The 72,089-nt window shown below is 36.8% G+C and overlaps 2 protein-coding genes across 2 annotated transcripts; both read left to right on the top strand.

Moving 5' to 3' along the window:
• The first annotated feature begins 8,567 nt into the window (after positions 1-8,567).
• NIPSNAP3A (nipsnap homolog 3A) lies at positions 8,568-26,155 on the top strand. The gene is made up of 6 exons (XM_077769781.1): positions 8,568-8,860; positions 12,374-12,584; positions 14,325-14,483; positions 15,998-16,147; positions 25,134-25,220; positions 25,309-26,155. Exons 1-6 carry the CDS (start codon positions 8,801-8,803, stop codon positions 25,383-25,385), a joined length of 744 nt encoding a protein of 247 aa, XP_077625907.1. The 5' UTR covers positions 8,568-8,800; the 3' UTR covers positions 25,386-26,155.
• A 29,370-nt stretch (positions 26,156-55,525) lies between these two features.
• Positions 55,526-67,856, top strand: LOC144236177 (protein NipSnap homolog 3A-like). The gene is made up of 6 exons (XM_077769782.1): positions 55,526-55,816; positions 58,638-58,848; positions 60,360-60,515; positions 61,717-61,866; positions 66,845-66,931; positions 67,024-67,856. The coding sequence occupies exons 1-6, from the start codon at positions 55,757-55,759 to the stop codon at positions 67,098-67,100; spliced, it is 741 nt and encodes a 246-aa protein (XP_077625908.1). The 5' UTR covers positions 55,526-55,756; the 3' UTR covers positions 67,101-67,856.
• The last annotated feature ends 4,233 nt before the right edge of the window (positions 67,857-72,089 follow it).

Genomic DNA, 72,089 nt, shown 5'->3' on the forward strand with positions numbered 1-72,089 from the left:
ACCTCACATGGTTACCTCTGTAGGTATGTGTGTGTTGAGAACTTTTTAAAAAAAATTATTTATTTATTTTGGGAGAGAGACACATCACGAGCAGGGGAAGGACAGAGAGAGAGACAGAATCCCTCTGTCAGTGCAGAGCCCAATGCAGGGCTCAGACTCAAGAACCATGAAATCATGACCTGAGCCAAAATCACAAGTCAGACACAACCCTCTGAGCCACCCGGGTGCCCCTAGAACTTTTCAAATCTACTCTCTCAACAATTTTCAAGTTTAAAATATCTTAATGACTCTAGTTCAGTTTGTTTTCTTTGCATCTGTTTCTTTGCAATTTCTTTGTAACCCTATTCATTTGTTATACATTTAAGAACATCTGGAGACCATAGACTCACAAGATTTCCATACGGTTTTAAAACACAAAAAGGCTTGGAATGCCTGCCTTCAAGAAATACTTTCATCAGAAATAGGAGACATCTACAAAGCCAAACAGCTTTGCCCAAATAATCAAATGGACAAAAAATTAAGGTATGGAATAGTATACAGCAGAGAAATAAATTATTACAACTGTATTAACATGGGTGATTTTCAAAAGCCTAAAGTTAAAGCTAAGAATTGTGTAACAACAAAAAAAAAACCTGATTCCATTTAAAGAAATTTCTAAAATAGACAAACCAATATGTTGTGTAGTATTATTTACAAATGTAAATTTTAATGAAAATCAATGTAATGATTATCACAAAATTCAAGATCATGCTTACTTCAGGGAGATCAGGGAGGGTGCTGTAGGGAAAATGGTACCAAGAAAGAAATGTAATGAGCTTCTAGGTTACTATAAATATTTTATCCCCTAAGTTTGGTGGCAGGGGCACAGATGTTCATTGTATTATTTTTTGGAAGTGTATAGATACATGGAATATACTTGTGTACCTATGATAAATGCTTCATGTTACCTCTTTATATTCCATGTCTGTCCATCCAGTCTAAAGAACTAAGCAGTTACTCTATATCACATTAGCTTATTTTAAAAATCTAGTTAATCTAGTTGGACTTGGTTGGACTCCTCTATCTTTGAACTATCTATTCTTTGAACTATTTTTTTCTATAAAAATAATTTTTTATTTTTATTTTTTAATATATTGTCAAGTTGGCTTCCATATAACACCCAGTACTCATCCCAACAAGTGCCCTCCTCCATGTCCATCACCCCCCTTTCCCCTCTCCCCCACCNAATAAAACTACCTTAGAAATCACACATCATTAAAAATAAATGGTATTTTTAAAATATCATTTTAAAGTTCAAACTAAAAACAAAATCAAGGTCATATCATGAATCTTATCTGACCACAACGCTATGAATCAAGAAATCAATCACAAGAAAAAAATCTGGAAAGAACACAAATAAATGGAGGTTAAATAACAATGAATGAATGGGTCAACCAAGAAATCAAAGAAGAAAACAAAATTACAAGGAAACAAATGAAAATGAAACACAACAATCCAAAATCTTTGGATGTAGTAAAAGTGCTTCTAGATGTATGTTTATAGCAAAACGCCTAACTCAAGAAGCAAGAAAAATCACAAATGAACAACATAACCATACAGCTAAAGGAGCCAAAAAAAGAAAAACAAACTCAAACCTAGAAGAAGGAAGGAAATAATAAAGATTAGAGTAGAAATAAATGATATAGAAACAACAACAACAACAACAACAAAACCTGATATAACAGATTGATGAAATCAAGAGCTGGTTCTTTGAAAAGGTCAACAAAATTGATAAACCTCTAGACAGACAAATGAAAAAGAGAGAGAGAACCTAAATAAATAAAATCACTAATGAAAGAAGAGAAATAACCAACACCACAGAAATACAATTATAAGAGAATATTATGAAAATCTAAATGCCAACAAATTGGACAACTTAGAAGAAATGGATATTTCTAGAAACTAGAAACATACAACCTAACAAAACTAAATCAAAAAGAAATAGAAAATTTGAACAGACCAATTACCAGCAAAGAAATTTAATCAGCAATTAAAAAACCTCCTAAAAAACAAAAGTCCAGGATCAGAGAGCTTTACAGGCAAATTCTACCAAACATTTAAAGGAGTTAATGCTGATTCTGCTCAAACTGATCCAAAAAATAGAAGAGAAAAAAGGAGCACCTGGATGGCACAGTCAGTTGAGCATCCATCATAATCTCACGGCTCACGAGTTTGAACCCCAGAACAGGTCTCTGCTGTCAGCACAGAGCCTGCTTCAGATACTCTCTTCCTGCCCCGGCCCTCCCCAGATCATTCTATCTCTCTCTCTCTTCAAAAATAAATTAGTAAACTTAAGAAAGAAAAGAGAAAGAGGAGGAAGAGGAAGAGGAAGAAGAAGAAAACGAAGAAGAGGAGGAGGAGAAGGAGGAAGGAAAATCTCTGAATTCATTCTATGAGGCTAGTATCATCCTTGTACCAAAACTGGATAAATACACCAAAACAAAGAGTACTACTGCCAGTATTTATCATGACTATAGGGGTGCCTAGGTGACTCAGGCAGTTAAGCGTCCAGCTTCAGCTCAGGTCATGATCTCACTGTTTTTGTTTTGTTTTGTTTTGTTTTTGTTTTTGTTTTTACAAATAGTTTATTGTCAAGTTTGTTTCCATATAACACCCAGTGCTCATCCCCATAAGTGTCTTCCTCCACGCCCATCTGTTTTTGAGTTTGAGCGCCACACTGGGCTCTGTGCTGACAGCTCAGAGCCTGGATCCTTCTTTGGATCCTGCTTCAGATCCTGCTTTGGATTCTGTGTCTGCCTCTTTCTCTGGCCCTCCCCTGTTCACATTCTGTCTCTCTCTCAAAAAGAAATTAACATTAAAATATTATAATGACTATAGATGCAAAAATCTTCAACAGAATATCAGCAAACTGAATCCAACACTATATTAAAATAATCATACACCATCATCAAGTGAGATTTATTCCAGGATGCAAAGGTGGGTGGCTCAATATTTGCAAAATAATCTATGTAGTATGTCAGATCAATAAGAGAAAGGATAAAAACCATATGATCATTTCAATTGATGTAGAAAAAGCATTTTACAAAGTACAACATCCATTCATGATAAAAACCCTCAACAAAGTAGGTTTAGAGGGAACAAACCTCAACATAATAATAGCCATATATTAAAAATTCACAGCTAACATAATCCTTAATGGGAAACAGCTGAGAGCTTTTCTCTCTAAGATCAGGAACAAGACAAGGATGTCCACTCTCACCACTTTTATTCAACAGAGAATTGGAAATCCCAGCCATAGCAACTGGACAGCTAAAACAAATACAAGGTATCCAAATTGGTAGGGAAGAAGTAAAACTCTCACTATGTGCAGATAACATGATATTAAAAATAGAAAACCCTAAAAACTCCACCAAAAAACATTAGAACTGATAATTGAATACAGTAAAGTCACAGGATACAAAATCAATGTACAGAAATCTGTTGCATTCCCATACACTAATAATGAAGCAGCAGAAAGTGAAATTAAGAAAACAATCCTATTTAGAATTGCACCAAAAACAATAAACTATCTAGGAATAAACATAACCAATGGGGTGAAAGACTTGTACTCTGAAAACTATAAAACACTGATGAAATAAATTCAGGATGACACAAAGAAAAGGAAAGACAGCCCATGTTTCATGGGATGGAAGAACAAATATTGTTAAAATGTGTATGCCCACTATATATTTAACGCAATGCGTATCAAATTACCAATTAAAATTTTTATAGAACTAGAATAAATAATCCTAAAACTTGTATGGATCCATAAAAGATCTGACTATCCAGAGCAATCTTGAAAACCAAAACAAAACTGAAGGTATTACAATTCCAGATTTCAAGTTATATTACAAAGCAGTAGTAATTTAAAAAGTATGGTAGTAGCATAAAAACAGACACATAGATCAATGGAATAGAATATAAAACACAGAAATAAACACACAAGTATATGACCAATTAATCCTGGACAAAGGAGGAAAAAACATACAATGGGAAAAAGTCTCTTCAACAAATGGTGTTGGGAACACTGGACAGCTACATGCAAAAGAATGAAACTAGACCACTTTCTTTCACCATAGAAAAAAAGTAAACTCATTAAAGACCTAAATGTGAGACAGGAAACCATAAAAATCCTTGAAGAGAACACAAGTAATAATTTCTCTGACACTGGCCATACCAACATTTTTCTACATAGATCCCCTAAGGTAAGAGAAACAATAGCAAAAGTAATTACTGGGACTATATCAAAATAAAAAGCTTCTTGGGCACCTCGGTGGCTGAGTTGGTTGAGCGTCCGACTTTGGCTTGGGTCATGATCTCACAGTTGGTGCGATGGAGCCTCGCATCGGGCTCTGTGCTTACAGCTAGCTCAGAGCTTGGAGGCTGTTTTGGATTCTATGTCTCCCTCTCTTTCTGACCTTCCCCTGCTCATGCTGTCTCTCTCTCTCTCTCAGAAATAAATAAAAACAATAAAAAAAATAAAAGCTTCTGCACAGCAAAAGAAACAATCAACAAAACTAAAAGACAACCTAATGAATGGGAGAAGATATCTACAAATGACATATCCAATAAAAGGTTAGTATCCAAAGTATATATAAAGAAGCTATACAACTCAACACCTCCTAGAAAACAAATAATCCAGTTTTTAAAAAAGGGTAGAAGACATGAACAGACATTTCTCCAAAGAAGACAACCAGATGGCCAAAAGACACATGAAAAGATGATCAACATCACCCATCATCAGGGAAATGCAAATCAAAACCACAATGAGGTGTTACTTCACACCAATCAGAATGACTTAAATCAAAAACACAGGAATCAACAAGTTTTGGCAAGGACAGGGAGAAAAGGGAACCACTGTGCACTATTGATAGGAATGCAAACTGCCACAACCACAGTGCAAAACAGTATGGAGATTCCTCAAAAAATTAGAAATTGAACTACCCTACAATCCAGTAATCACACTACTGAGTATTTTCCCCAAAAAATACAAAAACACTAATTCAAAGGGATACATGCACCCTGTTTACTGCAGCATTATTCACAACAAATTATGGAAGCAGCCCAAGTGTCCATCAACAAATGAATCGATAAAGAAGATGTGGTCTGCGTGTATGTACGTACACACACACACACACACACACACACACAGGAATATTATTGGGCCATAAAAAAGAATGAAATCTTTTATTTGCAACAACATGGATAGACCTAGAGAGTATAATGCTAAGCAAAATAAGTCAGTCAAAGAAAGACAAACACCATATGATCTCACTATGGAAGTTACGAAACAAAACAAATGAGCAAAGCAAAAAAAAAGAGAAAGAGAGAGACAAATCAAGAAACAGAACAAACTGATGGTTGCCAGCAGAGAGGTGGGAAGGGGGATGGTTGAAACAGGTGATAGAGATTAAACAGTACACTTGTCATGATGAAATAAAATTAAATATATATATTTATGCTTAACTGACTAAGCCACCCAGGTGCCCCCAGTAAAGCCCATTACTTGACAAGACCTACCCATACTCATATAACTTTAAATTTTTTTGTCTCAATCCAAATATATGCTGATAGGCATAGGTCATAAAATAAATTTTTCATAATTTAAGCATTTTCCAATTGAGAGAGTCTACTGAAATAATGAATTAAAAAAAAAACAAACCCTATTCCAAACCACACTACCGTGAAATTTCAGAATACCAGAGAAAATGAGAAAAACATAAAACCTTCCATGGAGAAACAAGTCACATACCAAAAAATCAGGATCAGAGTAATATAGAATTTCTTCCTAGAAGGTATAATGCAAGGAAGCATCACCTTTAAAAATATGAGGAAAAATTATTTCTAATGTAGAATTTTATATCCAAACTATAAATTAAGAGGAGTGGTAACTGCTAGGAATTTACCCAAGGGATACAGGAGTGCTGATGCATAGGGGCACATGTACCCCAATGTTCATAGCAGCACTCTCAACAGTAGCCAAATCATGGAAAGAGCCGAAGTGTCTATCAACTGATGAATGGATCAAGAAGATGTGGTTTATCTATACAATGGAATACTACATGGCAATGAGAAAGAATGAAATCTGGCCATGTGTAGCAACATGGATGGAACTTGAAGGTGTTATGCTGAGCAAAATAAGTCAGGCAGAGAAGGGCAGATACCAAAAGTTTACATATATAGGTGGATTAGGAAGAATTTAACGGAGGACCGTGGGGGAGAAGAAGGGGAAAAATAGTTGGGGAGAGGGAGGGAGGCAAACCATGAGAGACTCTTGGAATGCCGAGACAAAAATGAGGGCTGATGGGGGGAGGGGCAGGGGAAGGGGGTGATGGGCATGGAGGAGGGCACTTGTGGGGATGAGCACTGGGTGTTATATGGAAACCAACACAATAAACTATTAAAAACAACAACAACAAAAAAGTACACTGGTATAAGATTTTTTAAAAAGGAGTGATAAAATAAGGACACTTTTAGAGGTGAAGTTCTCAAAAATTTAATTCCCATGTACCCTCTCCTAAAATTAGGAGTGAAAACAAGAAGAAAAAAAAAAGATCTTGGAAACAGGAGGTCCAACACAAGGCAAATGATATTCCCCAGATTATCTGTGAAAGGAGATCCCAGAAGTACAACCATGTCATCTTAGTGAACAATTGGTCCACGCTGGAGCAGGAGAACAAAGAACTCCCAAAAGATACTCTATTAGATGAAACTAATAAGCTGATTAACAGGTTTAATCACATTGAGAAAAAATGTATACTTTCGACAAAGAATTTGGTGATCAGTGATAGGTGTAAGGAAAACAACAGAAACAAATGAGAGAGAAAGAAAAAAAAAATAGTCACCCTCCTACTGATGACATTTATAGGTTTAGCCATATAACAGTGCTTGAACTAGAAGATGATTTCTTTTGTAAAGGAAGTCCAGAGAAGGTGGGTCAGGGTTCCTAGCATGGTGTTCCACGGCGTCAGAACCTAGGTTTCTTCTCTCTTGTTCCATCTCCAGCAGTGGCTTCTACCTCACAGCTTATCCCCCTATCCACATTTCAGCATGCTGAAATATGAGACAAAGATGGGAACCACCCTTCCTACACTATTTTAAGATCTCTTACAAGAGGTCATAAATGTGCTCTAACACATCCCACTATCCAGGACTTAGTCACATGACTGCACCACGCTGTGTGTGGGTTCCACTGCTAATTTTTTAAAAAGTGGGCCAAAAAGAGGGTGGACAATGATAAATAACTAACAATCTCTGCTACCTCCCTCCATCACTTTCTGTTCTTCATATTTTCCATTGTTTTCCCTCACCGTATTTATTAATCTCTGATATATTTTCTCTTCATTGCTTGCTTCCTGTAACTTTTAAGTTCTAAAGGATAATAACTCAATCTTTTGTTCAACTCCGGATACCAGTTTCTAGAAATGTTCCTAAACATAAAAGAAATGTAATAAATATAGGTTGAATGAGTGAATGAATTGTTAATTCGAGGGGGGATAAAATCTAAGAAAATCAATTTAAATATTAAAGATTGAGCCCAGATGATGGACTTTTTTAGTCTACATTAGTTACAAATGGATGTCCATCATCCAGAAAAACTGACTCACGCCCTCTGGAATTGTAACTTTTAAAAGCCTACTGTCCTCTGAATAGATAACTGAAAAGTCATTGCACAAGGCACAATTCCCTAGACCTAATAATTTAAGCAATGACATTAATGTTTGCAGTAATGTAATTAACAAGAATGTTAACATTAACATTACTTACATTAGTAAGTAATGTAAACTAATGTAATCAATTAACTGTTTTTAATGTAAGTATTATTAGATGCTGAAAAGAATATTATTTTGATGGAATGGTACATAAGAGACTTAAAACCTCTTCTTGCATAAAATAAGTCAACAGATACTTTCTATAACTGAAAAAATCATGAAATCCCTGAATATACCTCTTATTTTAAAATATAAAAACGTGCACTAGAAAAAAACAGCTTGAAATGCTGGTGTTATTTTGGTGACCAAAGCCAGAGACAGGGAGTACTGACTGAACTAGATCAGAGGTCAGCTGTTTTGGTTTTAAGGCTTACGGAACTATCGAGTGTTAAAGAGTGTTTGGCTTTTTCCCGTCGGTGCCCTAGTTCTTCTGAGCTCCTGGGGAATACAGTTTCAAATTATTACTAGGGGCGTCATATGGTCATGCAGGGTTGGCGATTTGAGAAAACAATGCATTTGAGGAGGAAAAATGAAGCCTCCCTGTCCTGACGCTGAAGTCACCCAGACTAAAAACGAACCGGGACAAATCCTCCACGATTTTCAACGCACGGCATTATACATGCACGCATCATGCTTCCTTCTCAAAGGACAAACACGCTCGCATTCTGCGCACGGACTTTTAAGAACTGTGCGCAACTGCGCGTGGACACGAGCTGACTGGCTCAGAAAGGTGGAACAGCAACGCTCCCCGCGTTCAGTCAATCCTAACGCCCCTCTGACGTTTGGGTGAGAAGGTTTGAGGAAACGGAGGGGCGGAGAGGGCCAGGCCCGAACGCGACGGGCGCAGGGCCAGCGGACGACACCAGCCAACCGGGCGGCGCCGCCGCACCTCCAGGCACCAGAGGCGGAGCTGCCGCCGCCGAGTCCCGCCCCAGCCTGCGTCCGCCAGTAGTCCGGTCGCTGCTCTTTTCCACGCAGGTTAGCCCTAACGGGAGCAACCGAGGAAGGAATACCGGCTAGCTGTTCTTCCCAGCGCTCGCAGCCGCGCCATGCTCGTCCTCCGAAGCGGCCTGACTAGAGCTCTGGCTGTGCGGACGCTCGCGCCTCAGGTACCGGTCGCGCGGACGTGCCTAAGCCGTGCCCTGGGGGAGGGGAGGGGCGTCAACAAAAAGCTCGCAGATCTGCGCATGCGTTCACCGGTTCCCGTGCCGGATTTGCGAGTGCCGCGCATGCGCCTAGGCGGTTCTCGTATCCAGATTGAGAGTGCGGAACCTCCGTGGAAGTTCTGGTGTCAATCAGTTCCAGACCCCGGAGGCAGGGTAACTCAGACCGCGCGAGAGGAAGGGGGAGCGGCTCGGAGAAAGTCGGCTGGCCACTGTAGTCTCCTGGCCAACTCGCGAGCAACCGGGAACGGGATTTTTCTGGTGAAGAACCAAAAATAAAGGCCTCCATTAAGAGCAACCTCGGGCTGCACGTAGCCCCAATCCCAGTCCCAATCTCAGACTGTTCAAGGCTAAAGCCATCCTCGGATGGCCCTCAGTTCAGCTAATCAAAAAACATTCCTATGGTCTGAGTCAAGGCTGGGAACTGCAGATACAAACTAGCCAGTTTCTCACTGCCTGCCTGAACCCCACGTGGGCCCTTTAAACTCACCTCATAATTGGTCATTTTCAAAGGATTCTCAAAAGTCATGATTGGGTCCCACCAAAAGTAATGAACACCTCACAGATACTGAATGGTCAAAGTTGTAATTGTAATTGGTGCTTATGTGATGATGCTACATGTACTGTAACACCCCCATCCCTTACTCCTTAAAAACCCTATTCGCTATTGTTCAAGGCTTCATCTTGCTGCCACAACACCAGTAGGCAGATGAGCCCCTGCTTGAGCTTGTAATAAAGACCCTTTTGTATTTGCATCGGTGTCGGCTCCTTGGAGGTCTCTGGGAACTCGTGAATCTGACACAACACTGGCCTAAGTGCCAGATGGCCCTGAGGACACTCCTGAAGCTCTGGCTGCTGTGTTTTTGCCTACCAGGCCCCTGCATTCGCCACGTTGGGGATTTTGCCCAGTGCTTGCTGATCGAGCCTTTCCTATTTGTCATTTGACAAGCCACCGCCTCTTCCAGACTGAAGGTAGAGGAGAAAATAGGATAACCGGCCACTGGTGTTAAGAACTAGCCTCTTCGAAATACACACAATTTAACGAGCGTTTTGCGGAGAACTTGAAAAGGAGGCCCAGGGTGTGTGTGGTGGAGCATCCAGCCCAGCTGCCCATAATGTCTTGTGGGTGGTGTCAAAAGCAGGCAGGGCCAGGAGCCTCACAACAAAGTCTTAACAACCTCATTTAACCTTGGATGAGAAACGTGCACAATAGATTTTTGTGATTTAGCCTTAACTGTCTGGAACCGGCCTATTCTGTCAATCCACAGATATTTAAACTTGTACTCCTTTCTCAAAGGGTAGGATGGGAAGGGGATTAACCTACTCTAAAAACTGACTTCCTGGGGCGCCTGGGTGGCTTAGTCGGTTAAGCGTCTGACTTTCGCTTAGGTCATGATCTTGCGGTTCGTGGGTTCGAGCCCCACGTCGGGCTCTGTGCTGACTGCCAGCTCAGAGCCTGGAGCCTATTTCGGAGTCTGTATCTCCCTCTCTCTCTGACCCTCCCCTGCTCACGCTGTCTCTCTCTCTCTCTCTCCTAGAAATAAATAAAAAAATACATAAAAAAATAAATAAAAACTGACTTCCTGGTGAAGACTGAAGAAGAATCAGTAATGGCCCATGAACATTGAAGAAGAATCAATAATGGCCCAATCATTATTGGCAACCTTAATTCTCACTCTTTTGGGGCAGGGCCAATAGTTATTCCTTACAACTTTATTCTGGACTGTTACTTTTTTTAGATATCGATCAATTGTTCAAAGTGAATTGGAAGTCAGTGCTGCTTAAAATGAGCCCTCATTTGGAGAGAAGGGAGCCTAAAGCACTCATGTTTCCTACCTCAGCATAGTGGCCTTGTGTTGGTGGTTATACTAGTGTCCCTCAACAAAAATCACCTCACCCCTTCCCAAACACACCCCTCTCATTGCTTCCTTGCTGTTAACTCTCCCTGAGCTTCCCTATTGTACACTCTTTTGCAAAAGACAATAAAAATCTGTGCCTGTGATCACTTATTTTGTTCTCTGAATACAAATTCCCTGAAAAACAACTTAAAAGCAATTGTCACAAGTACCCCATTGGCTCATTTTGATATATTTACATTTTTAAGCGATAAGTATTGTGCAGTTTTCATTTGCATAGCATTTTGTTATTAGAGTGGTAAAATGGCACCAAAAAAAAAAAAATGTCAGCTAAAGGTAGAGGTAGCTGTAATTGTTTTGATGGCAAACTAGTCAGTCAGGAAGAATATAACGCATCATAGACATGAATGGCATGAATGAGATGAGCTCAATTAAGTCTTATACAGAAAATACAAGCAAAATACATACACTATTGTGCTTTGTAAATATACTGACATATCAGAGCAAGAATTCTGCTTTTGATTGTTGTATCAGCTGGTCAGCATAAGCCCAAAATTCATCTATAGCTTTGTAGGTATCAAAACTGTTGCAATAGATTATTATAGTGTAATCACTTCAGGAAATATGCACATGCTAACCAAACTTAGGTAAGATTGATTTGTAAACTGGAATTTCATAGGAGTGTGTCTGTGTTGATATACATAATTTGTGTGTGTGTGTGTGTGTGTGTGTGTATATATATATATATACACGTATCTATACACAGGGATAATTTCTGGCAAAGTATTTCCCACTGAAAGTCTGGTTCACTCAGAGAACCAAATCAGAAATTTACATAGTGGGTGTATGACTATTACAAAAGGAACTAATGGTTCTTAAAAAGTATTTCCATCAACATAATTGAGTGGGTTAAATAACCTTCTTCACATTGCATCTGTAATTAAAAACATAATGACTCAGATAATTGTGAATTTATTTCCTTTTTCTAGCATTTACAAATTCTATCACTATATTACAATGCAATTGAATAGGTCATAGTTTCCTAATACATTAAATTCCTGTCCTATTATTTTGACCAGTGGCCTACATCATTGGATTTAGGAAATACTTTGACTTGACCAGCAATTTCCATTGTTTTAAGAACCTAAGAAAATGAATTTTCTGCTAGTAAACATATTTCCATTCTGCCAGCCAAAGTACCTGTATATTCTATAAAATTGTTTTAAATGCTTAGCTCTAACACATATATATTCTATTGACTAAAAATGCAATGTTTGCTAAATAAAGGATAATAAACTATTTGCAAAACTTACCAGGATCCTAATTGTAGTTTTGGGGTAAAGAAATTGCCCTAGTGGCTTCTTAGGAGAAACTTCTTATGAAAAAGCACCTAAAGGTAGAGGAAACAGTAGCTGTATAATTGGAATACTTAAAAGTTTTGTTTATTGATATCTCTCTAAACAAATGTCTATGGAGAGAGGACAACAGAAATACAGATTGTGTCTACTGAGTGTCCCTTGTTTCCAGACTTAGATATTATTGTAACACAATATTATAAACCCTACCTTCCCAACATATTTAAATTTGCCTTATTTTTCTTCAGGTTTGCTCATCTCTTGCTACAGGCCCCAGACAATATGATGGAACATTCTATGAATTTCGTACCTATTATCTTAAGCCCTCAAAGATCAATGAGTTCCTGGAAAATACTAAGAAAAACATTCATCTTCGGACAGCTTACTCTGAATTGGTCGGATACTGGAGTGTAGAATTTGGAGGCACAATGAATAAAGTGTTTCATATTTGGAAGTATGGTATGAGTCATTAGCTTAAGTATTCAGTACAGATTTTCATTCTGTTAGATGTTAACTGAGATTTAGTTCTTAGATCTGTATTACCATAAATACATACAAGTGAAGTAAAACTTATAAATAACAATACCAAAATATAAAGTCAGTGATTGCACCTCCCACTGGTATACCTCTAATAGCCTATTGCTGGAAACTTTTATTAGAATATGGGAATGTAATGTTGAGAAAATGGTATCTCAAATTTCAATTCATTAAATTGTGAGCCACACTTTAATTCTTAGGAAAAGTTAAGAATAGCTTTGTTGTATAGATGGTTTATGAAAAATTTAAAACAATGATTGCAAGAACCCAAGCAGTTAAGATCATAAAAGGAAAGCAGAATTGTATTTATTGTTATTATTATTGAAACTATCACTGGATATCAGTATTTTAATAGAAATCATTCAAATGTCTAGGGGCTTTAGGGAAATAGAATAGGAAACTTTGAAGCTCACACCCTTCTGTAAGATATAATAAATCTGCTATGTTTCAGACCACTTTTGTTTTACTTCTGCACCCCAGAGTTTCAAGACATTTACTGTCATACTCATCTGTGGAGGTAAAGGAAAAGGAATTAGAGTTCTTCCCATATTGAAGCTGATCTACCCCTGGTCTAGTAGAGGAAGGAGTATGGTTACTGGAGTCTCCAGAATGTTTGTTACTCCATTGTCTAATCTTTCTGAAGTCCTAATACATCATGATATCCAAAAATTTTAGTAATTTCAGTTAGTATTTGGTTATTAGTGTCCAAAGTTAATAGTCATAAAATACTTTAATATGAAAAGTGTTCATTCTATATGTAACATGGCCATAGTTTAGGAGTTTTCCCAAATTTAGAACAAACCCCATTAAAAACAACTTATGCTTCAAGGCACCGCCAGCTGAATTGTATCCTATTAAAACAAAAAACAAACAAACAAACAAAACTAGTAAGGTCCTGATAATACTTACTTTAAAAGTTCTAAGATAGATGTTATTCCTTATCTACAGCATAAACCATAGAGAACTATTTTACCATTGGTCTTATGAGGCTTTTTTGGTTAAATGTAGTACTAGGCCCATATAATGGCACTGAGTAAAAAGAATGGATGACAGAAAATCAGCACTATTTCTTGGGAAGCTGTTGGTTCAAAGCAGCAGCTGTCAAAGTACAGCTTAATTTCATTTATGTTAAATTTAATTTAAGTTGTATCTTGACCTGATCACCCATCACCACCACCACCACGACCAGAAAGACACTCTTTCTCGAATCTGCAACTGTAATTTAAATGCCTCAATTAAATTAATAAGAACAGTTAATGTATATTGAGTTCTGACTAGGTGCCAAACACCGTCCTTAGGTCCTTTCTTGTACTAATTCATTTAATCTTAACCCTAGAGGGTGATACTGTATCATTATCTCCATTTTACTCTGTAAACAGGAACAGAAAGATTTAATAACCTAAGTCACACAACTACCTACTAAGCGGTAGAGTTAGTTAAGCCCACTGTATGACATTATCGTTAGTTGTTTCCATTTCTACTCCCCTTCCAGACCATGAGCACCTTGGGGACAGATGTCACATCTGTATGCATCTCAAGTGATATAATACAGTATCCTTACGTAGCTTCAATGGACACTTGATGAACTGAATGAAACCCAGAAAAAGTACAGGTGATTTAAATCACTAATTTTTGTTTTTCTTTCTCCTTTTTCTTTCATAGATAATTTTGGCCATCGAACTGAAGTTCGGAAAGCATTGGCCCAAGATAAGGAATGGCAAGAACAATACCTTATTCCAAATTTGGCTCTTATTCATAAACAGGAGAGTGAGATTACTTACCTGGTGCCATGGTGCAAATTAGAAAAGCCTCCAAAAGAAGGTAAGCCCTCCCTTTTAGTCATTTTGAATTCTGATGGAGAAAATATTAAAGATTTTAAACTGTAAAAACTCATTTTCTTCTGAAAAAGAAATGAAGTTAATCCTTTGCTTAATATAGGAACATATGTTGATTGTTCAGATAAAAATAAATTGGTGCTCTTAGCTTATCCTTTTAAAAATGAGCATTAAATAATGAAGTATTTTTCCATGTTAGTATCTTATTGATTCTTAAAATTTAGCTGTAGTATAGAAAAGTTGATATGGTCAGTAAAGGTTGAGAAGTTGGACTTAGGGAGCAGGAAACACATCTGTGGGTAGGTGAGGGATAATATATGATTCTTTTTCATAATTATAAAATAACATAACTTTTTACATATAAAAGTATTTTTCCATAGATTACAATGAATCTTAAGTACATATTTGCTTATAAAATGGACTAGGGGAATGAATTAACTGAAATTGCCAAGCTGCATTACTGTAGTCTAACTTTTATGTCTTCCTCTTTCTTATTTCTCAGTTTGAAAATAATTCCTAAAGATTTGTCTTCTTGCTGATTTCACTTCTTGCTGACTTAAAGAAATTATTGCCTCAATCCAGTTTTAAAAAAAGGTCAGATTAGCAAAAGCATAAACTAATTTAAATGTTATTTCCCCCACTATTCCTAACTTTCAGTGAATTTTAGATTACAAAAGATTTGAAAAATCTTATATAGAAACTTATCCTCTTAGCTCCCCTTCAGCTTTCAGCACTAACTGAATGAACTGGTTGGCTTCTCAGAAAGTATCAGATCTTGGTTCTTTTCCTCTATGTTGTTATTCATGATTCTTTGATAACCTCTGCATGTTTTTCTTTTACTTCTCAAATCTACTTGTCCCCTGGTTTCCTTCTCTTCACCCAGCCTATATTTCCATCCAGAAGGTAAAATGCTTTTCAAGTATTTACCTGGATATTTGGGAATAATAAAAACATCTCCTTTAGAATTATTTTTTCCTCAGAATTCTAAGACAATCACTTCAGGCTCATTATTTGCTTGCTGCTCCTGTTAGAAATGGAATCTTACATGGGGAAATTATATAAAGAGAAAAGTAGTGAAAATGGGAATGAAGAATGGAAAATAAGAGACTGGAAATACTTCCTTACTCACTTCCTTTGTAAAAGTATAGCCTTAGGCAACTAAAAATATCCTATTCCATTATAAATCCTCACTAACTTTTATTGACAAATTTTACAGATTAAAAATAGTTTAGGTAATACCTTATCTACAGAGTCTATCCGTTTTTCATTGTTCTCTATGATAAGTTAAATGACTGACTGTTAGTCATACCAAGACTGTCTAAACCTAAAAGCAAAGAAAAACAATACAAAGTATTAATAAATTTGTCTGTATAAACATGTATATGGGTATGATCCTCAAAATCTATATATGTAGTTAGCCTTGCACTGGAACCAAACTAAACATGATTAGAAATTGCTTGAATATGTTCTGTAAAATAATTATTTTTCTCCCTATTCTAGGAGTCTATGAATTAGCTACTTTTCAGATGAAACCTGGTGGGCCAGCTCTGTGGGGTGACCCATTTAAAAGGGCAGTTCATACTCATGTCAATCGAGGCTACACGAAACTAGTTGGTGTGTTCCATGCAGAATACGGAGTACTCAACAGAGGTACAGTGTCCATTTCTTCCATGAAATTGCAAAATATATTGGTGATCCACATTAAGTTTCTCTGGTCAATTTGTCTCTGTTCTCATTATGGAGTATATTTTATTTTTTATTGCCCATATCTTAGCTTTTTGTAAATTTAAGGGGTGAGCAAACCTCTTCTACATTTGGAATGTTATTCACCTTATAAAGTTTTTTTCAAATACAGACCTGCTCTTTTTCCTATACATCAAAATGATAAAATTTTTAAAATTGGAAGGAACCTAAAAATGTCACCTATTCCTTTCATCATGTTATTTTCCTCTGAATGTACTTTTAATGATTTTTTTCCTTTTTTCCCAGTTTTATTGAGATATAATTGATATATAACATGGTATAAGTTTAAGGTATACAACATAATGATCTGAAATCTGTATATATTGTGAAACAGTCACCACAAAAAGTTAACATCCATAACCTCACAGTTACAAACTGTTTTTCCTTCTGATAACAATTTTAAGATATAATCTCTTATCAGCTTTCAAATATTAAATACAGAATTGTTAATTGTAGTCATCATGTTGTGTATTACATCCCCAAAATTTATTTATCTGATACTGTTAAGTTTGTGCTTTTTGTGATTTTTAAAAAAATAACATTACTTGGGGTAGAGAGATTATTTCTGGGTGAAAAAGTAGTATATAGTTATTATAAATATTAAAGCCATGGACAAGCCCAAAGAAAAAAATATCCATTTCCACTACTTACATATATATAGTATATATATGATACAAGTATATGGTTTAATTTATTTAATAAAATGTCTATTTGGGGTATTTAATGCTTGAAGTCAAAAGATATTCCCATCAGAATTTCAGAGAGTTTTCTTGTGGCAAACTGAAAAATGTTTGTTTATCAGAATGGATATGAGAATGGATAATGTTTATCAGAAAGGATAAATGACTAAGAATAGCTAACAGATATTTGAAAGACTTATAATAACAAGGTGCCTCCTCATCTTCTCTACTTCACGTCCAATGGACATCTCAAACCTAACAAATCCAAAGCTGAGCTGATTATTGCTCAGAAAAGCAACTTCTACTAATATATATGTATATATTATAGATATACATTCAAGTTGGAAAATATATGAAAAGAAGAAAAAATACTAGATGCCTATCTCACTATATGCTGAAATAAAATCAAAGTAGATTATGGATTTCAATTTAAAAAGTGAATTCATACAATTAATAAAAAATATAGATAAATATATTTAATAATATGTATGGAAACAGTATTTCTAAGCCAAAAAGCAAATGAAGAAACTATGAAAGAAAAAAGAATAAACTGATGGTTTTATTATACAAAGCTCAAACTTTGTGCTTCCCAAAACACCTTAAATGAAATCTAAAGGCGAAAAATAAAATAAATATTCTGCAAAGGTAAACGCAGATGACTCCTAAAAATATATTAAAGAAGATGCAGATTGAAACAATAAGATGCCAGTTTAAAAAAAATTTGTTTATTTTTGAGAGACAGAGAGACAGAGAGAGAGAGCAACAACATGAGCAGGGGAGGAGCAGAGGGAAAGGGAGACACAGAATCTGAAGCAGGCTCCAGGCTCTGAGCTGTCAGCACAGAGCCCAATGCAGGGCTTGTCCCCACAAACTGTGAAATCATAACCTGAGCTGAAATCAGAAACTTAACCTACTGAGCCACTCAGGTACCTCATAAGGTGCCAGTTTTTACCTAATAAAGATACATTATATAGATAGAGTATTACCTAGGTCAGAGAAAAATGAGCTCTACTTGTAGGATTTATATCTGCTTCATCTTTCCTCAGGGAAAAAAAAAAAAAAGGCAATATAAATAAAAAAGCTTGTTTTTTTGACATTATTTTTTTTTATTTCAGTATAAGTAACATACAATGTTATATTAGTTTCAGGTGTACAATACAGTGATTCAACAATTCTGTACATTACTCAGAACTCATCATGATAAGTGTAATCTTAATCCACTTCACATATTTCACCCATCCCTCTACCCATCTTCCCTCTGGCAACCACCAGTTTATTTTCTATATTTAAGAGTTTGTTTTTCATCATGTTGTTTCTTTGTTCATTTGTTTTCTTTCTTATATTCTACTATGAGTGAAATCATGTGGTATTTGTTTTTCTCTAACTTATTTCACATAGCATTAAACCTCTAGATCCATCTATGTTTGCAAATGGCAAGATCTCATTCTTTTTTAAGGCTGAGTAACATCTTCTTTATCCATTCCTGTATCAATGGACACTTGGTCTGCTTCCATATCTTGACTACTTAATTAATGCTGCAACAAACATAGGGGTGCATAAACCTTTTCAAATTCATGTTTTCATATTCTTTGGGTCAATACCCAGTAGTGGAATTACTGTATCCTATGGTAATTCTATTTTTAATTTTTTGAGGAACCTTCATACTGTTTCCACAGTGACTGCATCAGTTTGCATTCCTACCAATGGTACATGAGGGTTCTTTTCTTTCCATATCCTTGCGAACGCTTGTTTCTTGTGTTTTTGATTTTAGCCATTCTAACAGATGTGAGGTGATATCTCATTGTAGTTTTGATTTGCTTTTCCCTGATGAATGATGTTGAGCATCTTTTCATGTGTCTATTGGCTATCTGGATGTCTTATTTGAAGAAATGTCTATTTGTATCTTCTACCCATTTTTAAATTGGAATATTTCTTCTTTGGGTGTTGAGTTGTATAGGTTCTTAATAGATTTCGGATATTAACCCTTTATCAGATATGTCATTTGCCAATATTTCCTCCCATTCAGTAGGTTGTATTTACTATTGACAATGGTTCTCTTTGCTGTTTAGAATTTTCTATTTTGATGTAGTCCCAATAGTTTATTTTTGCTATTTTCCTTGCTTTAGGAGACATATCAAGAAAGATGTTGCTATGGCTAATGTCAAAGAAATTACTGCCTGTGTTTTCCTCTAGGACTTTTAGGGTTTCAAGTCTCATATTCAGGTCTTTAATCCATTTTGAGCTTATTTTTGTGTATAGTGAAAGAAAGCGATCCAGCTTCATTCTTTTGCATGTAGCTATCCAGTTTTCCCAATACCATTTGTTAAAAAGACTTTCTTTTGCCTCTTTTGTCAAAGATTAATTGATCATATAATCATGGGTTTGTTTCTGGCCTCTGTATTCTGTTCACTGACCTATGGATCTATGCATCTATTTTTGTGCCAGGACCATACTGTTTTGATTACTACAGATTTGTAGTAAATTTGGGATTATGATGCCTCCAGTTTTGTTCTTATTTTTCAAGATTACTTTGGCTATTTGGGGTCTTTTGTGGTTCCATACAAATTTTAGGATTATTGGTTCTAGTTCTGTGAAAAATGCTGTTGGTATTTTTATAGGGTTGTATTAAATCTGCAGATTGCTTTGGGTAGTATGGATGTTTTAACAATACTGGTTCTCCCAATCCATGAGCAAGGAGTATCCTTCCATTTGTTTGTGTAATCTTCAACTTCTTTCATCAGTGTTTTATAGTTTTCACAGTACAGGTCTTTCACCTCCTTGGTTAAGTTTATTCCTAGGTATTTTATTATTTTTGATGCAATTATAAATGGGATATTTTTCTTAATTTCTCTTTTTGCTACTTCATTATTTATATGTAGAAATGAAATAGATTTCTGTATATTGACTTTGTATCCTGCAGCTTTACTTAATTCATTTATCAGTTCCAGTAGTTTTTGGTAGAATCCTTAGGGTTTTCTATATATAGTATCATGTCATCTGCAAATAGTGACAGTTTTGCTTCTTCTTTATCAGTTTAGGTGCTTTGTATTTCTGTTCCTTGTCTGATTGCTATGGCTAGGACTTCCAGTACTATGTTGAATAAAATTGGTGAGAGTAGACATTCTTGTCTTGTTCCTGACTGTAGTGGAAAAGCTTTCAGTTTTTCATCGAGTAGGATGTTAGCTGTGGGTTTTTCATGTATGGTCTCTATTCTTTTGAGGTATGTTCCCTCTAAACCTACTTTGTTGAGGAGGGTTTTTATCATGAATGGATGTTGTCCTTGTCAAATGAATTTTCTACATCTGTTGACATGATCATATGGTTTTTATCCTTTGTATTATTGATGTGATGTATCATGTTGATTGCTTTGCAAATATTGAACTACACTTGCATCTCAGAAATAAATCCTACTTGATGATGGTAAAGGATTTCTTTATGTATTGTTGGATTCAATTTGCTCATATTTTGTTACAGATATTTGCATCTATGTTCATCAGAGATATTGACATGTAGTTATCTTTTTTGTAGTCTTTTTATCTGATTTTGGTGTCAAGGTAATGCTGGTATCATAGAATGAATTTGGAAGCTTTCTTTCCTCTTCTATTTTTTAGAATATTTTGAGAATAAGCATTAACTCTTCTTTAAATGTTAAGTAGAATTCACCTGTGAAGCCATCTGGTCCTAGACTTATGTTTGTTGGGAGTTTTTTGAGTATTGATTCAATTTCATTGCTTACACAGTCTTTACATTTTCATTTTCTTCCTGAGTCATTTTTTGAGAAGTCTTATGTTTCTAGGAATTTATCCATTTCTTCTAGGTTGTCCAATTTGTTAGTATATAATTTTTCATAATATTCTCTGACTAATCCTTCGTATTTCTGTGGTTTTGATGGTTATTTCTCCTCTTTCATTTCTGATTTTATTTGATCCTTTCTCTCTCTCTCTCTCAATTTTTGAACAGTCTGGGTAAATTTTATCAAATTTGTTGTTCTTTTCAAAGAACCAGCTCTGGGTTTCATTGATCGGTTCTATTGTTTTTGTTGTTGTTGTTTCCATTTCATTTATTTCTGCTCTAATTTTTATTATTTACTTATACTGTTTTGGGGTTTTGTTCTTTTTCTTCTTCTAGCTGTTGAAGGTATAAGGTTCAGGAGTTTATTTGACATTTTCCTTGTTTCTTGAGGTAGACCTGTTTACCATAAACTTCCTTCCTAGAACAGCTTTTGCTGCATCCCAAAGATTTTGGACTACTGTGTTTTCATTTTCATTTGCCTCCATGTATTTTTTGATTTCCACTTTGATTTCTTGGTTGACCCATTCATTGTATAGTACCATGTTATTTAACCTCCGTGTGTTTGTGGTCTTTACATATTTTTTCTTGTGATTTCTAGTTTTTTAGTGTTGTGTTGGGAAAGATGCATAGTATGACTTCAGTATTTTGTTTTTGTTGTTGAGACTTGTTTCTGTGATCTCTTCTGGAGAATGTTTCATGTACAATTGAAAGAATGTGTATCCGACTGTTTCAGGATGGGATGTTCTGAATATATCTGTTAGATTCATCTGTTCCAATGTGTCATTCAAAGCTATTGTTTCCATGTTGATTTTCTTTCTGGATGATGTATCCATTGATGTAAATGGGTGTTAAAGTCCTTTACTATTATTGAATTACTATTGATTATTTCCTTTATGTTTGTCAATAGCTGTTTTATGTATTTTGTATGTATTATGTATGCTTTATGTATGTATGTAACATGGGTAATCCCATATTAGTTGCATAAATATTTACAACTGTTATATATTCTTGTTGGATTGTTCCCTTTATGATTAGGTAGTGTCCTTCTTTATGTCTTGTTACAGTGTTGCCTGATAAAAATATTGCTATCCCAGTTTTTCTCAACTGCATGATGTTTTCCCATCCCTTCCCTTTCAATCTGCTTGTGTCTTTTGTTCTGAAATGAGTCTCTGCAGATAGCATACAGAAGTCTCCTTTTCTATCCATTCAGTTACCCTGATTGGAGCATTTAGTCCATTTACATTCAAAGTAATTATTGATAGGTAGGTACTTATTGACATTTTGTTACTTGTTCTGTGGTGTTATTATTCTCTGTCTCTTTCTTCTCTTGCTCTCTTCTTTTGTGGCTTGATGGCTTTCTTTTAGTGATACACTTGGATTCCTTTCCGTATATTTTTTGCATATCTATTACCAGTTTTTTTTTATTTGCAGTTACCATTAGGTTTATATATANACTAAATTTTTACTCCCCTCTATGTTTTAGGTATATAATGTCATACTTTACATCCCTTTGTGAATCTCTTGACTGATTTTTATAGATATGCTTGATTTTACTGCTTTGTGTTTTAACCTCCATACTGTTTTATAAGTGATTACTCTACTACTTTTATTATGTACCTGTGAAAAATTTTCCTTTCCTCCTTTTCTAACTCCTGCTTATTTTCCAATCTCCTTTAATATTTCTAAATCTAATATCCTAAATCTCCTTTAATATTTTTTCTAACGCTGGTTTAGTGGTGATGAACTCCTTTCACTTTTGTTTATCTGAGGAATTCTTTATCTCTCATTTATTCTGAATGATAGCCTTGCTGCATAGAGTATTCTTGGTTTCAGTTTTTTGTCCTTGCAGCACTTTGAATATGTCGTGCCACTCCTTTCTAGCCTGCAAAGTTTCTGCTGAAATATCAGCTGGTAGCCTTACAGAGTTTCCCTCATATGTAACTATTTTCTTTTCTTTTGCTACTTTTACATTTTTCTCTTTATCAGTACTTTTCTGCCTTTTTAATTACTGCGTGTCTTGGCGTGGACCTCCTTGGGTTGATATTGTTGGGGGCTCTCTGTGCCTCATGAGTCTAGATTTGTTTCCCTCTCCAGATTCAGGAAGTTTCAGGCTATTATTTCTTCAAATAAATGTTACCCCTTTTCTCTCTCTTCTTATCTTATTCTCTCTGGATCCCTGTAATGTGAATGTTACTACACTGGATGGTGTTGCTGAGTTCCTTTAACCTATTCTCACATTTTTGTTAATCTTTTTTTCTTTCTCCTGTTCGGCTTGATTGGTTTCCATTACTGTCTTCCAGATCACTGATCCATACTTCTGCTTCCTCTAATCTACTATTTATTCCCTCTAGTGTATTTTTAATTTCAATTATTTAGTTCTTCATCTGTCACTGGTTCTTTTTTATATTTTCTCTCTTTTTTTGAGGGTTTCACTGAGATCCTCCACTCTTTTCTCAAGTCCAGTGAGTATATTTATGATCATTACTTTAATGGTATATTGCTTACCTGTGTTTCATTTAGCTTTCTTGCTGGGATTTTATTCTGTTCTTTCATTCAGGACATATTCTGTGCCTTCATTTTGTCTAGCTCTCTGTGTCCGTTTCTGTGTTTAGGAAAGTAAGCTACATCTCCTGCTCTTGCAAGTAGTGGCCTTATGAAGAAAAGGTCTTGTAGTGCCTTGCAGTGCAATGTCCCTTTCAAGGGTATCTTCTATATGTGTTGCATGCACCTTATTGTTGTGGCTGAGACACATTTGCTTCATTCCAGTTTTCTGAAATGGCTCTCTTTGCCTATTGAGGGCAGGGTTTGGTTCCTGTGTTAAGAGGCCCATTGTTGCTGAGTTGGGAAAAAAGCCTTAATTTTTAAAATTATTTTTGCCAATGTTAAGGAAATATGCATGGATATGTAGGTATGTTTAGTTATACAAGAAGGGAATTGAAAGGACATAAAATATATAGTCATATTTAAATGATGAGATTAAAGTCGTTTAACTCTCTACTGTAATGGACATGTATCACTTTTATAAAAAAAAATTAATGAAAATATGTGTGCACACACACTGTTTAATCTAAATTTATTCTTAGTGTACTAGGAGAATGGTAATATGCTGAGTATAAATCAGTACTTCATTTCTGGAGGAGAGTGTATAACATATACACTGTATCTTTGTGAGTGTGTATGTATAAGATATACTCTTTGGTTCTCTCAATTTAAATTTTAGGAGTTTATGTTAAGAAAATAATCAGATCCAGACTGCCTGGGTTTGAATCCCAGCTTCATCACTTATAACTTTGTGACCCTGGGTAAGTTACTTAACCTCACTGTGCCCTAGTTTCCTCTTCCATAAATTGATGATAACAGTAATCTACCACATAAAATTATTATGAAGACTAAAAGAGTTAATACATGCAAAATGCTTAAAACTAGGTCTAACACATAGACAACGAATAAATATTAGTAGGAGCTGTCATCAGCATTGTTATCATTACACATACACATGTAGATACTACTCTAATGATGTTTATGTCAGTATTATTTACAACAAAAAAACATTCTTTATGTAATACACATATAATCCAGAAAAAAGTATATAGATGTCATTTCATCATGATTTATATAACCATGAATTTGTATGTTTATATGTGTATATATATTCATAAAAATACGTATGTACATAAAAATGGAAAGAGATGCAGCAAAAAGTATTTTTTTCTAGGTTGTATAGGTATAGGTGGTATATCTGCATTTTCCTGTAGAGATAACATGTCTTATTATTATTATTATTAAAAATTTGTAAAACATTATGCACAAAAACATTCCATAATTCAAAAAATTAAAATGTTAGAAATAACCTAATTGATCAATAATAAGAAGTTTGGATAAAAAGTTGTCATATCTATAAGGAGGAATTCATATAGCCATTAAAAATTAAGATTACTGCCATGGAAAATGCAGTTTTTATTTTGTTCATTTGTTTAAAGGAAATACACTAAATAGCAATAGAGGTTCTCTCTAGGGGTTCAAATTATACTATTTTTAATTTCCTTCTTTGTATCATCCAAATTTCCAGAAGTAAACATAATTCTTGAATAATTGTACTCTTTTTAATAAACTAAAATATATTAGGAAGTCACACAGCTTGGTTCTAGACCTAATTGTGTCTTTAGTGGTTTTACTTACTTTTTCTCTCCAACCATCTGTTTCTTCATCTATAAAACCAGTTTGCTTAAGTAATTTATAAATTTCCCTCCCAAATCTCTGATCCCTCTGAAATCTTATCATTAACATATTTAGTTTTACCTTTTTGATATTTACTATTTTGATTTAAAGAGTAAGACTTAATGTTTCTGATTAATTTTTCTGTATTCCTTACTTGTAGTAACGCCATAGTCTTTAGAATCTATTTTTGGTTATTTCTGCAGTTCATGTTCTTTGGTGGAATGAGAGTGCAGACAGTCGTGCAGCTGGGAGACACCAATCTCATGAGGATCCCAGAGTTGTAGCAGCTGGTAAGCTATTTCACCAGCTCTGAATTATTTGTACAACAAATTTGATTCACTTTTTAACTTTCTAACATTATAAAATGTTTTTTTCCAGTTCGGGAAAGTGTTAACTTCCTTGAGTCTCAGCAAAATATGCTTCTGATTCCTATGTCATTTTCACCTTTGAAATAGTTTTTCACTGAAAGACGAAGCATTGCATTAACTGCTATAAGTTTTGTCTGCTAATGGTGCTTAAATTCTCCCAAGAGATTCTCATTTTTATTTGAAGGAGGTGGTAAGTTAATTTGCTATGCCCTCTGCATTTTTAAAAGCTACTTCTGTCCATTGTCATCACCTTTTGAGGAAATAGTTCTGTTCATTTTCCCTTTGGCATTTCAGTATCTGTCATACATTAAAAATAGCTGTCATTCCTATAAGATCTTGAGTTTTCATTTATTTCAGAATCTCTCTTGTTCTATATGTTTACAATAGCATTTCCTTTTATAGCATTTCCTTATATTGAAATGATTATGTTACATTTCCATGCCTATGATCATATTTCTAAATTATTTATATATATTAATAACTTTTTCATGTCTATTTTGCTGAAATTTTAAAAAGTTTTGTCCAGTAAAATTTATTTTGTAATACCAAATGGGAGTCATAAAAATATTAAACCTGTTTATTATGGAAAAGTATAATATCTATATCATCTCTATTCATTTTGGGCTTTACATTAATAATTAATTATATATGTAGAAAATAATGTTATTAGGTCCTCATTAAAATTTTTTGAAGACTCATTGGTTTATATGCTGAAAATATCTTCATTTACAATTTATTTTACTAACTCTTACTTCATTTTGAACACAATGTAACAAAGATACTTGGGGCATTTATTTGTGATAATGAGATATTTATGTTTATGGAAATGTTTGCCCTAATAAAAGCCTACAGATACATTCTGATTGTTTTTTTATCATGATTTATATTTTTATCCTCTTATCTGGAGTTACTGTGCTGCTATAAGGTAATAAGACAGTAATAAATATACTTAAATATTATGTTACCTCAAGTAAATAGCATGCTAATAGCTCTACAAGGACAATTTCCTTAGTACTGTCACAGATATACTTGGGTTTTCTTACAATGTTAATTTTTATTTTACTTGAGTCCTTCAGCCTTCTCAAACTAGACTTGGTATTTCCAAACTCTTCTGGTAGTCTATATTTACAGCTATATGAATTTATGTATCTAACATATATTGCAAATAGAACACAGTAAATTATTAGCTGTTGGAGGGAAAACTAAAAAGCAGGAAGCATACTCACCTCTCATTTATCTGGTCCTCAAGGATTCAAAGGACAGATAAGTTTCCTGGTAAGTCAAAGAACACCCTAACTCTGAAGGTTAAAACCTATCAGAAAAGTTAGAGGCATTGGTTTTCAGTTTTAACCAAGAGTCTTCTACCCCAATGTTTCTTTGAAAAGTCTAGGAAATTAGGTGATAGTAATGTTAGTTGTAGTCAGTGTAGACAGATTTTTCTCTGTGGCATGAGATCAGCTCTGTGTCATGAAAATATACAACTGCGTCTGCCTTTCCCTTTTTCATTCATTTAGATTAGCTAGAACACTTTTAGAAAAGACAAGGGCTCTTTCATCCAATCCATAGCCCTGATGGAGATTTAGAAAGCAGCAGCAGACAGATGTTCTTACCATATCCCATGCAGAATTGGAGAACCAATACATGACAGGTTACACTCTGCTAATGAACTATAGGAGCATCACTTTGCTGACCCCCTCCTGGATCAGGAACACAACAAAGCTGGCTGAGACGAAGAACATTTCAAAGATAACATAGATGGACACAAGGATGTCCGCTGACATGCTCTTCCTGGAAAGACAAAGTCAGTGAGAATCTGAGGAGTCAAGGATGCAGTTGAAGACATAATTAAGGAGGACACACACACACACACAAACATACACACACATACAAACATCTGGTGAATAGCCCAGGGAAAATATCTGTTCAATAAATAAAACACATTTCTTTTATTCAGAGTCTAAGCATGATTATTTTCAAGTCAAAAATCTGAAAAACAAACGCAAAACATGTCACTGAGTTCAAAAGAGTCTAGTACCCAGGCACCTGGGTGGCTCAGTTGGTTAAGTGTCCAACTTTGGCTCAGGTCATGATCTCACGGTTAGTGGGTTCAAGTCCCATGTCGGGTTCCGTGCTGACAGCTTAGAGCCTGGAGCCTGCTTCAGATTCTGTGTCTCCCTCTCTCTCTGCCCCTCCCCGACTCATACTCGGTTTCTCTCTCTCTCTCTCAAAAATAAATAAAACATTAAAATATAAAATATTTTTTTAATAAAAAAAAAGAGTCTAGTATCATAATGAAACTATTGAAAGAGGTCTGAGAATGGCCTAATGGCATTTGCTTTGGTCCACTGTTGTTGACCTTATAAGAGCAAAGATATGTGCCTTGAAAACTTAGTAAGTATAGAAAATATTAGTGCGAAACTACTCAAATAAGTTAAATTAATCCAGCTTTAAGTGTAAAAGCAACAGTATATAGCATATCAATCTAATAGATACAGAAATTCTAAAAACAAAAAGAAAAGAAAGAAATTCTAAGATTCTAATCATAAGAATGGTCCTATAAGCCCATTATACAGGGTCTTGTATAAAATTCCTAATGACTTATATTAATACCCTGTAGGAGTTAAAAGAAAGAATAACTGCCATGCTCCATATATAGGATCTACACTCTCAAGTATTAAATATACACTGAGTAGCTCATTCTTGACTGGGACAAGATAATTAAATACCACTGATGGTTTTAAAGGCAAAAGTCTTTTTTTTTTTTTTTTTTTTTAAAAATNATTCCCCCTCCCCCCTACATCCATAAGTCCTCAGTTTTTGTCAGCATTCAAGAGTCTCTCATGGTTTGTAAAGGCAAAAGTCTTAAACAATAAGCTGCTAGGTGACCTGACTGACCTATCAATGACTCCCATGTACCTGCAACTCTGGGCCAACTTTTCTGAAAAAAAATCTTGGGATGAATAAAATACCTTGGCCAGCTTCAATTGTTTCTTCACTAGCTTAATGGAATCCTTTGACTCAGAGGAGGTGATTGAAAATTATTGGCGCCCAGGGAAAACTCACCATACCTAAACAACAGCCTGACAGAAAAACATAGACAGTATGAAACACAATTAATACTCAGCTACAGATACCACATGAGTATGTACATGTGGTATGAGATATTTATTTAGATATTTAGATATTTCCTCTTCAAAAGAATTCAGATTTAGACTTTGTGAAAATTACATCTCAGCCAGTTATAATGGATTCTGGCACTCTTTCGACTCTATGGTCCCTGCCCAGGGTGGCTGATAGAACTACAGTATGAAAGGGAAGGGACAATGACATGATTATAGGCTGACATGTGAGATATTGAGCAAAGAATGGCTATTTATCTCACAGATGCTCCTCTAAACATGGTGACTCAGGCCTGAACCTGGTTCTCAAGGCAAGCAGATGGGGAGTCAAAAGGAACAGTGTCACAGACTTTGAGTCAGGAGTTCTCTCTTGTCCAGCAAGAGAGTAGACACAGAATTGAATATGAGAGAGGCTAATGTACGGGAGGAGACAAGAGCCCTGAACACGGGTTTTGTCTCTGTATTTATTGAGCTCTTAAGGTTTTATATATGTAGTGAATGTGCAGAAGTAAACAATAAACTAGTGCCCATTAACTTGTGTGTGTAAGATGCAAAGAGTTTGGAGAGTGAGTGGTGTGAGAAGTTGAGATTAAAGCATGATGACATTTAGGTGCCATACGCCAGATGGACAGTGTTTCTCTGTGGGTGATACAGCCAAGAAGCTGTTATTGCCAAAGTTTAAGATTGCTGGAGCATGTTGCCTCAAGGCTAACAAGGCTCCCTTTTCACTAACTAACCTTGGGCGCTTTCACTTTGTAGTGGCTTTCCACCTCTAACTGTTCTCAGACACTTTCATCCTGTGGAGGCAACTTTCCGCCAAAGACTTGATTTACTTAAGGACTAATCTTGGGCACTTTCACCCTCTGGCAGCTTTCTGCCCTAAGCCTTGTTACCCATTGGTGCAAACCTACAGAATTCTTAACTTATTTCCCAGAGAACAGTGAGGGACACTGACTAGAGCAGGCTAGGGAGGGCTGATAGACCAGCCATGGCTCCTTCCTAGCATGGAAGCTACTCTGGGGTCCCATTTGCACTGTTCAGAGTTCTGTGGGTACTGGATCTCGGGGAAAAGGCAAAAGAGTAAAAGAAGCGGTGACATAGCTAGGTTTTGAGGCAGCTAAATAAGGTAAATCATTTTCCAGGAAATGAATGGGAATGGACTTCAAGGATTCTTCTTTTTCTTCTCAACTCCCACATGATCCTTCAAAACTCAGGGACAAATCGCTTGAAAAACAAGGAAATATGTGGTTTTAATACCATTTCTTCAATCCACATCAGTCTTGGGTCCATGTAAAAAGTGAAAACTAAAAACTACTCTGGGGTACATACCATGCTCTGAGAATCTGATTTGGGATAAAAGTGTCACGAGAGTATGAGAATCATACTTTGAATTAAATCAATTTAAAGTCTGCCTTATTTAACAACATGGGTGAACTAGAAATTGAAAGTAAACAAAGTACATGTGTCTTAATGGACCACAATTGGGACAAAAGATAAAAATGGATAACAATGATACCTGTCCCTCAAATAGATCAGTATGGCCAGACCCTCCCCATAGGGCCCAGATACTGCCATCATCCAAACAACAAGACCTGGTCCATTCTGCCCTCGGCATTGGCCATTCCCTTCTACCAAGCCAAGATGTTCCCAGGAAATTATTCTCAACTGCTAAACAATAGACAGTAGAATATGATTCTTTATAGTCACAAAAGTGTTCAGGGAGCAGTATCACTGACTATGCCCAGCAAATTCTTTTGTTCACTGGAGTTATACTGATGAACAGATTAGCTGTGGTTTTAGGAAGAAGCAACCAGGACATCTTTAAGTTCTCACACCCATTTAAATGTGCTTGTCCTCACCCTGCAACTTGGATGCTGACAGCAACAGAGGGAGATCACAAGCAAGCCTCTTCCTGAAACTGTTCTCAGAAAAAAGGCTCACGACTGCTGCCTACATTCAGTCTCAGAGAATGTCAGAGTTTTAAGACACACAGAAGCTTCATGGGCCAGCCTCCCTAATTCAGAGGTGGCTTCTCCTCAGTGGGAGAAGCCAGAGTTTGTCTTTCACAGCCCACTGATCCCTAGTGTTGGGTTCTGGTTTTAACTCAAACAAGTGAGCACGCTAGGCTGCCTTTTCTCAAACTAGAGAAACAAGCTAAGCTAAGATAGAAGCTTATGGACCAGCGTCTTCCCCTCAAAACTCACATGCTTTTCCCCATACAATTAAGATCCAGCCTGAAAGACAACGCCCTGACATGATATGCCATCCATTCCTTCTTCCTAACAGAAGTGCCCCAGCCCACCCTGCACTGCCATCTGCTCATCACACGGAGATTGACTCACTTGTGGAGGTAGCCCCCCTGCCCCCAGGGGACACACAGGCAGCATCTTCTTGATTTTGTCGCTGCTACACTGGCAGGAGGGTGAGGGGTTCTCCATCGTCCAGTTCCCATTTTGGAAGAGTTTTGTGATGGTCTGGGGAACCGGGGCGGTGGTCCACTCCTCCTCCCCCACAGAGCAGGGCATGTCTCTGCAGAGGGAAGACATCAACAGTAGTGTCACCTGAGAGGGCCTGGCCTTTCCTGGTGCCTCAGGAGCACAGATCAATCAATAACAACCGCAAACATGCATCTATCCCCTTACCATTTGTTTGATCTCTGCACAGACCTGTGAGACGCAAACTTACTTTGCAGTTCAGGATGATGGAACACAAAGAGGCCCTAAATGCTCACCTACCAAACTCCAGTGAATCCAATCCACCAGATGGTGGTCTCCTGCCCCTGTGTTCACTCAACAAATACTCGCTGAAAAATATTATTTAAAACTTCCATTAAAAAATATAATTAACAGTGTATAAAGGTAAAAGGTGCATAGACTTTAAAAATACAGTTACCCTCTTCAATAGAAAAAAAAAAAAGTAAGAAAAATAACTATCCAACTAACTAACTAACTCACTAAATTGCCAAAGCTTTCAAAACATATTTATCCCTTAAATTTTTGAGATAATTGAGGATCAAGTTCTAGAAAAACAAATGTTTTCTATCATTCATGTGCACTGGCAATGAATGTCAACTGCAGTGAAAGTCCACTGTGGATACACCATTTTGCTTTGGTGTTTGGTTCTAATATTGAGAATAATACAAATAATATATACCAAGGCTGCATTTCCTAAGCTGTTATGGTTCAAGCACTTCAGTCTTCAATAAACACTATTACATGTTTATTTCCAGTCAGAATCATTATTGCCAAGTACCCTGTATTGCATGGTAGAAGAGAATATTTGGGGAAAAGAAAAAATATACTTTATTTCAAATGCATCGATGCACTGAAAAGATACTAGTTAATTTAACATTTCTACGTGATACTCCATATAATTGAAAACTGGTGGGAAAAAATGATCTAAATTAATAGCATTTTCAAGGCATAATCCTCAAATTTGTAAGAAGATAACCTTATTAATCAAATTATATAAAATTCTTCTCGGTCAGTTTAGAACCAAATTGTCCTTGAACTAGAAAAAAAAAAACACTAAAAGGAACCTCTTTGCCTTTTAATTACTATAGATCAAGATTGCAAATTAGAATTTAGCCCTTTAAATCCTCTTGGGTGACTAAGGATATTCACTATTCTCTGAAACTGCCATTCTAGTTGCATAGATTATATATTCCCTTCTACCTCACCCAAGTACTAGATCAAGCATCATATAAGGTTGGTAATTTTCATTTGAAAATCACATGCAGGAACATGGGATGTAATGATAAGACTCTCAATTCCATGTTTCAAAATTACATAATGTAGTAGAATGATTCTACAATGATTTTTTAATAGTTTGCAATTAGATACATATATGATGCCCCAAAATTCTGTGTGAATAAAGATTTAGTATCCTCTTTTTCTTTTTATGGTTACCTAACTACTAAAAACCACAGCCATTTTGTTTCAGGCTATTCATATGAAGGAGAAAAGAAAATGTACATCTTTCATTTTCAGTCTGCAAAGTAAGATTTACATTGACCAAGGAAAGATACTGCTATTTATATGTTGATATGCTTTCTGCCTTTTTGCATAATCCTCAATTTTGGAAAACAAAATTGATTCTCAAATCCAAAATTATCTCCACATCATGCTTTAGAATGCCATGGGTGGCTGGAATTCCATGATATATTCAATCTGGAACTCTCAAGAAATTAACCACCTATCCATGTTAGCAAAATCTGCTTCCTCTTCCTTGAGATACAGTTCAAATTTTCCTCTTAGCTCTTTCTTGGCCTGTTTTGACATCAATTTGCAGATGTTTCATAGAAAAAAGGGCAAGATATTGTTTGCCTAAATTTAAGATAAAAAGTCTCTTTTTTGCAGGTTGGTGTAAAAAATGCCATGGTCTTTCATTATTTTTCCCACACTTATTAAATAGGACATGAAAACTGAAAGTCCTAAAGGAGTCAAAAGTCCTTTGTAGTAATTCAAACATTTTCCTGTGTTTGAATGTATTATACATTTACTCCAGTGTCTAAGTTGGAGAAGTTTAAATCATCAACTGCAGTTTGATAATTGCTAAATCATCTTTTATTTGTCCTTCCAAAAAAGCAACCATCTCTTCTACGTGTCATTCGTGTAGCAAAAAAATAATGTGAATTAGGTTAAAAGAGGTATATCTTGAACTTTACAGCTTGACGAAATAGAACAAGCTGGTAGCGCTTTCCCCAGTAGAAACTCCATGCCTTTACTTCTTTCTTTGCCATGACTGCTAGAAGGCTCAATTTAAGTGTGTGCTCCTGTCAATTTAAATGTGCTCCAATGTGCAGTATTTTGGAACACCCAAAGAACAACCTATTAGCATTACTCCCATGTCATTTTATTCTTCCTTTCCTTCTTTTCCCTGCCCAAGTATATCCTCATGTGATACTACTCTTTACCTTTAGTATTATTGTTATTATGACTTGTACTATACATATTTTGCTAAGCCTTTTCAAATTCACTTTGAATATAGGCAGAGTTTGAAAAAAAAAACCACTATTAAGTTGCTGGAATCTGGGATGTAGTGAAACTCAGCCTGTCCCTCAGCTATTACTAGGTCATAAAGATATGTGGCAATAGTGAGCCCCGCAGTGGACCACAGCCAAGAAGTATCTTCATATTCTCAAATTAGTAAGACCTGCTACTATAGAAAGACACTATCAAAGGAATTTCTAAAGCAGAATAGTCCTCAAAACAGCTTCCACCTGCTTCATGATTTCAGTGAAGGTAGCCCCAGGCCAGGTTCACTTGAACCTCAAGTGAATCTTCCCTTGTTACATTGGGCAGGTTATTCCTAGTGTGAGAAAATAATTCAAGATACATCTGCCTTCAGGTTTCCAAAATATCATCCTATCCTCATTCTTTGCTCTCTAGGATGGAAAGAAATCAAATATCAAACAGATTAAATGCTCCACAACTTCATCAGGTTAGGCAGAGCTTACAAGTTTGTGGGGAAGGGATTGCCCATGTAATGGGATGAGTTATGTACTTCTTTTTTTTTTTTTTTAATTTTTTAATGTTTTATTTATTTCTAGGAGAGAGAGAGAGAGAGACAGCGTGAGCAGGGGAGGGTCAGAGAGAGAGGGAGTCACAGACCGAAACAGGCTCCAGGCTCTGAGCTGGCAGTCAGCACAGAGCCCGACGCGGGGCTCGAAACCACGAACCGCGAGATCATGACCCAAGCGAAAGTCGGACGCTCAACCGACTAAGCCACCCAGGCGCCCCATGAGTTATGTACTTCTAAACTCAGACCCTCTCCCCTGATTCCTGCCACTATGCTGACAATTCTGTCATCAGAGATACAAACTTTTGTGTCAATGCACTGAGATTTCTGAGGGACCTCCTTAGGGGATGCATTTTAACAGAGCAAAATCTTACATTAGTTCCTTATAAAGTGTTAGTTTACCAAATAGTATTATTATAAAATTTTATAAAGGTTGGGTATTGGGATAATTCTTGGGATATTATATGATTTGGTACTGAACCAAACATTAAGTAGTGAGCCAAACATGAATCATAAGTTATTAAAAGCAAAGCTAGTAGAAATCACTTATGACTGCCTTCAAAGTCCTATTTTTACTAATGTAGCAGGTAGTGTCATACCTGTGCTGTTGGAAGAAGGGATGACAATACGTGGAACAAGAAATGATTCCTGGGTTTTGTGGGAGTTGGCAAAAAGGAGAAAGAAGAATGTCTTGGAAGAGGAAAGCATTTGGCTTAGACATAAGAGTGGATTTTGACAGAAACTGAAAGTCCTTCTGTATATCATGATACAGGAAATGTGGGATAGCTTGGTCATTAGAGGCACAAAATCCTCAGTTGGGAGTTATAACTTGCTCCAATGCAGGGGTGACAAGAGACACTGATGAGCTTTGCTTCGATTTACATTTTATGGAGATGTCTCTAGATGCTGTGTGGAGAATGAAAGATAAAATTGGAATCAGTAAGAAATGTTAAGTGGCCATTGTAGGAATAGCCAACAGTAGGGATAATTTTCCCCCTATGCTTATTATTTTGCTAAGAATTAGACTAGGTCTAATTTTATAAAGAGGACAAAATCAACCTAAAGATTTAACTCCAGGCAAATGTTAGATAAAGATTTAATCCTCGATGAAACACAACATTCATCTAGTTTCCTATGCTCTGTATATACTAGCGTGTGGTATAATGTTATGGTTTGGTTTTCTGACTGTGATCTGAAAACCCCCTGGGACCACAATGACTTCACAAGAGCACTCTGAAATCTTTTAAATTTTTGAAGGAAACAACAACACTTGCCAAATACCACATGAACTACTATACAGTAATAGTTCAGAGTTTCAGCATTAGATAGCACCAAAGTCCTTCCCATGATTCCATTCCTTTGTAAATCTGGAGTTAAGGTGTTTGCTGTGATCAAAAGCAAGTATGATGTGGATACCAATGTACAACTCTAATGCCACTTTTCCTGGAATCCTCTTTATTTTGACATTTTAAAAATATATATAAATAAAATCTTTGGTTTCTTCATTAAAAAAAAAAAAACAAATATTTGCTGAGTATCTGCTACATGCCAGACACTGTTCTGCATATTTGAGAGTCTGGGGTGAACAAGACAAAGTCTCTGCCTGCATGGAGCTTGCATTCCTGTGCAGGAATGTGGCAATAAATAAATGTCACATAGCCAAAAATAAACCCAAATAAGAGGACACTGAATGGGAGGCGGGGGGAAGAGGACTACTTCTCCTTAAGAGGGTGATACTTCTTCCAAGGCCTACACTATTAGAAAGAGAAGCCAGGAAAAGATTTGGAAAGAACAGTATAAGCAAAGGCAATAGAAAGTGAGAAAATGAGATTTCCATGTTTAAGGAAAAACAGGAAGGCAGGGTGGCTGGGGTGAGATGAGCTAGGAGGGAGAAAGTGGGAGATGAGGGGTGAAGGGAAGCAGGTACCAGATTATCAGGCCTGGGAAGGAGTCTGCATGTTATGCTCAGTGTGCTGAAAATCTGGTGCAGGGTGGCAATATTCACTTTGTTTTAAAATGGGTTGAGAATTAGGGTTGGTGGAGGGATGGGGAGAGGGTGTTCAGTACATGAAGAATTAGGTTGTTTGCAAGCACCCTGGGTGACAAAAGACAAGGCCTTTGAGCCTGACTGGAGCTCAGAATCGCTGTGGATCATCCACAAGACACTTGCCCTCTCAGGTCTTAGCTTCTCCACTAGTAAAATAAAAGTACAAAATGACATGTTGAAACAAGTCATTTCTAGTATCCCTTCTAGTTTCAAATTCTACAATTTAATGCGTAGCCACATTCTTTATGTTATGCTTGAATGTACTAAAAATATCAAAGGAACAGATTTGTGGGTTGCTCTCTAGTTCTCTCTAAAGCACTGTGACTTGATGCAAAAGTCAGAGTATAAGACACGGTACCTCCTGAAGCTCACACTCTAAAGCCTCCAAATATGACTGGCTGAGACAAAGCTCAATGCCACTGTTAACTGTCCCATTCAAATTTTCCTCAGTTCTATCACTTTTTGAAAAACTTAAATTTTGAATTTCAGTTAAAGTTATCAATACAGAGATCTTGCCTTCAGCCTGTCTCCAATACAAGTCAATGGTGTTCTTTATCAAAGCTGTAGAATTTGAATCAGGGTCATACCTCTTTTGTCCTTCTAGCCTGGGAAATTGAACCCATTTCTACCAGCAATGGGCTCTCATAAGCTCCTCACCTCTCTTCACTGTCTTTACTCAGTGATCCCTGGATGTAACTTTGCCCTCCCCACCCAGACATTTAGAGGCTTATGGTCATTCACTGAATTTATTTATATAGTGCCTTAAAAAAGGGTTTTGAAAGTGTCACGAAAAACATAGTTTAAAAGAAGAAAAACAGCATTATTATAAAAAGTGAATACGTCATGCTATCAGGTTGTTAAAGTGAAAAGGCTGAGAAGCAAAACTACAAATCATATATAATGGAGCAACCCATTGCAAAACGGAGGTACAGGAGTTGGTGGAAAGGGGAGAAAGGGAAAGCGTTTGACCAGTAAGTATAAAATGCTATTAAATTAAATATTAATGTGCTACAGCAATAACAAAAACAGCTATCGGCTCTAATGATTCACTTTGTAAGATGCCAGAACACTCTACAAATGTTTGTTCCTAGATGTTCTGACTAGTATATTAGCTTTTTGAGGATAAAAAATGATTCAAAGGGCAAATGATGGTAGTCACAGTGTGGCATACAGCTGATAAATGCAATATTAGAGAGTAAACCAGGTGACAATCACAAGAAGTCAGCCAAGGAATGTATAAAATGGCATTCAGAGGATTGGTTTCCTTCTGATCACTGGATCCTGAAGCCAGCATCTTTGGTGAGGGCATTTGAGAGTCCTGGGTGTCCACATTGTCAGGAGTGTCATCACTGTGGCTACATGACAAGCAGCCAGTTCAGTAGTTCATTAAAACTAGGTTGGAAGGTAAAAAAGTTACTCAAAGTAAACACTTTATTAAATACTTCCTGCGTGCTAGATTCTTAACACAAAAATGAATAATAAAACATTATATTCTTGGCTAGACACTAACCATATATTTGATATCAGGATGATAAATAAACATTCCAGAGTGGAGACTGTATAAATATGGATTAAGTTGGCTGTATGTGTGTACAAATATATGTCTAAACACACACATATATAGTACATATTTGCATGTGTATTTTTTAGGTTTATTTTATTTATTTATTTATTTATTTAGGGCACGAGCAGGGGAGGGGCAGAGAGAGAGAGAGAGGGAGAGAATCCCAAGCTGGCTCCACACTGACAGCCTCCTCACTGACTATGCCGAACCTGATGCAGGGCTGAAACTCAACAACCACGAGATTATGACCTGTGCTGAAACCATGAACTGGTTGCCTAACTATCTGAGTCATCTAAGAGCCCCTGCATTTACACACATATTTTATTTATTTTTATTTTTATTTTTTAAGTATATTTATTTATTTTGAGAGACAGAGTGCAAGTGGGGGAGGGGCAGAGAGAGAGGGAGAGAGAACTATAAGCAGGTTCCATGCTGTCAGTGAGAAGCCTGACAGGGGCCTTAAAGTCATGAACCTGATCATGACCTGAGCTGATATCAAGAGTCAGACACTTAACCCACTGAGCCATTCAGATGACCCTACATATGTATTTTAATGTGAAGTAAAGAAGTTATTAAGAAACAGTGTTTCAAAAGGACTCTCACAAACTTAGTAAGGATCAGTATTTCAAAAGTACTTTCACAATTATTCATTAAGCTTTGATGTCCATGATTTTCTTTCTTTCTTTCTTTCTTTTTTTTTTTTTTTACAAATAGTTTATTGTCAANATGCCCATGATTTTCTACAAAGGTCAGGGAAATTTTATTGGCTGAATATTGGCATGGACAAGTAAAAAGTATAAACAATAATGAGCACAGATTATCAACACAAAATAAGCCCATGCTCTACAGCCATGAGCAATACAAGGTGAGCCTAGAAAAGAAAAAATAAAGTAAACCTGAGCTATCACACACACACACGCGTGCGCGCGCGCACACACACATACTATACCATTTATACTATATATACACACAGACACAATGTTATATATACTATGGTGTATATATATGTATATATATATATATAATACTACCACAATGTATATGTACTATACTATATATGTATATACTGTATGTATATATACTATGGTATATAAGCATATATATACTACACCATATGTGTGTATATATAGAACTTTTTTTTTGAGGAGGGGTAAGGGCAATGGGAGAGAGAGAGAATCTTAAGCAGGCTCCATTCCCTGCACAGACTCAGACATGGGGCTCAATCTCACCACTGTAAGATCATTACCTAAACTGAAATCAAGAGTCAGAAGCTTAACCAACTGAACCATCCAGGAGTCCCTAGTATAACTTTTTTTTAAGGCTTCTCTTGTTTTTTATGCCACTGACATATTCTCACCCATCTAAATATCTATAAATCCTACAGGAATAAAGAAAATTTCTACCTAACTAGATTAAGAAATTCCTTTATCCTTTTGTTTGAAGTACTGGATTATTCATTATAAGTAAGGGGTATTTTTGTTTAAGGAACAAATGCTAGTTAGTATCTATTTAACAGTTTAAAAATGCAAGAATTCTGGGTCGTCTGGGTGGCCTAGGCGGTTGAGCGGCTAACTTTGGCTCAGCTCATGATTTTGCGGTTTGTGAGTTCAAGCCCCACATTGGGCTCTGTGCTGACAGCCCAGAGCCTGTAGCTTGCTTTGGATTCTGTCTCCCTCTCCCTGCCCCTCCCCTCCTCATGCTCTGTCTCTGTCTTTCGAAAATGAATAAATGTTAAAAAAATTTTTTTAATAAGTAAATAAAAATGCAAGAATTCTATTATGGACAAAACAAAGCGTTAACTTGTTAGCGGTAAAAAGCTTTGACAGTGTATATAAACACTTTGACTCAACTACAAATTTAACCTAGTTATAAATTTCCAAACACATTTATAACTTAATCATAGATTTTAGAAGAATAGATTCTTTTCTTACAAGACATATAACTGTTGCTAGCAGTAGCAGTATAAAGAGGAGAAAAGTTCAAATATGACAAGTGAGGGCTATCATTTCAGGTTGAATTCACTGTTCTTTGCATCCAATATTAGTTTGCGTAGGGGCTTTGGGACAGCTGATAAAATCCACTCCACTGTGCAATTCTTGAGTCCACCACCCCTTGGCCCTCAGCACAGTAAACACCTGGGTCTGTCTGGGCTCTCTTCTGTCCCCGGGTGCAGNTGCCAACAACTTAGCATGACATGCAGGCAATAGTTTAGTGAGTCTTCTCAATCTGTTTGCCCATTTTATTCTTTCCTCTGCGGCTACTTTTTTGTCAATTTGCAGTTAAACATCAATTTAGAAAAAAATCATGTTTCCAATAAGTTTATATATCAAGTGCATCTGGTTATGAAAACTGAATTTGCCCAGCCAATATTTCTGAACTCTGCCCCTTTAGCTATCTTTTACAGTAAAACTCATACACACACACACACAGCACTACTCAATGTCAGGCCCCATTCTAAGCAGTTACTCTTTTTTTTTTGTTTTTTAATTTAAATCCAAGTTAGTTAATGTATAGTGTAATGATTTCAGGAACACAATTTAGTGATTCATCACTTAGATTTAACACCCAGTGCTCATCCCAACCAGTGTCTTCCTTAATGCCCCTTGCTCATTTAGCTCATTCCCCCACCTAACATCCTGCCAGCAACCCTCAATTTTTTCTCTGTATTTAGGAGTCTCTTACGGTTTGTCTCCCTCTCCACTTTTATATTATTTTTGCTTCCCTTCCCTTATGTTCATCTGTTTTGTATCTTAAATTCCACATGAGTGAAGTCATATATTTGTCTTTCTCTGACTGACTTATTTTGCTTAGCATAATACACTCTAGTTCCATCCACATTGTTGCAAATGGCAAGATTTCATTCTTTCTGATCACCAATATATTATTGTGTATACATATATATATACCATATCTTACTTATCCATTCACCAGTCGATGGACATTTGGGCTCTTTCCATACTTTGGCTCTTGTCGACAGTGCTCCTATAAATATCAGGGTGCATATGTCCCTTTGAAACAGCATTCCTGTATCCTTTGGATAAATACCTAGCAGTGTGATTGCTGAGTTGTAGGGTAATTCTATTTTTAACTTTTTGAGGAACCTCCATACTGTTTTCCAGAAGGGCTGCACCAGTTTGCATTTCCATCAGCAGTGCAAAAGGGTTCCTCTTTCTCTTCATCCTTGCCAACATCTGTTGTTGCCTTAGTTGTTAATTTAGCCATTCTTTTTTTTTTTTATGTCTAGGAGAGAGAGAGACAGCATGAGCAGGGGAGGGTCAGAGAGAGAGGGAATCACAGACTCTGAAACAGGCTCCAGGCTCTGAGCTGGCAGTCAGCACAGAGCCCGACGCAGGGCTCGAACCCATGAACCGCGAGATCATGACCCAAGCGAAAGTCGGACGCTTAACCGACTAAGCCCCCAGGCGCCCCTAATTTAGCCATTCTTACTAGTATGAGGTGGTATGTCATTGTGGTTTTGATTTGTATTTCCCTGAGAATGAGTGATGTTGAACATTTTTTTCATGTGTCTTTTAGCCATCTGGATGTCTTTGGAGAAGTGTCTATTCATGCCTCTTACCCATTTCTTCACTGGATATTTGCTTTTTGGGTGTTGAGCTTGATAAGTTCTTTATAGATTTTGGATATTAACCTTTTATTTGATATGTCATTTGCAAATATCTTCTTATTCCATTAAGTTGCCTTTTAGTTTTGCTGATCGTTTCCTTTTTCTGTACAGAAGCTTTTTATCTTGATGAGGTCCAAATAGTTCATTTCTGCTTTTGTTTCCCTTGCCTCTGGAGACATGTCAAGTAAGAGCTTGCTGTGGCTGAGGTCAAAGAGGTTGTTGCCTGTTTTCTCCTCTAGGATTTTGATGGTTTTCCTGTCTTACATTTAGGTCTTTCATCCATTTTGAGTTTTGTTTTGTTTTGTTTTGCCTTTGTTTTTGTATGGTGGAAGGAAGTGGTTCATTCTTCTGCTATCCAGTTTTCCCAACACCATTTGCTTAAGAGATTGTCTTTATTCCATTGGATATTACTTCCAGCTTTGTCCAAAGAGTAGTTGGCCATACATTTGTGGGTCCATTTCTGGGTTCTCTATTCTGTTCCATTGATCTGTGTGTCAGTTTTTGTGCAAGTACCATATTGTCCTGATGATTATAGCTTTGTAATACAGCCTGAAGTCCAGAATTGTGATGCCTCCAGCTTTGGTTTTCTTTTTCAGGATTGTTCTGGCTCTTCAGGGTCTTTTCTGGTTCCATACAAATTTTAGGATTGTTTGCTCTAGCTCTGTGAAGAATGCCGGTGTTATTTTGATAGGGATTGCAATGAATATGTAGATTGCTTTGGGTAGTATAGACATTTTAACAATATTTCTTCTTCTAACCCATAAGCATGGAATGTTTTTCCATTTTTTTGTGTGTCTTCTTCAATTTCTTTCAGAAGCTTTCTATAGTTTTCAGTGTATAGATTTTTCACCTCTTTGGTTAGATTTATTCCTAGGTATTTTATGAGTTTTGATTTCTCTTTGTGTTGCTTCATTATTGGTGTGTAGAATGCAACCGATTTCTGTACATTGATTTTATATCCTGTGACTTTAGTGAATTTATGGATCAGTTCTAGCAGTTTTTTAGTGGAGTCTTTGGGTTTTCCACATAGAGTATCATGTCATCCAAGCAATTACTCATTTTAATCCTCCTAACAACCCTGTGTTGTAGGTTCTTTATCTTCATTCTAAAGATGACAAGATGGAGGCACAGTGAAGTGTCTTGCCTGCAGATGCATGAGTGGCAAGAAGAACTGGGACTGAAATACAGACAGTCTGGTCCCAGCATCCATCTCTTTACCATGACCCTCTCCTGCCTCCACTGGTCAGGGAGCCTGCAGCCCATCCATGAAGCCAGAGTCCCAGGCCTGGAACAGCTCTTGTCACCTGAGCAAAGAATCCCTTCTGACTCTGACTCTGTCTGGCAATCAGCAGCCTTTTCCTCAGAAGGGCCACAAACTGCTGCTGTGTGAATCTCCAGCCCTGCAACTCATAGGAGCCTTTGCTGTCCACCCCGCTGAGTAGGTCTGTCCCTCTGGATTCTGCAAAAAGCCAACACCAAAGGTCCTCTGTTATCTTTTTTTTTTTTTTACTTTTTTGTTTGTTTGTTTTTATTTTTATTTTTATTTTTTATTTTTTTTAAATAGTTTATTGTCAAATTAGTTTCCACATAACACTCAGTGCTCATCCCCACAAGTGTCCTCCTCCATGCCCATCCCCCCCTCCCCCCCACATCCATCAGTCCTCAGTTTTTGCAATGAGAAAGAATGAAATCTGGCCATGTGTTGCAACATGGATGGACCTTGAGGGTGTTATGCTGAGCGAAATAAGTCAGGCAGAGAAGGACAAATACCATATGTTTGCACGTATAGGAGGATTAGGAGGAACTTGACAGAGGAACAAGGGGGAGAAGAAGGGTGGAAATGGTGGGGGAAAGGGAGAGAGGCAAACCATGAGAGGTCCTCTGTTATCTTTGGCAGTTTTGACATTGACTTGCTCTTCTTTTCAGGCTTTTTCGGCAAGAGTTCATATCAGTAAGATAAAGATGGCCAATACAACAGGAAATTGGATGACAGTAATAAAGTGTGACCTCGAAAAATGAAAATGATATGGCCTACAAAATTATGAAAAGATACTGAATTCAGAAGAAATCAGAGAAATACACATTAAATTATTCCTCACATATAAATGAAACAAATTATAAAGATGCTGCAGGAAAAATGATAGTCAAATAAAACTAAAACAAATTATAAAGTAAATTAATTACTTAGCTAGCAGGCATTTCTGACAACTTGTACAGGTAAAAGAAATACACTAGAGAGCACTGGATAATGGGTCTTTGATGGAAGAGGAACCTCACCAAAAAAATATGTCACAAACCTAGTGCACAAGTGTTTTAAGCTAGAAAGGGTCACAATTTATGCAAAGCAAAAAGCCAGCATATTTAAGTAGCAAAAGTTCCAGAATACTTCTCCCATAACACTCTCCACACTTCAGTTGGGAGGCACAAGGATTACTCAAAGCAATAGCCTTACAAAGCCTATTTTAAGAAATAATTACATTTATTAATGAGAACTTTTAAAATGTTATTGGCACTGGAATTCATTTTTAAATGCAAAACTTAAAGAAAGCCAATTAATATAGGATATCTAAAAAGGGATATAATAATATATATTAAACTCATACACTCATGTGTTTTAGTAATAAAAACAATTTAAACAGAAACAAATTTGAAGAAATTCACACTATATTTAATACTGAGTTGCTCACAAATCTTTCCAGCTATTAAGCTAGTAGCAAAAAGGCTGACATAGAAATATCAAGACATGCTGACAAGCTGAAGAAGCATCCAATCTATTTTCCTTCTCCATAACATTTAATTCAATGCTCAGCACACAACAGGTGGTTACCAAATATTCACTGATATGAATAGAAGCTTTTTAAGAAACAGTGAATAAAAATTAAAGTTATTTTTTGTTTCTAATTACTTCTATAAATAACAATAAAGAAAAGAAACAAATAAATATTGATAGTAATTTGCCTTGTTGGAAAAAACACAACAGATCCAAAATAGAGTTATCTGCACCCATAACACCAAAGACTTAATTGCAGTTTCAACCTTTCCCAGAAATGTGATCTTAAACAGTCAACCTGAAATTTCCTGATCAGCTCTAGTAAGGTAGTCTGCATAAAACACCTGCCATTCCTTTTCCCCAAAAAGATGACCTGTCCTGAAACAATCCTTTCTTTTCTTTTGCTAATAACTTCCTTGCCCCACCCACCTTCTGCCTATAAAATAACCATTTTACACACCTTTTCCTAGCACCTGTCTACTTTTCTCTTAAATCGTTTATTGTCAAGTTGGTTTCCATATAACACCCAGTGCTCATCCCCACAAGTGCCCTCCTCCATGCCCATCAACCCCCTTCCCCTCTCCCCAACCCATATCAGCCCTTGGTTTGTTCTCGGCATTCAAGAGTCTCTCATGGTTTGCCTCCCTCCCTCTCCCCCGCTATTTTTCCCCTTCTGCTCCCCCATGGTCTTCCGTTAAGTTCCTCCTAACCACCTATGAGTGCAAACATATGGTATCTGTCCTTCTCTGCCTGACTTATTTCACTCAGCATAACACCCTCAAGTTCCATCCATGTTGCTACACATGGCCAGATGTCATTCTTTCTCATTGCCACATAGTATTCCAATGTATAAATAAACCACATCTTCTTGATCCATTCATCAGTTGATGGACACTTAGGCTCTTTCCATGTTTTGGCTATTGTTGAGAGTCCAAGCACCTGTCTATTTAATTGAAGAGATGCTGCCCAATTCATGAACTGTTGAATAAAGCCAACTACATCTTCAATCTTCAAATTACAAACTCAAATTTTGTTCCTTAATATCTTTTACTGAATTTTTTTCCTCCAATGCATAATCCTATATCATGCACACACAAAAAGGACTGTAAGGTACCTCCACACTAAATAATTATAGCTCAAATTACAGGAACTCAAAGATTACAACAAAAATAGCACACACTGTTTCAAACTTTAATGAAGGAAAAGTAGTCAATACCACCATCTAGTGACTGGAATATAGCACTCAGGTACTTAGCCACAGATGTCACCAAAATATAGGCCTCTAAAGTTTACATGTAGAGCTACTGGCCTCCTACTCAGTTTGGACAACACTGGATCCAGCTCTCCTGCTTCCTTCTGTAGATCCAGACCTTTGGACAAAACCACACAGAACACCATCAAGTAGACTATTACCTTTGTCCACCTCATTGAATTTCTCCGCCCTTTACTTGAAACCTATTTTTTATGTAAGGTGTAAAATGCATCTTCATACTCATCACACCAAATGGACAATATAAAAAATTGGTCAGAAAAAACCCATATGCTACAATTAAGGGTATAAATTTATAAGACAATTTGGCACTCTTTAGTAAAGGTGAATATGTAACCATCTTATAACCCAGCAATTCCATTTCTTCGTATATACTCTAAGGCAGTGGTTCCTAACCTCTGGTATACAGATCCCCAAGGTGTCTATGGAAGAATTCAGAGGGTCTGGTAAATTGGGTGGGAAAAAATTACATTTGTACTGTGTTAAAAAAAATAAAAGACCTCAAAATGGCATCACTTAGGTTAAGGCCCCATGTCACCTAAACCAGAGGTTAATACCTAATCTAACTGCAGTATCAACCTTAACCAGAAATGTAATCTTAATGTGTCAGTCAGGAATTTTTTTTCTTCTTTGGTTTTTTAAGTTTACTTATTTATTTTGTGAGAGACAGACAATATGGGTGGGATAGAGGCAGAGGGAGAGGGAGAGATTAAGAATCCTAAATAGGCTCCATGCTCCCAGCTCAGACTGGAACTTAGGAACCATGAGATTAAGACCTGATCTGAAAACCAAGAGCCACCCAGGCACCCCAGCCAGGAATTTTCTGATAAGTGCCGCTGAGTCTGTCACATGGACCTAAAGGAAGATGAGGTAATCTGCATGATAAAAATCCCTGCTCTTCCCCCACCCCAACCAGGGAAAAATCGTCATGCCTTAAATAATCCTTTCTTTTCCTTTGGTTACAACTTTCTTGCCCCACCTTCCTTCCTATGAACACCTTCCATATTGTACAACTCCTCAGAACATCTGCTTGCTGGAGTGAAATGTTGCCCAATTCATGAACTGTTCAATAAAGACAACTGGATCTTCAAAATTTACTCTGTTGAATTTTGGGTTTTTTAAAAATGTTTATGCATTTATTTTTCAAGAGAGAGAGAACACAGTCAGAGAGAGAGAGAGAGAGAATCTCAAGTAGGCTCTACACTGTCAGAGCAGAGCCCAACAGCGGGGCTTGATCTCATGAACAATGAGATCATGACCTGAGCCAAAATCAAGTCAGATGCTTAACTGACTAAGCAACCTAGGTGCCCCTGAATTTTGTTTTTTAACAACTGTCACCAACTGCTAACTGAAAATAAGCATTTCCTTTATGTATGAATATAGGCAACAAACCACAATATTAGTAAAGAGACCTGTGACTCTGTCACCAATAAATATCATAGATATTGTCAAATTCCATTTAGAGGAGTTGCAAAAATATAAAAAAAAATTTTTTTGTGCTTATTACTACTTAAATTATGATAGTCTTTAAATCCAACAACAGATCCTGTTACCTTAATAAAGAAGAATGTCAGGGCACCTGGGTAGCTCAGTCAGTTAAGTGTCTAACTCTTGATTCCAGCTCAGGTCATGATCTCACAGTTCATGAGATCAAGCTCCGCATCAGGCTCTGCACTGAGTGTGAAGCCTGCTTAAGATTCTCTCCCTCTCTCTCTCTCTCAAAATATTTTTTTTAAAGAAGCAGGTCTACTTCTTTATGAAGAATTTACTTTCAGGGGCACCTGGCTGGCTCAGTTGGAAGAGCATGCAACTCTTGATCTCAGGGTCATGAGTTTGAGTCCCATGCTGAGTGTAGAGATTACTTAAATAAATAAACTTAAAAAAAAAAAAGAATTTACTTTCATATTTTGATCATTCTAGCTCAATCTGTTTTCTTTGTAAACCTATTTATTTGCTAAGCATGTAAAACATTATAATTGTATCAGGGAGCAAGAATTCCTATCCCCTTCAAGGGTTCTAGCTGGACTAAGAATCAAATAAACATGAGATAGAATAACAGGAGAAAATCAAATTTAAGCATATTATGAGTGATGAGGGAGCATGGGGCAAGCTGAGGGCAAAGTGCAGGCTAACAGCACTCCCCACCTTCCCTCAAGGTGGGACATGTATGATATTCCTTGGACACTCCAGGCTACCAAAAACAGGAAAGGACAAAAAACACCAAATGATTAAACTGATAAGAGTCTCCACCAGTTTACCAGAAAATGGCAATCTCATCAATGGTCAGTAGGAACTCCTTTTGCTAGAGGGAAAAACAACCTTAGCTTGACATAGCTAGGCCTCCAGTTAAGTTTTTAGCATCTGATAGTCTCTTTGGAATATCCTCTTGACTTTATCTCCCCTGACTCCATAAAACAGTCACCCTCCACACTTGCAATGTAGCTCTTCCTGCCCATGGGTCCTGTCCCCATGCTTTTAAAAAAATCACCTTTTTGCACCAAAGATGCATCAAGAATTCTTTCTTGGCTGTTGGCTCTGGACCCCAAAAACCGCCCCATCACCCCAAAATTTCATCATGAGGAATCCAAATAGACATAAATTGCAAAGACAGGCAAAATGAGGTATGTATGTCATCCTAAATTAAGGAGAAGTGCAGAGGAAAGAATGTAATTCACAGGGCAATTAGAAGAACAACAGATATTTGGTAATTAGATACTTGTTCTGTCATATAAACGGGTCACACTCAGATAAAATTTATCTCAGTAATGATCCTTATTCTGGCAAAGATCCACAGTTTAGATTTTTCTATGTACTTAAGAGAGGCCAAAGTTTCTCTTGAGCCTGTAGGTCTTGATTGCCTTCAGCTCAAAATAATCTTCAGGACAATGTGACCCATCTTAGATTGACCTGCCCTCAGACCCTACAGTTCCATAGGCCTATAAGATTTCCAAAAGGCTCCATAGCATAAAAAGGGTTAAGAATCCCTCCCTGCCCTAGAGAAAATTTTCATATGGAAACAGGAACTATCTAGTTAGATCTATGTGTATTAAAAATTTCAAAACATCTTTGTTCATAATATCAAATGGACAAATACATATCCATACAATGGAAGAGCATATAGCAATGTTTAATTACTGTGACTGTATCAAAATACATGATTTTCAAAAATCTTATGTCAAACTAAGAATCAATTGACAGAATGACAAAAACAGCCTGATTCTATTTATAAAGTTCTAAAATAGACAAACTAATGCAATATATTGTTTAGAGTTATACACAAATGGAGCTGAATTTCACAGAAAGTGAATGCAATATTTAGCACAAAATTCTGGGTTTGTGGCTGCTTGAGGCAAGGAAGTTGGGGAAGGTATTATAGGGAGGAGAATGTAACCTGAAAGGAACATGTATTGGGCTTCTAAATTACTGACCATATTTGATTTCTTGAGCTTGGTGGCAGATAACAGACATTCAATTTATTACTCTTTAAAGTGCACTGACACTTTATATCTACTTTTGTATGTATGATACATGTTTCCTGTTACCTCCTTAGACAGGCAGCCTTACTCCATCCAAACTAAAATAACTATCAGCTGCTCTGTATCACATTAGCCTATCTTAAAATTCCAGATTTATCTAGCTTTGGACTACTTGTCAGAAGTTTAGGATATACAATAATTTTCAACATACTTTATTTTCCTTCTAAGCAGTTCAGAGATTTGTTTCAAAACAAAATGTCACAGAAAAACATTTTATCTTAAATGCTGTTTGGATGCTATTTTCTACCACACATTTTAAAAATGGTAAAATGAACTGGTTTTACAATCTGGCTTTAAATCTTGGATGTGCCACTTAGCAGCAGTGAACCTGAGAAAATTATTTCTCTCTTAGAACTTCACCTTCTTCACCTGGAGATGTAGTTTAACTCACAGGGTTTTGAGGATGATTAAGACCTGTGAGTGAATATGAAATTGTCTTAGGAACCTCACGGCACTTACCAATGTTTTAAAGTTATAGCGAGGAATTTTACTCTTTACTATTTGTTAAGTATTTTCATTTTGGAAATTCACTCTACTTTTCTGCTGGCTAGATGCAGTTGATGATGGGGTTTCTATGGATGCCAAAACCAGTGTGTAGAAATCTGGGTCCTTAATTTATCATATACAGTTGGCTGCCTGCCAACTAGGAAAACCCACTTTAGATTCTTAAGGAACAAGAAATAAAATCTTATTGTGTCTGCGGCATTATACATTTTGGTATCTATTTGTTATAGCAGTTTGGCCTGTCCTATTTCATATATTCTTGAAACGGTGAACAACATTCCAAAGTACCAGATACAGCTGACAAGGTAAGAACCAATCATAAATCAAGTGAATGACTGCCTATCAAATACTAAGATATCTAGCCTTCTTTCCTTCTCAGTCCCAGAAAATTGGTAGTGAGGCTTATACCTCAGAGATGTGAATCTGCAAGTTTCCTCATAGGGGTAACTGACTAGATTTAAAAGAAATGACTTACAGATGATAACAAATGGGGGTTTTTTCCCCTCAACGAAACAACAGAAAACCCTACAGTGAGGCCCACTATTTGACAAATTCCACCCATACTCAAAGAGCTTTCAAAAAAATGTTTTTGGGGCGCTTGGGTGGCTCAGTTGGCTAAGTGTTCGACTCTTGATTTCAGCTCAGGTCATGATCTCATGGTTGTTGAGATCCAGCCCCATGCTGGGCTCTGTGCTTACAGTATGGAGCCCTCTTGGGATTCTGTCTCCTTCTCTCTCTGCCCCTCTCCTGCTTGCACTTTCTCCCCAAATAAATAAATATTAAAAGATTTTTCTTGTCTCACTGCAAAATATGAGCTGATAGCCAAGAATTATAAATACAAAAATACTTGAGGAAAAACACTAGTGCCATGGCAGAAAACAAATTAAATGAGAGAAAACAAGAAAACTTGAAACAAATAATTCAGGAAGACCCATTATAATAACTAAAAAATAGTTGCAATAATGTCCTCAGAGATAGAAATTAAGAAACAAAAAGAGGATATTATTTCTGTTTGTCTATTTTCTAAGAGAACATGAGCAATCAGAGTAGGGGCCAAGAGAGAGAGGGAGAAAAGTTTAAGCAGACTCCATGCTCAGCACCAGGCCTCATGCAGGGCTTGATACCATGACCCTGGGATCATGACCTGAGCCAAAGTCAAGACACTCAACTGACTGAGCTACCCAGGAGCCCCAAGATGTTACTTCTGATTAAAAAAAGATAGAGAAATAAATATTCTGAAGAAGGGTAAAAAGGGAGTTTTAGAAACAAATACTGAGAAAGTATAAGTTTAAAATACATGGTTAGAAGATAAAATTGTGATACTTTATCCACAAAACCGAAGACCAAAAAGTAGAGATGTAAAATAGTGGGAAAAATAAATTGGAAGATCAAGTGGAGGTACAATGTTTGATTAACAGAAGTCCCAGAAATCTAGAAGAAAATTTAAAAATCCAAGAAACAAAAAATGGTCAGGATTGAAGAGTGTCCATATTACGAGGTTACACTGAGTGAGGAACACTGTATGAAAAGAATACCTACCCCATGGCACAATATTGTGAAATTTCAGAACACTGAGAAGAGAAAAACAATAAAAGTTTCCAAAGAGAAAGAAGGAAAGCAAGTCACATACAAAGAATTAGGAAATCAAAATGGCATGAATTTCTTACTAGAAGGTATATTACAATGGAGCATTGCCTTTAAACATTTAAGGAAAAGTTGGGGCGCCTGAGTGGCTCAGTTGGTTAAGCGTCCGACTTTGGCTCAGGTCATGATCTCACGGTTCGTGGGTTCGAGCCCCGTGTCAGGCTCTGTGCTGAATGCTTGCTCAGGGCCTGGAGCCTGTTTCAGATTCTGTGTCTCTTTCTCTCTCTGCCCCTCCCCCACTCACACTCTGTCTTACTCTGTCTCTCAAAAATAAATAAAATGTAAAAAAAAAATTTTTTTTAATATGAGGAAAAGTTAATTCCAATGTAGAATTTTATACCCACCCGAAATAGGAATTAAGAGTGCTTTCAGAATTAAGTATTTTTTATAGATACAAATCTTAAAAGTTTAATTCCCATGTCCTAAAAGTAGAAGTTAAAAGAAAAAGAAACAAAATCCGGGAAATAGGAAGTCCAACACAAAGCAAAGGAGATCTCAGAATTATCACCACACCATCTTAGAAAACTAGTCCACACTGGAGGAAGAGAACAAAGGACTGAAAAGAGAACTCTAGAAGATGAAAGTTAAATGCTGATTAATAGGTTTAATCATATATGTTGCTGAAAAATCCATCACAGCCGTTAACTCAGTAAACAAATGGGTAAGCACTGGCACATTGCCATGGCCCATTATTCTATCCCAGAGAATTCCTGTACAAATCAAAAGCATAGTTCCTGGCTGGGTTTGCCAACACTGTTGCCTAACAAAGTAAGATAGACTTGTCGCAAGAAAACCCAATAACTCAAGAGATGAAGGTCTGGAAAAGAGAAGAGGGAAATTTATTTCAGGTGCTGGCAGCCAGGGCTTGTGGCTGACTCAAGCCTAAATAAATGATCTCTCTGCCTGCAAAACACTTATAATTTTATAAGCATAGGTTAGTGATGGGGGATACATGCAAGAGAGAAGGCAGATAGCTCATGATCATGGGTGAGGGTTGGTATGTGTTCAGCCCAAGATCATGGGCAGAGGGGGGCATCCTATTGCATCTTCTAGGCATCCTATTGGTATCACAGCTTATCTGGGCTTTGGGCAGGTTGTTACAAAAGAAATTCATCAATGCCTCATCAAAGTGTGATATGCAATCAGCACAATGGGTTTTAGTTGAGAGCAGGAGTTAAGCAGTCTTGTCTATTTCTGTTTTTAACTGTTGGGGTCTATAGTTGAGCAAGAGAGCTGGCTAGTGTATTGAAAGGTATTTTATTCTTCTGGCAAAGAGTTGAATGATTAATAAATGAATTTAACAAATGTGGGCTGAATGAGTAAATGAATTGTTAATCCATGGGGAACAAAGTCTAATAAAATAAATTTAAACATAATGATCCAGGCACAGATGATGCTTTGCTTTCTCTTACTTGGTTAAAAACTAATGCCCATCGGGGCACCTGGGTGGCTTAGTCGGTTAAGCGTCCGACTTTCGCTTAGGTCATGATCTCGCGGTTCGTGGGTTCGAGCCCTGCCTTGGGCTCTGTGCTGACTGCCAGCTCAGAGCCTGGAGCCTGTTTCAGAGTCTGTGACTCCCTCTCTCTCTGACCCTCCCCTGCTCACGCTGTCTCTCTCTCTCTCTCTCCTAGAAATAAATAAAACATTAAAAAAATCTTAAAAAAATAAAAAAAAAAATAAAATAAAAACTAATGCCCATCCCTAACCAAAGATATAGGAGATCTGTATGATGAAAACTATGGAAAAACGTATGAAGGAAATTGAAGAAGACACAAAGAAATGGAAAAACATTCCATGCTCATGGGTCTGAAGAATATTGTTAAAATGTCATTACTACCCAAAGCAATCTACACATTCAATGCAATCCCAATCAAAATTGCACCAGAATTCTTCTTAAAACTAGAACAAACTATCCTAAAATTTGTATGGAACCACAAAAGACCCTTAGTAGCCAAAGTAATATTGAAGAAGAAAAACAAAACAGGAGGCATCACCATCCCAGACTTTAGCCTCTACTACAAAGCTGTAATCATCAAGACAGTATGGTATTGGCACAGAAACAGACACAAAGACCAATGGAATAGAATACAGAACTCAGAATTGGACCCACAAATGTATGGCCAACTAATCTTTGACAAAGTTGGAAAGAGTATCCAATGGAAATAAGACAGTCTCTTTAACAGATGATGCTGAGAGAACTGGACAGCAACATGCAGAAGAAGGAAACTAGATCATTTTTCTCACACCATACACAAAAATAAACTCAAAATGGATAAGCAACCTGAATGTGAGACAGGAAACCATCAAAACCCTAGAGAAAAAAGCAGGAAACAACCTCCTTGGCCTCCACCACAGCAATTTCTTACTTGACACATCCCCAAAGGCAAGGGATTCAAGAGCAAAAATGAACTACTGGGACCTCATCAAGATAAAAAGCTTCTTCCCGACTAAGGAAACAATCCATAAAACTAACAGGCAACCGACGGAATGGGAAAAGATAGTTGCAAATGACATATCAGATAAAGGGCTCGTATCCAATATCTATAAGGTACTCAACAGACTCCACACCCAAAAAACAAATACTCCAGTGAAGAAATGGGCAGAAGACATGAACAGACACTTCTCCAAAGAGGACATCCAGATGGCCAACAGACACATGAAACAATGCTCAGCGACCCTCATCATCAGGGAAATGCAGATCAAAACCACACTGAGATACTAGCTCACACCAGTCAGAGTGTCTAAAATGAACAAATCAGTAGACTCTAGATGCTAGCGAGGATATGGAGAAATGGGTACCCTGTTGATGGGAATGTAAACGGGTACAGCCCCCTGGAAAACAGTGTGGAGGTTCCTCAAAAAACTAACAATAGAACGTCCCTAGGACCGAGCAATAGCACTGCTAGGAATTTACCCAAGGGATACAGGGGTGCTGATGCATAGGAGCACATGGACCCCAATGTTCATAGCAGCATTCTCCACCTTAGCCAAAACATAGAAAGAGCCTAAGTGTCCATCAACGGACGAATGGATCAAGAAGATATGGTTTATGTATACAATGGAATACTACATGGCAATTAGAAAGAATGGAATCTGGCCACGTGTAGCAACATGGATGGAATTTGAGGGTGTTTTGCTGAGCGAAATATGTCAGGCAGAGAAGGACAAATATCATATGTTTGCACGTATAGGAGGATTAGGAGGAACTTAACAGAGGACCATGGGAGAGCAGAAGGGGAAAAATAATTTGGGAAAGGGAGGGAGGCAAACCATGAGAGACTCTTGAATGCTGAGAGCAAACAGGGCTGATGGGCATGGAGGAGGGCACTTGTTGAGATGAGCGCTGGGTGTTATATGGAAACCAACTTGACAATAAACTATTTAAGAAAAAAACACTAATGCCCATCATATAGAAAAACTTACTCACCCACCCTGGAATTGTAATTTTAAAAAAGTCTCCTCTGAACAGATAATTCAAGTCCTTGAAGAAGTCGCAACCAATACAACCACGGGTGATATCCCTGTAATAACTCTCTATTCTTGATAGTATAAGCAGTATTATTTCAACGTCTGCAACAAGTAACTATTGGGTAATTGTGAGTTTAATTATACACTATGTGTGTAATTATGTGTAATGTAATGCAATTAGTAATAAAAATGTAAACATTAATCTGTAAATTAATCATGTGACAATTAACTACTTTTAATGTAACCATTGTCCGATGGGGAAGGGAAGGTTTTTTTGAGGGAGTGGTATATAAGAGACCTAAATCCTCATTTTCCAAGCAACAGATACTACTGAAAATATCAGGACACACTAGAAAAAGCCTGTAATTTAGAAAAACAGAAGAAAGCACTAAAAGAAACACCTGGAAAATGCGTAGAATAGTTATTCTGGGGACCAATAATCAGGGATAGGGAGGAAAAGACCCAGGGTTTGGTTTGCTTTTTAAGACTTACAAAACTGTTTGACTTCAAACTATGTACGTTTAACTTTGACTTTAAAAAAAAAAATTTAATGTTTATTTTTTTAGATTGAGAAAGAGCGTGAATGGGGGAGGGGCACAGAATCCAAAGCACGCTCTAGGCTCTGAGCTGTCAGCACAGAGCCCGACGCGGGTCTCGAACCAAGGAACCGTGAGATCATGACCTGAGCTGAAGCCGGTCGCTTAACCGACTGATCCACCCTGGCGCCCCAGCCCCACTTACTTTTTAATACCTAGCTCGGTACCCCCATTCCAATGAGCTCCTGGGGAATACAGTTTCAATCATTACTAGGAGCGTCATACGGTCATGCTGGGTTGGCGATTTGAGAAAACAATGCATTTGAGGAGGAAAAATGAAGCCTCCCTGTCCTGACGCTGAAGTCACCCAGACTAAAAACGAACCGGGACAAATCCTCCACGATTTTCAACGCACGGCATTATACATGCACGCATCATGCTTCCTTCTCAAAGGACAAACACGCTCGCATTCTGCGCACGGACTTTTAAGAACTGTGCGCAACTGCGCGTGGACACGAGCTGACTGGCTCAGAAAGGTGGAACAGCAACGCTCCCCGCGTTCAGTCAATCCTAACGCCCCTCTGACGTTTGGGTGAGAAGGTTTGAGGAAACGGAGGGGCGGAGAGGGCCAGGCCCGAACGCGACGGGCGCAGGGCCAGCGGACGACACCAGCCAACCGGGCGGCGCCGCCGCACCTCCAGGCACCAGAGGCGGAGCTGCCGCCGCCGAGTCCCGCCCCAGCCTGCGTCCGCCAGTAGTCCGGTCGCTGCTCTTTTCCACGCAGGTTAGCCCTAACGGGAGCAACCGAGGAAGGAATACCGGCTAGCTGTTCTTCCCAGCGCTCGCAGCCGCGCCATGCTCGTCCTCCGAAGCGGCCTGACTAGAGCCCTGGCTGCGCGGACGCTCGCGCCTCAGGTACCCGCCGCTGGAGATGGTCCCAAGTCGTGCCCTGGGGGAGGGGAGGGGCGTCAACGAGGAGCTCGAGGGCCCGCGCATGCGCTACTCGGCTGGCGCGCCCAGACTTGAGAGTTTCGCGCATGCGTCCAGGACGTTCCCGCGCCCAAATTGTCGTTCCAGTGCTTGTCCCAGAGTCCGGAGGTGGGGTATCCCTGGACTCGTGGGAGCAAGGCTGTGCAGGGCTCAGGGAAGGGCCACTGGTCAGTGTCGCCTCCAGGCCTACTAGGGAGTAACCGCGAATGGGTTTTTTTTTTGTTTGTTTTTTTGGTTTTTTTTTTGGCTTAAGTGCCAGGAGGCCCTGAGGACACCTTGAAGCTCTGGTTGCTGCGGTTTTGCCGCCCAGCCGCCTGCGTTCTCCACGTTGGGGATTGTGCCTGGTGCTTGCTCATGGGGCCTTTTATGTTTATTTGTCATTTGACCAGCCACCGCCCCCTCCAGACCAAAAGTACTGGAGAAATAGGTCAACCAGCAGCTGGCGACAGAAGTGACCTCTCTTGTTTAAATGAAACGCACACAACTTAATGAGAGTTCTGCAGAGAACCTTGAAGAGGCCCAGGGTATGGGTGGTGGAGCATCCAGCCCAGCCTCTCACTGTTTCCTATAGGCCGTGTCCAAGACAGGCAGGGTTAGGAACGTCAGAGCAGACATGATAACAATCTCATTTAACATTGGATGAGAAACGTGAACAGTAGATTTTTGTGATTTAGCCTAACTGCTGAGAACCGGCGTATTCTGTGAAGCTACAGTTTTGTTTTTGTTTTTTCCTTTTGATATTTAGGCATGTACTCCTTTCTCGAAAGGTACATAGGAAGGGAATTAACCTACTCTAGAGACTGACTTTCTGGTGAAGACTGAAGAAGAGCCAGTAATGGCCCATTCACCCAAGATTAGCAATAGTCTTTATCCTTCCGATCCTAACTCTTGGGCAGGGCCAACAGTTACTCCTTACAACAATTCTGGACTGTGATTTTATTAGATGTCACCCAAGTGTTCTCTTTTAATTGCATTGTAAGTTAGTGCTGCTGAAAATGAGCTCTAACCTGAAGATAAGGGAGCCTGGAACACTTCTGAATCCTACCCGAGAAATAATTGTAGTTTCTGCCTTTAACAAAAATAACCTCCCCACAAGCACACACGCTTACCTCACTGCTGTTACCTTTCCCTGGGCTTTCCCTCTTACTGTTTCTTATTTGAAAAAAAATAAAAATATGTGCCTTTGACCACACATTTGTTTCCAAATACAAATTCCCTGAAAAACAACATAAAAGCAATTGTTATAAATACCCAACTGTTATGTTTTCTAATATATTTTATTTATACTACTTTTTAAACTATATACTAGGCAGTTGTTTATTTGCATAACATAAATGACACAAGAAGCATGTCTACCAAAAGTAGAAGTATCTGCCATTGTTTTTGTGGGGATACTTGGTTTCCAAGTAAGCTTGGACACTTGGGCAATAGGAACAGAAATCACAGGGGACGTGATGGGAATGAACTCAAGTATATAACTAATTATGACTTTATACACAAAGTACATAAATAATTGTGTGTTTTAATGTAAATTATGTCAGATAAAGAAGCCTACTGGTTTCATTTGACATACCAGGGAGTCAAAAAAAGCCAAAACTAATCCATAGATCTGTACCAAAACTTTATTATGTTTAAAGTAGGCTCCATACCCAAAATGCGTCTTGAACTCATGACCCTAAGATTGAAAGTCAGACATATGCTCTATCGACTGAACCAGCCAGGCACTCCTATACCACAACTTTTAATAGATAATTCTGATTAATAAGTCTTATGAAACTGGCATGTGATAGCCAAACCTATGGTAAGAAGGATTTGTAAATGCAAATGCCATAGGAGAGTGTGTGCATGTGTATGCATATATGCATATACATACACAAAGGATAATCTCTGGCAGGGCATTTCCTAGCTAATGTTAAGATCATTCAGACTTGGAGGACTAAATTAGAAGAAAAATGTATATAGATAGCATATGACTAATGCAAAAAGAACTAGTGATTCTTAAAGGATATTTTCATCAGTTTGGTATAATTGGATGGATTAAATGCCCTTCTTCACACTGCATCTGTAATTAAACCTAAAAATGATTCAGACTATTCTAACTCCTTGATTTTTCCTTTGTAGCATTGATTTAGTCCACCATCATATTATAATATGGTTGGATAGATGATAACTTTCTTTAGCATCACAGTTCATTCCTGTCTTTTACCAGTGGTCTACTTCATTAGATATGATAAATACTTTGACCTGAATAGCATTTTTTTTATTTTTAAGAAAAACCTAAAAAAAGAGGTCTTTCTGCTAAGTAAAGACATTTCCATTTTGCCTGCCAAAACACTTGCATATTTTATAAAGGTCATTTAACTGCATAACTGTAACACATATAGTATTGACTGAAAATAGAATATTGGCTAAATAACGTAAGACATTTGCAAGTTTATTAGAATCCTAATTGTAGTTCTTGAGTAAAGGACTTTTAAGACCTTAGTGCCTTCTTATGATAAAATTTCATAAAGTGGCTAACAGTAGATCCCTGCTAAGAAGCAGTAGCTATATATTCAGCATATTTAGAGTAGTTGTCTTTATTGACATCTCTCTAAACGAATGTCTAAGGAGAGATGACAACAGTGATACAAACATGGATTTTGATTCTAATGAGTGTCCCTTGTTTCTAGATTCAGATTTGGATGTAACAATATTATAAACCCTGCCTTCCCAAAATATTTAAATTTGCCTTATCTTTCTTTAGGTGTGCTCATCTTTTGCTACGGGCCCCAGACAATATGATGGAACATTCTATGAATTTCGTACTTATTGCCTTAAGCCCTCAAAGATGAATGAGTTCCTGGAAAATATTAAGAAAAACATACATCTTCGGACAGCTCACTCTGAACTGGTTGGATTCTGGACTGTAGAATTTGGAGGCAGAATGAATAAAGTGTTTCATATTTGGAAGTACGGTATGGTTTTTCCAGCTTAAGGGTTCAGTATAGATTTTCTTTCTGTTTAGTGTTAACATGATGCTTAGTTCTTAGATGTAGATTAGTATAAACACCCACAGGTTAAATTAAACTTTTGAAATGGGGAACAACAGCAAAAAAGTGAATTGAGTAATTCCTCCTCCCTGGGGTACACCTTTAACAACCCTTTGCCTAAATCCTTATGTTACCATAATAGGAAAGTACGGCATCTCGTATTTCAAGTCATAAAATTGTGAACTAGACTTTAATTCTCAGAAAAATTATAAATGGCTTATCGTAAAGAATAGTTATAAAAAAAATATAGCAGGGGTTGTAAGAGCCCAAGTAGGTTAAGATCGTAAAGGATGGGAGAGTTCTTTTTTCTTACTGTTGAAGTTTAATTGTCAAAGAAGAACAGGTTACAGGCATTTCCAGACTGTATGTTACTCCAGTGTCTAATCTTTGTGAAGTCCACATCAGGACTTGATGAAATCCAAAGAATTTCAATACCTTAACTTAGTGTTTAAGCATCAGTGTCCAAAGTTAATAGTCATGAAGTACTTTAATATGAAAGTGTTCATTCTTTATCTAACATGGCCATAGTTTAGGGGTTCTCCATATTGTAATAGAACTAACCCCACTAAAGCAAAATTTATGCTTTAATATGCCACCAGTGGATTAATGTCCCATTAAAAAATCACTAGTAAGGTCCTGATGTAACTCACTTAAGCTCTAAGATGCCCTGCATAAACCATAAAACTCATTAGTCTCAATGAGGCGCTAAAAGTAAATATAATAGTAGGCCTAAATGTTAGTAAATATTTGAGTAACAAACGTAAGAGAAATAAATACTGGGTAAAAAGAATGGCAATCATAAGAAAGAGAATCAGCATGATTTCTTTGGAAGATATTCGAAGAAGAGGGTAAAAAGGCACATCTTCCTTTTATTTATGTTAAACTTAATTCAGAGTGTACCTTGACCTGAGCATACACCACCACCACCACCATCACCACTACCACCAAAGAAAAATAGTCTTTCTCTACACTGGCACTATAGTTTAAATGTGTCAAACAATAGGAATAATTAATATATAGTGAGTGCTATCTATGTGCCAAACACTGCTCAAAGCTTTCATATAGTAATTCATTCAATCTTCACAGTAGTCCTGGAGGTAGATATTGTATCATTATCCCCATTTCACAGAGTACGAAACAGGCACAGAAAGATTCAGTAACTTAACCTAAGTCACACAACTGCCTACTAAGGAACAGAGATTATAAACCCCACTATATGACATTATCATTAGTTGTTAAATTCCTTTTCCCCTTTTAGACCATGAGAAACTTCAGAACGGATGTCATATCTGTTTATGTTGGTATCTCTAGTGATCTAACAGCGTCCTCATGTAGCCTCAATAAACATTTGCTGCATTGAATGAAATCCCCCCCCAAAAAAAGGCATAGGTGTTTTTAAATAAATTTTTACTTTTTTACTCCTTTGCTTCCCACAGATAATTTTGCTCATCAAACTGAAGTTCGGAAAGCCGTGGCCAAAAGTAAGGATTGGCAACAATTTCTCATTCCAAATCTGGCTTTCATAGATGAACAAGAGTTTGAGATTACTTACCTGGTGCCATGGTGCAAATTAGAAAAGCCTTCAAAAGAAGGTAAGTCCTTCCCTCTTAATTACTTTGAATTTTGATAGAGAAAATTTCAAGCTATAAAAACCTCACTTCCATAGGGACAATTAATCCTCTGTGCCTTATACAGGAAAATATTTTAGAAATAAAAATGAATTTTAACTCTTTGCTTACTAAAACAATGAACATTGAATAATGATATTTTTCTCCCAATTTGGAAAATCCCTTAAAGTTGAGGTATGAGTATAAAAAGTTGACATAAGAAGCAAAGTTTAAAAAGCTTAGGATGGGAGCAGAGAAAACATGTATTGGTAAGTGAAAAGTAATATATGAAATTATATCATAATTTCATATTTTTTTACATACAAATTACAGTTAATCTTAAAATATTAAGGATATTTTTGCTTGTAAGACTGTTTTAGGGGACTTAAACTGGTAAGCTGAATTACTGTAGTTTAACAGTTTGGTTTTCCTTTTATTTCTCATTTTGAAAATAAATACCAAAGATTTGTCTTCTTGCTGTTTTTGAAAGATTTGTCGCTTAGGTTCAGTCTGTGACTCCCTCTCTCTCTGACCCTCCCCTGCTTACGCTGTCTCTCTCTCTCTCTCTCTCTCTCCTAGAAATAAATAAAAAACATTTAAAAAAAAAAAAAAAAGAACAATGAAATCATCCCTTCAGTTGTTTTGGATTTTTTCCTTCCACTCAAAACTTCAGACATCACTGGCTCCATCATTTGTTCCTATTAGAAATGGAATCCTGTAGGGGGAAATTATATAAACAGAAAAGTATTTTCCCTTAAAGTTGGAAAGAAAAGAATTCTCTGATCTGCTGTATTTCCTCTTAAAATTGGAAAGAAGAGGAAATACAGGAGATCAGAGAATTCTTTTCTAATTCATTTCTTACCTAAAGTGCAGATTCAGGCAGCTCAAAAATCTAGTCCTAATGTAAATTCTCAATATTTTATTGACAAAATTTATAGATTAAAAATATTTCAGATAATAGCTTAATATATCTTCCATTTTTGTCTTTCTGTATAAGCTTAACAACTGATCCTTAAACTTGGACAAGGACTTGCTAAACATAAAAGCAAGGAAAAATAATGCCACAATTCATAAATGTGTACAGTTGTATGATCCTCCAAATCAGCCTTCCAGTGGAACCAGACTAACCTGATTAGAAATTTCCTGATTATCTTTTGTAAAACAATTGTTTTTTTCCCTATTCTAGGAGTCTATGAGCTGGTTATTTTTCAGATGAAACCAGGTGGGCCAGCTCTGTGGGGTGACGCATTTAGAAGGGCACTTAATGCCCATGTGGATCTAGGCTACTCAAAACTAGTTGGAGTTTTCCACACAGAATATGGAGCACTCAACAGAGGTACAGTTGTCTATTTCTTCTATGAAATTGCAAAGTATACTGGTGATCTACTAGGTTTCTTGGGCCAATTTGTCTCTCTTCTTCATTACAGCATTTATTTAACTTTTCAGAGTTATAGGATTTCTGTAATTTTAAAGGTTGAAAAAACCTGTTTTATGTCTTCTTTGTTTAGAATGTTAACACCTCATGGAGGCTTTGTCAAATGTTGAACTATTGTTTTCCATGACACATCAGAATGGTGAAAAACTGCAAAGAGCCTAAGAAATATATCTGTTCTTTCATCTTTTTGTCCTCTAAGTTCACTTTCGTTGGCTTTTTAAAAAATGTTTTTTATTTATTTCTGAAAGAGAAAGAGCGTGAGCAGGGGAGGGGCAGAGAGAGAGGGAGACACAGAATCCAAAGTAGGCTCCAGGCTCTGAGCTAGCTGTCAGACCATAGCCCGACGCAGGGCTCGAACCCACAAACTGTGAGATCATGACCTGAGCCGAAGTCAGATGTGTAACTGACTGAGCCACCCAGGTGTCCCCACTTTTGTTGGCTTTTTAAAATAACATTACTTGGGGTAGAGAGACTGCCCTTGAATGAAAAAGTAGTACATATTTTTACACATGCTAAATACATGGACATGCCCTAAAGGGGGAAAAGCATTTTCACCACTTAGAGATAATGCTGTTAGCATTTTGGTCTATATGTCATTCGTATATATGTCGTTTATATATATTTGTGTGTGTGTGTACAAATATATATCCACGCATATTCATATATATATCGTATATATATGTGAGTGACATAGGAGTAAGTAGACCAAAATGTTATTATATATATATACAATATATATATATATTTTATAATATAAGTTTATATTATATAATTTTACAACTCTTGATATTGGCTTAGGTCATGATCTCACAGTCGTGGGGTTAAGCCCTGTGTCAGGCTCTACACTAAGTGGAGCCTGCTTGGGATTCTCTCTCTCTCCCTCTTTCTCTGACCCTCCCTGACTCGCTCATGGACATGCACACTCTCTCTAAATAAATAAATAAATTTAAAATAAAAATGACCTCTTAAACACTTCAGTGCAGGTATACACAGCATACAGATAAATATACATACCTGTATTAATTATTTATTCATTCATTCATTTATAAAGTATACTTAAGTAATCTCCTCACCCAGTTTGGGGCTCAAACTCACAACACCAAGATCAATAATTGAATGCTCTTCCCACTGAGCCAGACGGGCATTCTCTAAATTGATTTTTGAAACATCTGTTTGGGGCATTTAACTTTTAAAGTTGAAAGTTATTACAGTCAGAATTTCAGAGAGTGTTTTGTGGCAAACTCTTAAAAACATATGTAAAGTTTATCTCTGAGGATAGATAAGAATAGCAAGTAAAATATTTGAAAGACTCATTATATCTATTTGCCTCAACTTCCTCACTTGAATGTCCAATGGACATCTCAAACCTAACACATTCAAAGCTGAGTTTCTGATCTTCACCCAGAAATTTAACTTCTAGTAATATATCCTAAGAAAACAATCAGAATACACAGAAAAAGATATTTAAGTTGGAAAATATATGAAGAGGAGAAAAATTATGAAAATCACTAGATGTCCAGCTCACACCATATACTGAACTAGACTTGAAATGGATTATAGATTTCATTGTAGACCAAAAGAAGTCATAGAATTACTAAAGTAAAATATAAACGTATTTAATGATATGGATAAGAACTATATTTCTAAGCTAAAAAAACAAGTAAAGAAACAGTAAAGGAAAAAAATCAATTAATGTTATTTTATTATTTTATGTTTTTAATAAAAAATATATTTTTTTTCAGGAATAGAATTTAGTGATTCATCACTTACATATAACACCCAGTGTTCATCCCAACCAGTGTCCTCCTTAATGCTCCTTACCCCTTTAGCCCTTCTCCCCACCCAACACCCCACCACCAACTCTGTTCTCTGTATTTAGGAGTCTCTTATGGTTTGTTTTCCTCTGTTTTTATATTATTTTTGCTTCCCTTCCCATATGTTTATCTGTTTCTTATTCCACATATGAGTGAAATCATCTGATATTTGTCTTTCTCTGACTGACTTATTTTGCTTAGTATTATATACTCTAGCTCCATCCATGTTGTTTCAAATGGCAAGATTTTATTCTTTTTGATCACCACAAGTAATATTCCACTGAATATATATATATATATATATACCATATCTCCTTATCTACTTTATAATAGAGTAGTTTTATTTCTAATTTTTGGAAGGAGCTCCAAATTGTTTTCCAGAGTGGCTGCACCAGTTTGCATTCCCACCAACAGTGCAAAAGGGTTCCCCTTTCTCGGTATCCCTGCCAACATCTGTTGTTGCCTGAGTTGTTAATTTTAGCCATTCTGACAGGTGTGAGGTGGTATCTCATTGTGGTTTTGATTTGTATTTCCCTGATGATGAGTAATGTTGAGCATTTTTTCATGTGTCTTTTAGCCATCTGCATGTCTTCTTTGGAAAAGTGTCTATTCATGTCTTTTGCCCATTTCTTCACTGGATTATTTTTTGGGTGGATGATTTTATTTTTAAAAGGCTCAGGGGCACCTGGGTAGCTCAGAAGGTTGAGCATCTGACTCTTGATCTCAACTCAGGTCTTGATCTGGGGATCGGGAGTTTAAGCCCCACATTGGGCTCCACACTGGGAGTGAAGCCTACTTAAATAACATAAAAAAGAGGTACCTGCGGCTCAGTTGGTTGAGCTTCTGACTCTTGATTTTGGTTCAAGTCATGATCCCAGAGTCGTGGGATCAAGCTCTGCGTTGGGCTCTGTGCTGAGCATGGAACTTCCTTAAAATTTTCTCTCTCTCTCTGTCCCTCTCCCTTGCTCGTTCTCCCTCTCTCTAAAAAAATTAAAAATAAAAACAAAGTTTCAATCTTTCTAGATGCCCCAAAAAACCTTAAGTGAAATTCAAAAGCAAAAAGAAAAATGAAGATTTATGCAAAGTTACACCTACAAATGACTACTAAAGAAGATACAGAGTAAGACAATAATGAGATGCCATTTTTACCTAATAAAGACATATAAAGTATTTGATAAGTTGGGGAAAATAAGTACTTATATACTGTGTAGGGTTTATACTGTCTTACTCGTTTCCCAAAATTTGGCAATAAAAATAAAAGGTTTAATTTTTAAATTATTTTTTCCTATATTCTAGGAAACATGCATAGTTGTGTAGTATGTTAGGTTATATAGGAAGCTTGAAAGGATGTAAATGATGATATGAATGATGATGCTAATGTTTATTAAGTCTATTTTTTTTTACAATGGGCATACATAACTTTTATAAGAAAAAGCTACCAAAGACATGTGTGCAGTTTTTAATCTTAAATTCATTTTCAGAATAGAAGAGTAATATGCTGAGTACTCAGGAGATAATATGTACACAGTACCTATAGAAGTATATATAAAATACTCTTTGGTTCTCTCAGTTTGAATTTTAAGAGTTTATATAGAGGAAATACTCAGATCCAGACTGCCTGGGTTTGAATCCCAGCTTCACCACTTACTGTCTTTGTGACTTAGCATGAGTTACTTAACCTTACAGTGCCTTACATTATTCATCGATAACATAATGATAATCATAACCTAAGAGTACTGTGAAAATTAAATGAGTTAATACATGCAATACTCTTAGAATGAGGCCTGGTATATAGTAAGCACCCAATAAATGTTACTAGTAGTTGTCTTTTACATGGTTATTATTGTAGATCTACATGTAGCTGCTGCTTTCAGAAAGTTTATGTCAACATTATTTACATAAGGAAACACTGGAAACAGGGTGGTATGACCCTATCTATGTAATATACTTGTAGTACATAAATAGACATTTACATCATAGGTCATGTACCTTATGTAGCATGTACACTGTGTGTATATAAATATGTAAACATATAAAAACATACACATATACACATAAATATGGAAAGACATACACCAAAATAGAAAAATGGTTATTTTAGGGTGGTAGGATTAGAAATGATTCCTACTTTCTTTTTATCTCCATTTTCCAAAATCTATACAGCTAATGTAAATTACATTTAGTTATAAAAAAATTTCAGTATTCTGTAGAATCCTGAAATATTTTGAATAATGTAAATAATCAACAATAAGGGACTGGGATAAAAAAATTGTCACAAGCAGGAATTCACACAGCCATTAAAAATTAAGGTTACTACCATGGAAATATACATTGTTGATTTTTAAAAATACTCCTAAACATAGTATACAGTAAGACCCTAATTTGATTTTACTAATTTTTTAAAGAAATACACTGAATATTAATAGAGGTTTTCTCTGAGTAGTTAAAAATTATGCTAGTTTTATTTATTTTTTAAATTTTATTTTAGGGAGAGAGAGAAAGAGACCACAAGGGAGTGGGGGAGAGGGGCAGAGGGAGAGAGAAAATCTTAAGCAATCTTAAGCAGGCTCCACACTCAGCACAGAGCCCAACATGGGCTCTATCTCATGACTGTAAGATCATGACCTGAGCTGAAGTCAAGAGTCAGATGTTCAGGTGACTGACCTATCCAGGCACCCCCAAATTATGCTTTTAATTTTTTTTGTATCATCCAAATTTTTGTAGTACACTTTTTTTTATAATCTTGCTTTTTTTTTTAATAAAATAGAACACAGTAGGACATCATAAAACTTGGGTCCAGCCTTGATTGTGTCTTTAATGCTATTACTTACTTTTTCTCTCCAGCCATCTGTTTCCTCAGCTATAAAACCAGTTTGATTGATTTATGAATTTCTCTCCCAAATCCCTGACCCTTCTGAAATCTTAATAACATATTTAATTTTACCTTTTTGATATTCACTATTTTGATTTAAAGAATAAGACAATGTTTCTGATTAATTTTTCTGTATTCCTTACTTGTAGTAACGCCATAGCCTTTTAGAATCTATTTTTGGTTATTTCTGCAGTTCACGTTCTTTGGTGGAATGAGAGTGCAGACAGTCGTGCAGCTGGGAGACACCAATCTCATGAGGATCCCAGAGTTGTGGCAGCTGGTGAGCTATTTCACTAGGCATGAATTATTAGTACAGCAAATCTCGTTTAGTCAATAACTTTATATGCCTTCTTATGAAATGCTTTTTTCCAGTTCGGGAGAGTGTCAATTACCTCGTGTCTCAGCAGAATATGCTTCTGCTTCCTACGTCATTTTCACCTTTGAAATAGTTATCCACTGAAAGACGAAGCATTGCATTAACTGCTGTAAGATGTGTCTGCTAATGGTGCTTAAATTCTCCTAAGAGATTCTCACTTTTCTTTGGAAGGTGGTAAGTGAATTTGCTAGGTCTCTGCACTTTTAAAGCCACCTCTTCCCCCCTTCCTCTGTTCCCTCCCACCTCAGGAAATAGTTCATTTTCCCCTTGGCATTTCTGTGTCTGTTACACGTTAGAAATGCTTGCCGTAACTACTTGAGGATCTTGATTTTTCATTTGTTTCTGAATATCCCTTATACTCTATCTTGACAAACCTCTGCTTTTATAGCACTTTCTTAAATTCAGTTGATGATTTTACATTTCTGTATCTCATATTTTTAAATTATTTGTATATAATATCTTTTCATCCTATTTTTTAGCTTTAAAATCTTTTTTGCCCAGTAAAGTTTATTTTGTAATCAAATGGGATTCCTAAGAATCTAAGGTCAAATAGATTTCTTTGCCTTGACAAAGTACAGTGTCACTGTGTCATCTGTATTAATTACGGTTTTCACATTATGAGTCGCTCTAACTTGGAATATAATGTAATTAGTTCTCAGTGTTTAAAAACTTCAGAAGACTTTTTTTTATGTGCTGAAATGTGTTCATTTATAGTTAATTTTTGTTCATTTTGTATCACTAACAAAGATACTTGGGACAACTCTTTGTTTTAAAGAGATCTTTATGGTTATGGGAATTGTTGCCTGAATAAAAGCCTACATATCCATTCTGCAGGGTTTTGTTTGTGTTTTGTATTTATATTCTCTTCTCTAGAGCTTTTACGATGTTGCTATACAGTAGTGACACAGTAATAATTTTAATTTTATTGTAAATATTAATTTATATCAATAAAATAGCCTGGTAATAATCCCAGAAGGAAAGTTTTCAGTACCACCACAGATAGGCTAGAGTTTTCCTTAAAGCACCTTTAATTCCATTTTAGTTGAGTGCATCTGCATTCTAAAACTAGGTACTTCCAAAGTCTCTTGATAGTCCACATTTAGAGCTATGTTGTTTCTAAAACATATTGTGAATATAAAATAGTAAATCATGAATTAGCTGTCTTAAGGGAAATTTACAAAGCAAGTACATTTTAAGACTCTTAATAGAATAAATGTCTAAAGGATTAAAACCAAAAAATTGAAAGGAGAGGGGAGATGGTGTTCAGGTGCAGCCTATACTATTAACAGACAGAAATCCAAATAAAAGCTTTGTGATCTGTTGTCATGTTTTCTGCTTCCTGTTAAAGCAGAGCTCTCCGTAGAGTGAGATGTATATTCACCCTCTTCACTCTTGTTCTTCCCTCAACCTGATCCTTGTCAGTCTACTGAAATGACCTACAGAGGGTCACCGAAGACCTCTGTCTTACCAAATTCAATCCTTTCCTGTGCCTTTACCTTGCTCATCTTCTCTGCAGTGTTGGACACAACTGACCACCTTTGTCTTCCTGAAACACTGGATTCTGTCTGAGCTTCAGTATATGGCATCATACTCAGGTTTTCCTCCTCACTGGCCGCTTCCTGTTCCCTTGCTGGCTTCTCTCTAAATGTGGGTAGGCTCTCAGGGCTCAGGAATATTCTGTCTCAATTTTCTCTATAGGTCAGATCATTCAGTCCCAAGGCTTAAATACATGTACTGTGCTGATGTCTCACACGTTTTTATCTTCTCTCCCATTTGTTCCTGAGTACCAGACTGAAATAGCAACCATATTTTAACACAACCACCTACCTAGTTTGGGTCACAAACTACAAATCACCTTGATAGCTCTCTCCCCCTCAACCCCCACATAAAGCTTGTCAACAGTGCCTTTGGCTCTGTCTATAAAAGAGATTCTGAGCATTCCTATCCCTCCCAATGTCTCTTTGCCTCCCTACTATCATTTCTCCCCATACACACCAGCATTTTTCTGAAACACTGATTAGTTAAAACTACTACCTTGTTTAAAACTCTCCAGTGGCTCCTCGTTGCACTAACAATAAAATCCAGATACCTTAACATGGCCTGCGAGGCGCTACAGGTCCTGGTTTCTGCCCCATCTACCACTCCGGACACACTGGAATTCTCTCCCTCCTTTCCCAGCTTGCCAAGTTTCTTCCCAGGGCCTTTGCCACCAGGTGTTCCTTCATCCAGGAATGTTCTCTGTACCCACCTTCAAATGTTGGCTCCTGCTTATTTTATCAGATCTGAGCTTAAATATCACTCTTCAGATGGCTGCCTCTCCATCATTATCTCATTGCCATGGCTCATTTTGTTCTAAGCACTTACTATAGTCTGAATTTATTATATTTGTCTACACACTATCGTGAATGCGAATAGAATTTCCCCACTGAAATTTTAGTTCATTAGAGCAGGAATTCTGTCTTCAACACTACATCCTCAGAATCTAGAAAAGTATATGGTACATAGAGTTCAATATTTGTTAAATTACTGTAGGATTCCAGACTGTTATGACAGCAGTTTTAACTGATACCCCATCTCACCAGAAAGAACCCTCTGCCATTTTAATAGTGGTCTAAACAAGTTCTTTATCTACTGAGCCACAATTTCCTCACATATCAAATGGTATTGACTACACCATAAACGGCAGACAGGTAATTAAGGACTACACGAAGTACCTCACAATACAGTAAAACACTGGAAAAACGTAGCTAATTTTCTTATACTTTTTCATGCTTAATATAGCGCTAACATTTTAAAGGTTCCAAGGTTTATTTGAACCTTCAAATGTTTATTTAGGCTTTTCTCTAAATAGATGGTTTTCCTCAAGACTCACACATTATTTACATTATCTAAATTACTTGCCTTTTCATTTTTCAGTAGTTTTCTTCTCTCCTTTAGTGGTCATTTTCCACAAAGAAACAGTTTTCTAGCATTTCACTGAAGTTGTGGTAATGTGAACATTTAAGAGGGAAAGACAGAGCTGGGATGCAGAGACTGAGTGGCCTAGAAGGCTCCATCATAAACCAACCAAGACCCTTGGCACACAGTCAGACATGAACATCAGCAAAGAACTGCTCACTACCCATTTTCCCGGCCATTCAGAGGCAGTCCCACACAGAGCCATGAGTCCACTGTGCAGCCTACCGGGGGTGTTTGACGGAGGTTCTTCACATAGCGAGATAAGCAAACAACTTTTCTGAGACTTTGCTAGTGAGCTATGAAAACTACATCCATGTGTCTCATCAGAGCCTTGCCTTGCCTTGTGATTGCACAGCATTTCTTACAGAAGGCAGGCACCTCCGACATTCCTCTACTATTTCCATATTTCTGCATGCCCCCCCAGGCCACATACCCAACACCTTTCCAGGATGCTTGCCACGCTCTGTCCTTGTATTTTCAGTTGAATCAGCAAAGAGCAACTGAAGGCAGCTTTTGGAGCTACTATGCCAAATAAAGCAGTGAGATTTTTATTAAATAGGCTTAGCTACACAGTATTTTCAGAGATCTCTATAGCTTCAAAATCATTAAGCTGAGTTTTATCTAAAAACCTCTTAATATTTACTGATCTTAACTGAATTATGAAAGAGCAAACACCCTTTCTTTTATTTCCAAGTAGTCCCCCCAGCCCTCTTTTGTAACAGGACATTTAGCCTTTTCTACTACAGGCTATTATTACATAGCTTTTCTACTAGATAGCTTCCCCACTAGAGGCGGTTATTTCTTACTCTCCTAATGGCTTTATAAGCGTCAACAGTAGGTGGTGCTATGGTTGCATGGAAATAAATTTGCATAGACCAGCAGAACTGCCACAGCTTTATTTCGTGACTCATTACAACATAGAAATATGTTTTCTTAATACTTCATATAAAGTTATTGACATACAAAATTTTTTTCTTTTTTTTCCTTTTAATGAAAATGATTTAACTTAGAAATCTGTTGTGAAACTTTTGTCTAGTTTTGCAATTCTCAGGTATTCCAGTGCAAAAATAGATCCCATTAGAGACAGCATAAAGTGCTCAGAATGAAGGGGCCAATGATAAAGAAAAAGCACACACACAAAAAAATAGCTTCATCCTAGGTTATAAGAAGAGAGAAAACTTAATCCTTATGGGAATATAAACATTCTATAAAAGGGATGCAACAATTTTGAAGAGAATTAGAGCTATCTTACTGTAGTACTATATCATGACTAGTAAATTGTTATAAGGGTACAAATATCTTCATATCAAAGTGGTTCAATATTATATAGGACACATGGCTCTTTGGAAGAAAATTTACCTGATATATACAACCACAAGAAGAAAACAGACAAATCCCTTTCATGAATGATTACAGTGAATGAAAGACGTGCAACATATAATAGTCACAATGCACACGCTTTCAGTACAGATATTGAAATACAGTAGTTTGAGGTTTGGCTGTTTTTAACAATGAACTGTGCTGGATGTTTATGTAGAGAGGGCTTTGTTACTGTTTTCTTTTGTATTTTTCATATTCACAGTTGTTAATAAAGTTTCCAAGGTGTCCAAAAGAAGCAAAAGCAGCAATCTTTGAACACTTTTTTTGAGAATTTTTGAACGGCACATACTTACATTTCCACAGGGAATATATATAGAATTTTACTTGAGTAGAGAATTGGTAAAAATTTCTATGATTAGGTTTACACAGGAAAATGTAAAAGATTACTATATGCATAGTCTAAAAAGCAACCACAAAGTCAGTGTGTAACTATAGATTGTTCCTAGCTTCAGAAGAGATCTTTTTAAAATCTATATTGAAATGGATTATTTTTGTTTTTTTCAGAACAGTTCTCAGTGTCTTTTGATTTTTTTTAAATATGGCCTTGAAGTCAGAGTAATTAAAGCCAAGAGCTACTCAATGATTTAATAGGGAATTAGAATATGATGCTAGTGAACTGGGAAAACTAACAGAAGTTTGATTTTGAAAAAGAGTAAACAAGGAGAAAGTAAATTACTCTATGAATTTTAGGTCATTAGAGATAGCACAAAATATAATGACCTCA

This window comes from Crocuta crocuta, unplaced genomic scaffold (assembly GCF_008692635.1).
Source record: "Crocuta crocuta isolate KB4526 unplaced genomic scaffold, BGI_CrCroc_1.0 scaffold95, whole genome shotgun sequence".
Lineage (NCBI taxonomy): Eukaryota > Metazoa > Chordata > Mammalia > Carnivora > Hyaenidae > Crocuta > Crocuta crocuta.

Excerpts from the sequence above, each read along its gene's own strand:
- NIPSNAP3A (XM_077769781.1), top strand. The coding sequence starts at position 8,801 with ATGCTCGTCCTCCGAAGCGGCCTGACTAGAGCTCTGGCTGTGCGGACG. Across the intron at positions 14,484-15,997 it reads AGAAAAGCCTCCAAAAGAAG|GAGTCTATGAATTAGCTACT; the intron begins GTAAGCCCTCCC and ends TCCCTATTCTAG. Across the intron at positions 25,221-25,308 it reads TCCCAGAGTTGTAGCAGCTG|TTCGGGAAAGTGTTAACTTC; the intron begins GTAAGCTATTTC and ends GTTTTTTTCCAG.
- LOC144236177 (XM_077769782.1), top strand. The coding sequence starts at position 55,757 with ATGCTCGTCCTCCGAAGCGGCCTGACTAGAGCCCTGGCTGCGCGGACG. Across the intron at positions 55,817-58,637 it reads CGCGGACGCTCGCGCCTCAG|GTGTGCTCATCTTTTGCTAC; the intron begins GTACCCGCCGCT and ends ATCTTTCTTTAG. Across the intron at positions 58,849-60,359 it reads GTTTCATATTTGGAAGTACG|ATAATTTTGCTCATCAAACT; the intron begins GTATGGTTTTTC and ends TGCTTCCCACAG.